The sequence below is a fragment of the Thermobia domestica genome, chromosome 18 (assembly GCF_964235325.1).
Source record: "Thermobia domestica chromosome 18, izTheDome1.hap1.1, whole genome shotgun sequence".
Taxonomy (NCBI): Eukaryota; Metazoa; Arthropoda; class Insecta; order Zygentoma; family Lepismatidae; genus Thermobia; species Thermobia domestica.
This window is the reverse complement of record NC_137471.1, coordinates 88,544,237-88,616,325: the sequence shown is the minus strand read 5'-3', so window position 1 is coordinate 88,616,325 and position 72,089 is coordinate 88,544,237. Positions and strand designations below refer to the sequence as shown.

Here is a 72,089-nt window from a genome sequence, read left to right as displayed (position 1 = left end):
AAAAACTAGAAATGGTATATTACTTTTGACAGTAAGTTTTACCCTGTGATTTTCTCAAGAACGACTCAGGCAATTGTGATCGTATTTCATAAATAAATGTTTTACGAAAACACTAACAATATAGCATAGCTCGTTTGCCCTGAAAAGATCCACAAGGGATAATTTATTCTTGGGGGTGACTTTTTTCATGATTTTCTCAGAAATTACTCAGACGCTTTTGCTTATAGTTCACATACAATTATATCCTTAATAATTCTAATATATGGATCAAGTTATTTCTAACGAAAATATGACCAATGGGTACTTTACTTTTGGGCCTGAAGTTTCTTCTAGCAAAGTTTTCCAAAACATTATTTTATTCGCAATTTCCCAAATAAATGTTTCAATAATAGTTACAGCCTAACATAAGTCAGTGTAAAAAATTCGAGCAAGAAAGTACAGTGCGTTTGCTCCGTATCCTTTCTTAAATATATTTTTTAATGTTACACCTAATCACAATTTTCCGAACAAAATCGAAACTTCTTTTTAAATGTGCCTTGTTGTGGTCAAATGGTTCAAGTGCATTGGTTCTGGATTTGATTTCCAGTGAGAGCTAGTGTATTTTCATCCAAGAGATGTGACACGTCGGTGCAAAGAAAAAAAGTGTTTAAATAAGCCTAACCAAGCTAATCAACAAAGAAATAATACAATGTTACGAAATTATCGTAGAAACGTTGTTAATATTAGGTAGGTGCGACTGAAATGTCCAAACGATTATTGTCAATTCCAAAGGCCTTTGTTTTCTTCCGGCGGGAGCTCATGTGGTTCGGATTCTACGTTAATCAGTAGGTCCACGTCTCATATAGCCTCGCTGCTGAAAGGGACGTTAAACTCAAAATCACATCACACATCTTTGTTTTCGCCTTTGTTTTAAATGTCTCTGTTCATGAGCTCATTAGTGGCTAAGCGGTTAGCGTACGCGCCTTTGGCGTGGAAGACCCGGCTTCGATTCCCGGCGAGAGCTTACGTGCTTCGGAGTCCACGTTAATCAGTAGGCCGACGTCTCATATAGCTTCGTTGCTGAGCGAGACGTTAAACTCAAACTCAATGTCTTTGTGTATGGTTTTGCATATACGTGGCATGGACATCAAATTTTGATTTCTACGCCATATGTATCTAATTACATACACAGCTATAGAACGAACACAACAAACTTGGAATATCTACATTGTTTGCGTATGGAAAATAATCACGCTCTACTGCACAGGAGAGCCGTGTGTATGGAATTCCATACACATGGCAATCAACGTAATAAGAAATGTATAATAATAATAATAATAATAATAATAATAATAATAATAATAATAATAATAATAATAATAATAATAATAATAATAATAATAATAATAAACAGAAAACGATACGATCACTTACATAATTTATAAATATAAGTTAACATTTAATAAGCATATAACTGCAATGGAATTAAGTTGTTTCTCTCTCTCACTGAACGCAACAGCCCTTATTGTGCTAAGGCGTAGAAGGGAACTTGTGGCACTCACGATTTGGGGCGGTGTGTGGTCACAACTTCGGATCCCTTTGTTGTTAGTCCTAGCTTTCTAGACGGATGCTGTTATTCGTCCAAGAGATGTGACGTAGAATACACAAGCAAATAGATTTTGTATTACTATTAAAGTAAATAATTATACTCATTCCCTCAATGTGATACTTGTGGTTGCTTAACCGTAAACAGACAGCTGATCCATGGAAGAATCGTTGATGATAATAATAATAATAATAATAATAAATAACAGAAGCTCGACAAATATTCTTGCAAATAATAGGAAAAAGTTTGCGTCACACAGTTCACTTTGCTGGACACACCAGTGTGCCACGTTATACCGATTGTGGCACACTGGAATATAGGGTATGTTTTTTTCTATTTTTTTAAATTTTTTTCCAACTATTCCAACTGCTTCAATTGAAATGGATCTATAATAATAAGAGAGTGAATTTAGTCTTCTTACTCTTCGATTTAGAAATAAGGTTCGCGAGAATTTCATAAAAGAATAATATACTCAGAATTGTATATAGTAGTTTGTTTTATTCGAAATTACATACTTCCTGCAAGTGTTTTTTGATTGAAATGAAATCTTTAAGTTTTACGTCCCACGATTATGCCGGATAGGCTAAAGGAGACCGTGATGATAAGAAATGAATGAAATGATCGAGTGAAGAAAGTGGGATAAAACGGGAGAACCTCGAGAAAACCCACGCACAGTGTTTGTCCAGCACAAGGTTCACTTGGCGCGAGCATAGATCGAACCAAGGACTCCATGCACCAGAGGTGAACGCTCTACCACTGAAACACCGTGGGCTCTGAAATTACTTAAAGGAGAAAGGGACTACTTTATGAAAACTTGATGATGAACACATTTGTTAAAAAATACCAGCTTTTCGTGAAATATTGCTTATAGACAGGGGCGGATTAAGGCTTTTGGGGACCTAGAACCGACTGTTTTAAGGAGGCCCTATGTTAAGAATAGTTCCAGTGCATAAATTTTCTTTTCTGCCTTCCACAGCCTCATAGGCTTATGGAACTACCGAGAACTATGCTGTAATATTTGAATGTGCTCCAAGTTTAGAATAATTAGTTTAGTTAAATTCATTATTAACAATTAAATAATTGCATTCATTATTAACAAGTAAATGCTGCTGATAGAAAGACTTAAATCTAGCGATACCACAAGCGTAACGAGCGGGAAAAAAATTAGCATCGGTCTGAAGCCTATAATATAATAAGTTGATTACTATATTTTAGTATTAAACAGAGGGATTTTAAAGGGCCCCCTGAGCTTGGGGCCCCGAAGCCTGGGCTGCATTGGCTCCGCCCTTAATCCGCTAATGCCTATAGATTATAAATTAAAGGGGAAGGGACGGGTCCGTTCTAAAAATTCCGGCCCGTGCAGACCTCTAGCCCCTGTGTATATGCTATCTTTGAAAATACAGTAGAGTTTCGCTTATCCGACATGAAACAGGCAGGCAGAACGCCGGATAATATGGATGTATTAAGGAAAGACCTATTAAAATTCAAACTATGATATAATTTTACATATTACGCATCTAATTATCATGTTTTGCAAGAAACAAATACAATGCATTGACTCAGTGACGTGTCCAGCGTGAGGTCCTGGAAGCTGTCCCTTACCAAACCTCAAGCACTTTTTAATAAACCTACTTTTTCCCTTTTGAGGTTCTTTTATGTCAGATTACTATGAGTCAGTGTCCAAACTGTGGACAATGCGTTGTTGTTATAATTCTAACAAGTAACACTTCCCAAGTGTAACACTCCGATTTTGATAAAATTTGGCAGGTAGATACTACACATAAAATAAACAAATAAGTTCTTCTTTATTTTTTGCTGAAAAACGGTTTTACGGGGCAAAAGCCCTCAACCAAAATTTTGAAATTTGACGCCCGAAAGGCAAAAACAAGTGGACCAAAGTGAACGAAATTGTGAACAGATATTGCGGACATAAAATTAGGAAATACGTGTTTTGTATTTTCCTGGAAAAAACGGTTAGGTGGGGCACAGACCCCTCCAAAACTTTGATCATGAAATATCAAAAGTGATAATAACAGTATGCCAGAAGTGCCTAAATTTTACATTAAGAATTGGAACAAAACTTTGTGTTAGTACAATAAGCAAAAAATAAACAAATACGGCTTTTTTATTTCCTGCGAAAAAACGGTTTTAGGGGGCAAATGGTCCCACCCAGAATTTTGAAATTGGACGCAAGAAAGGCAAGAAGAAATGGACCGAACTGAATAAAATTGTTCACAAATGTTGTAGAGGTAAGATGAGGGAATACGTGCTTCGTATTTTCCTAAAAAGAAAAAAAAACTTGAGTGGACCGAGGCGTTGAGTGTCGGAAGGACAGGACCGAAGCGAATGAAATTGTCTGTAGATATTGGATATGAAAAATAAAGCCTCTCGTGTTTCACAAGCGTCTCCATCAGATTACTTCAAATTTGGCAGATCAATAACAAGCACAAACAGTTAGCGTATTTTGTAGTATATCACGAGGCAACTTTAACCCTTATAATGCTTTTCCGCATAAACAAAAACACGTGCCGATTAATTTCCTGTTTGTTGTTGATGTGCCAAAATTGATAGGGACATCTTAAAAACACGAAAGTCCTTATTTTACATACAGTCTATACAATTTCTACACACATTTTCATTTGCTTCGGTCCATTCCTTCCTGCACTTTTAAGGTAATATTTACTTTTTTTTTTGGAGGGGCTCTAGGCCCCAACACTGTTTTGTCGTACAAATTAAAACGCATTTCATTTATTATTTTGCAAATTGTCCCTATACGAAGTTTCGTTGCAATTCTCCATACTCTTTAGGAACTTCTGACGTATACTTATTTGCACTTTTAATATTTCGTAATCAACAGCTTAGAAGGTCCGTTCCCCACTCAACCGCCTTTTTTCCAGGAAAATACGAAACACAATTACCTCAATTTACGTCTAGAATATCTATGCACGATTTCAAAATTTTGGGTGGGGAATTCTGCCCCCTAAAACCATTTTTTCGCAGAAAATAAACCCGTATTCGTTTGTTTTTTGCGTATTGTCCCTACACAATGTGTCGTTCAAATTCTTCATGTCCTATAAGCACTTCTGACATACTATTATTAGCACTTTTGATATTTCACGATCAAAGTTTTGGATGGGTCTGTGTCCCACCCAAACGTTTTTTTTTTTTTTTTTTTTTTTTGCAGGAAAATACGGAACCCATATTCCCTCATTTTTCCTCTGCAATATCTTTGCACAATTTCATTCATTTCGGTTCACTTCTTCTTGCCTTTCGGGCGTCAAATTTCAAAATTTTGGATGGGGGCTTTTGTCCCCTAAAACCATTTTTCCGCAGAAAATAAAAAAACAGGTATTCGTTTAGTTTTTGCGTATTGTCCATACACAAAGTGTCGCTGGAATTCTTCGTCCTTTACACACATCAGACATATTGTTACTATCACTTTTGATATTTCATGATCAAAGGTTTGGAGGGGTCTGTGCCCCACCTAACCGTTTTTCCAGGAAAATACAAAACACGTATTCCTTCATTTTACGTCTGCCATATCTGTGCACGATTTCGTTCACTTTGGTCCACTTTTTTTTTTTTTTTTTGTCTTTCGGGCGGTAACTTTCAAAATTTTGGGTGAGGGCTTTTGCCCCCTAAAACCGTTTTTCCGCAGAAAATAAAAAAAAACATGTATTCGTTTATTTTATGTGTAGTATCTGCCTGTCAAATTTTATCCAAATCAGAGTGTTACACTTGGGAAGTGTTACTTGTAAGAATATACCGTAATGCCATTGATACCAGGTGGAATTAAAGAACACTTAAATGGGATTACAATTTCGTTTCCGTTCTGTTTATAACATTACTGTATTAGAACGATACACTCATTGCCATTTGCTATTTTTGTTATGTGATACACGTAGCAGACAGTTTTCCTTACATGTCTCTAGAAAATATTTTTTTGATTTCGTTTGTGTTAGAATGCAGTTTGACCGGTTCATAAATGAAATGTAAGAAATGTTTAAGAGAAATACAGAACTGTTGCATTATTATTATTATTATTAGGGATTTCTGACGACAGCTATGGTCTCCGCAGCTACTTGTAAAGGGTTTCAAAAAATTTAATAAGGTTAAATAAAAAAATGATTTCAAAACAACAGATAGCAGCCTGTTACTTATCCTTTACACTCATAGCTGTGTCTAGGTTGTTCTCTGGGCGTATGCCTTCCTGGGCCCCATTATTATTTTTATTGATATTTTTGAAACATTAGAATTACGTGCTTACGAGCTTTCGTGTCGGGTCCCCTCCGAAAAGTAAAGCTGGATATGTGCCTCCACTGAATGATAGACGTATGAGTCAAGGTATAGACGGGCGTGCTAGGCGATCGAGCCCGGAGCATCAAAAACAGACTAAGACCACAACTTGCAGTTTTTCTTGCCGATTGAAGCTGCTTTTTACCTGCTATGATATGTCGGATAATAATGTGAAATAAACGAAGGTCAAGACCATGGCGTATTGATGTTTCATGCACCTAGACCTGTAAAATATTTGTGCCGAAAACATCTTTCATCCACTAGCTAAATTTGTGGGTATGATCGCACATCTTGCCTTATAAAGTATAGTCTTATAAAGAATATATATAGCATGCTAAAAACCTAAAGACCAAATTCAATGATTTTCTATAGTTTTCTTTTTTAATAACGGGAAACTTGTTTATTTCATCACGATAAATCACGTTTGATACTATGTCTGTTTCTGTCTATATATATTTTTCATACTTTATTGGAGACAAATTTGTTTTTTTTGTTTTTTTTTCAAGAAAAGAGGATGATAAAAGAAGCTATATAACAGCATAAACTGAAAGCAATGGCTATTACTAATAGTACACTAATTCTAAATAAATACATCACCAGAGGAAACAAAAAGTTATTTCTTTATTGTATTGTTTCAGTTTTTATTAACATACAAATTATACACTTCTATAATGTTTCGTAAAAATAAAAAAAAATTGAACAGGATCGGATGAGATTTGATCTGGGGTCAAAACAGTATAAGAATTACTAATCCGTCACTCTACCCACTTGACCACACAGACTTTCTTTTGTTGCCTATCTTTTTCTTAAGAAATAAATGCTCATGGCTATAGAGCATGTCACTTCCAAACTTAAGACAACAGTTTTTCTCTTTGTTTATATATTTCCGTACAACATCTTGGTTACAGAAGCTAATTTATATTTGGCAGACAATTTACACCCTAGATTTAAGCCAATAAATGCAATATTTTACTCCACTTTCCTGTTCCTTGATTCAACTGTCCCCCTGTTCTGTTACCAATTCTGTAATTCCCTCTACAATCGTGCTGTGCTGCTCCAAAAATTCCCTCGAAAACATTATTGCCAGTATACACAAAACCGAACATAATTTTGTTTTTTGCTTATATTTTTATTCTTTTATTATATTTTTTGGAAATATCTCCTTAGATGGATTGCTTTCTATTATCTCCACATACTGATAACTGAATTTTACCCATAAACATAAGGAAAATGAAATAATTGAGAAAAATCGTGAGTTACAGTATACGCGCATTTTTTTTTTCGCATGGGAGTACCTCGCTCTTTCTAGAAATCGAAATATAAGCGAGTGTCAATGGTGCAAACGTGTATGGGACTTCATGGATTCCTTGTGCAACATTCTTTCTTTCTTTTTTGTTATTTTCAAGTTCAGTTCAATGTCTCATGATTATGCGGCAAGGGTAAGAGTGACTGTGTTGGTACGGATAATAATGGTGGCATAACGAAACGGAAGAATCCCGAGAAAATTCATAAACACGATGTTTGTGCACCACAAAGCGCACTTGGCGGAAGCTGGGATCGAATTAGGGATCAGTGCCAAACGTGACCTACCGTGGTACACTCCGAATCGAAAAAATTGCGACAGCTAACGCCGTGCAGTTAGGACACTCAAGATACACCTTCTTATCCCATAATCGTGTCAGGTAAAGAGACCCCCTCTCTCTCCTCCTTTCTTCTTTCCCACACTAAAAAATGAAATGAAATCTGTAAGTTTTAAGTCCCACGGTTATGCCGGTTAGGCTAAAGGAGACGGTGATAATGAGAGATGAGTGAAATGGTGGAATGAAGAAAGTGGGAGGAAACGGGAGTACCCCGAGAAAACCCACGAGCACGGTGTTTGTCCACCACAAAGTTCAATTGGCGGGGGCTGGGATCGAACCCGGGACCCCAAGCACCAGAGGTGAACGCTCTACCACTGAGCCACCGCGCCCCCCTTTTCCCACACTAAAATTAGCTAACAAGATGAGCGTAAACTACACATGTATTAGTTTCGATAAAATGAAAGAAAACCCGAGACGAAACAAGATTCATAGGTTGATGTAGGGAGAAACTGAAACACACATAATGAAAAATTGAAACCAATGAATGTCTATTACACAGAGATTCAGAAATGAGGCAGAGAGAGAAAAGAAGAAGAAGAATAAAATAAAAGGGAGAACAGATAAAACTGTGGAATTCAAACGTAGTAAGAAAAAACCCTAACATTATAAAGTTCCGTTTCCAGAAATCCAATAGCAATATAGACATAACGAGTGTTTTTACATATTTTTTCAGAACTGTTCGAATATATAGAGGATGCTTTAAACATTCATTATGTCACTTTCATAATGGATAGCATACTCATTTTCCAGTAGAACTGTAGATCTCTGAGACACATTTAGGATAACGTCAAAAGTTTAACACACATGCTTTGTTTCCGCGTGGTTCGATTGCAAATTCGGTAGTGTTTATTAGACGTACTGATCTAAAAACACATTTTAATATACCCAGTAGACATCATTGATCATATTCTCCAATTCAGACTACGAATGCAAACTAAAAAAAAAAAAAGGAAAAAAGAAAGAAAATTGAAGAATGCTATTTTACTGCTAAATTTCTATCAGAAATACCCTATATTATAAGTAGAAACTGTGTCGTAATGAAAAGTTACAAATATTCGAAAAGTTTCCTGTTTTCTAATAACCAAAGAGGTTACCTTTTTCTAGTCTTTTCCGAATATTTATCTGTTCCGAACATCCAGCATTGATTTCATTTCTTCCAGATATAACGTAATTTGCACAGATATAATGAACACGTTCAGAGCTCAAACGGATCATCGTGTCAGTCGAATGATGTTGGTAAGGTTTTAGACCACCACTAGGTCGAGGATTGAAATCCGTAGTGACCCGGCAATTCGACTGAGACTCGGTAACCCAGAGGATAAAAAAGAGATTTTATTTATTCCTTTGCGTTTAAGCAGTATTTCTGTTAGAGGTGACCAGGACTGGAGATGTTATCTCGAGAGCACGAAAAGCACGACGCCGAAGTTCCCAGTTAATTAGATTCTCCAGACCAGGTATATCGAGCTCTTGCTCCGTTTTAACTTTGGAACATGAAGTGCGTGTGTGCGTGAGAGAGAGAGAGGAGGGAAGTGAAAGATGGAAAGACAAGATAGGAAAACGTCAAGAATGAGAGGGACGGAGGGGGCGAATATAAATATGAAACATACTTATCATTGCAGTGTATGATGTAGAAGGCACTCACTGTTTACTGAAATTATGCGTGATGCTATGTAAGTTCTCCATCAGAAGATAAATCTCTGCAGCCATTATTTTATGTGAAAAAATCATTCTACTTGATGGGGAATCGAACCAAGATATTCCATTCGGAAGTCTAGCACGCTACCACTACACCACCGATCGCTTTAGGCAAACTTTGTTTAACAAATGGTGTAGTGTTTGTTTCTGAGAACGATAACACGAAAAGTGTATGCTGCTGATCAATGATGTGTTTGGAATGTCCTGATAATTCCCTTGCCCTTTCCCAACTAACATTCGTAAATCGTTTCTATCATGATACAGTTGTTTGCGTCCACATTCTTACGTATTGCTTGTCCAGTATGATAAGTCGATTCTTCACACTCACTTTGTAAAAAGTTAACTTTGGGGTGAACAGGACTTGAACCTATGTTCAGATAGCTGTATTATTCATAAGGCCATTACGTTACCCCTACACTATCGGGCCACCTGAAATTATAAGCCAATCTTGGAACTTTGGAACGAAACGGCATCTTCCTATAACGTTATTTACACCAAAGTGAATAACGAAATTCATTTATTCGACGGTCTAGAGAGAAATTAATGCCCACTAATAAAGGAAAAACATACAATCCAGGAAAAGATAGAGACATAACACATATTTTGCAGTAATTTCGCCGTGCAAGTTCAAAAGTACGTTAATAATAATAATAATAATAATAATAATAATAATAATAATAATAATAATAATAATAATAATAATAATAATAATAAAGTAATAAAATTGAAAGTAACTATGTTTGGGGCTCCTAATCTCTTGAATCACCCAACCGATCTCTATCAAATTTTCAACGTTGATTAGGTTCGGGCCTGGGAAGGCTTTTTACATTTCATTTTAACGGTAGAACTTATGGGAGGAGGACGAGAGGAGGGTTGATATATAAAAATGAATAAAACGTAATAACTCTTGAAACACCAGACCGATCTCTATGAAACTTTCAACATAGATAAGGTTTGGATCTGGGACGACTTTTATCATTTCAGTTTCACGGTGCAACGTAGGGGCCGGAGAGAGGGAGATATATGTAAAAAAATGAAAATGAAAGTGACTGTCTTTGTGACTTCATCACTCTTGAACCACCCGACCGATCTCGATCAAATTTTCAATCTAGATGAAGTTCGAACCTGAGATGGTTTCTGTCATATCACTTTGACGGTGTAAAGATGGAGAGGGGAAGCAACATTAAAAAATACCGGAAAATGACCGGTATTAGTGGCGAAACTATGAATTCAGCGCCGCAACTTGGAAGAGGGGAAGACATATAAAAAATGATCGAAATAACCAATATCAGTGTCGAATTCATAGTTTTCCGGCTTGCTGAGATAAACAATGACACTGCAGATGCGGTGCCCCACAGGTTCGGGGAGGGGATATATAAAACTAATCGAAAATGACCGGTATCAAAGAGCGTTTTAGTAATACTAAACAGTGACTGAGTAACCGAACACATAATTTTCTCTCAATTTAACACAACGAAGCGGGTAATTGATAACAATAATAATAATAATAATAATAATAATAATAATAATAATAATAATAATAATAGGCAACCACTATGAATGTGAGCAATTATTACTATTATTATTATTATTATTATTATTATTATTATTATTATTATTATTATTATTCACGTACTTTTGAACTTGGACGTCGAATCGAGATTACTGCAAAATATGTTTTATTTCTGTAATTTTTCCTGGATTGTATATTTTTCCTTTATTAGTGGGCATTAATTTCTCTCTAGGACGTCGAATAAATGAATTTCGTTGTGCACTTTCGTTCGTTCCAAAGATCAGGGCTAAACTAAGTAATATTTGGGTTGAAACTTCAGGTAGCCCGATATACTGTATTTGCTTGTTGAGGTGAGTGGACGTGTCTTCGCTCTGTGTAACAAGCTCTGACGTGTTTACTTTCAACGCTGCTTTTCTTAGCAATCAGGTTTGCTATGATTTTTCTTCTTTCTTTCTCTGTTATTTTTATGAGTGAATTACTTGAATGAACCATGTCGTTAAAAAGGGTAAATACCCTTAAATATGATTTTGGTAGTGTTTCGCAGCGACCAAGTACCTTGAGTTTGCATCAGTGGCTCAGTGATAATTTCAAGTTTTCTGTTGCTGATATATGATATATTAAGTATCGAAATAGATGCTTATCGCAAATTGTTATATGTGAAACTCCGTACCGAAGAGCCTTGTGAAACAGTTTTGCGTACTTCTGGCGGAACTGTGTACTATACTGATACAGATGGGAAACATCCAGTACCAATTTTGTTTGCTGATGTGCAAATTGTAACAGTTAAGTTACTTTGTACGCCAATGAAACTTGACGATGTTGAAATTAGAAGAGTTCTTGGAGACTATGGTGTTATTTCTAAAATTTCAGATGAACTCTATTCTGCTAATCATGTTTACACCATACGAACCGGGCGTAAATTAATACGAATGGAAGTGAAACGACCTATTTCATTGTTTGTTGTAATCCAATGACAAAAGTTTTGTGTTACATACCCCAATCAGACCCGAACATGTCTCAGGTGCAATGGGGCACACATGTATTCTAATTAGAGATGCAAGGGCTCGGGAAAAACGTCTTTTTTAAAAAAAAATCAACGTTTTTTCCTGCTTCGCTTTTTTGCTTGGAAAATTTTGGGCTTTTTTTGAAAATTTTGCTTTAAACTGATAAAGCAGACTTTGTTTCGCTTCTCTAGAACAAAAAACTCATTTAATTAGTGGTTGATGCAGATAATAATATGAAACCTCGAAAATAAACCATGAATTTTAAAACAGATTTTTAAAATTCTTAACATATTTACATTATGAATTCCAAAGGATTAACCAATATATGTAATAATATTTTAACCTCTTATATACAATAAGTACTTTTAAAAATCATACACAAATAACTACCAAAAATGTATGTAGTGTTTTTACTTCAAAATATAACACATTCTCTTTTTGAAGCAAAATAAAGAAAAATATGAGAGAAATCTGCACATCAAGAGCTTCATTTCGGGTGGTTCTGCATATTCTTGAAACTTTCATATATATTGTATGAATATTTCGAACAAATTTTTCACGGATTGATCACATACGTAATAATCTGTTACCACATATCAGGTGCTTCGGATCTGCAAAATCGGTAAAGCTCCAAATTCTGTAATGCACTGATTGTTCCTTAAGCTTGCTCAGAATCGGGAAAGTATCGAATTTTATGTTCATGGATCATATACGTAATAGACAGTTCATCTGAGCGTATGTTTTCCTAGGCTGTAGAATATATAACCATCATCACGGTTTACCCAGTCCTTAAAGTTTCTGAATTTTTAACAACAAAATTCAACATATCGTTACGAAACTTTTTTTTTTTTTGCAAAAGGGAAAAACTATGGAATGCATTTAAAAAGAGTGGAAGAATCAATCACTGTTCCAATTCACAAGAAAGACGAGAAAATTGATTGTAATAATTATCGAGGCATTTCTCTTAACATTCTACTTTTACACATAGACATTTATTGATTTAAAACTGTTTTAGTTTGTGTCATTTCACTTCCAATTGAAAGGTTTTACAATGACTAACGGCATACCAATGACGAGACGGAAGTTTTCAGGAAATAAATGCATTCAGAAGTCTAGACTGCATTACACCTATGAGCCTGTTTTTACTTCTGCAATTGTTGACAGGTGTAATTTCGTCCAAACGCTACATGATAATTTTTGGTTGACATCATTGTGTTACTATTTTAGTATTGTTCTCTACAGACTTGTTTGAAGTTTTGTCTTAACGGTTATACATTTTTTTCTTATTTCATCGTTACACATAAGAATAAAATGTTATGGTGAGTGGATAGATTCGCATCTACGAACAATGAGTTTTTATTCTTCCAACACTTTACCAATGGACCAAGCTTTGTCTTCACGTTAACGCACGGTTACAGGATTTATGACGATTTAAATAAAATGGCTGGCTGTTAGAGTTTCCTGCTCACATATTTCGATAAAAAAAATTCATTGCTTCGTAGATACGTAGAGCAATGTTTAGATACATTTTAGGAGAGTGAATTTTGGTGTATATAATAATTTCATGCCAGATAAAAGCTGGATGTTTTGATAACATGTTTCATATGTAGTTCTCAATAATAGGCTTGTTGTTCGGGATGACGTTCCAAGGTTCAGCATTGACTAGCAGTTTTTGTTATTAATATCCCTTCTAACAATATTGGCAATGGACAAATGTTAGCCCATGTTGAAGCTTTTTGCTCCTAATTTAGTTATTTTACTTTATTATTTAACGAATATATTGAAAATTGTCAGCAGACACGTATGCAGTAATTTATTTCGGGAGGGGTCCGACTTCAATATTAGGATAAATTATAATAAAATTTTAAAAGATAATCCCCAAAATTAGGCTAAATTTACAGAAACGTTGGGATTTCAGAGGGGGTCCGGACCCCCTGGACCCACCCCTAAATGCGTCCTTGTTGGTCAGTAACGTTTCCTCGTTTTGAAACACTCAAAAACTTCGGATAGACTATATAAAGGAAAACGAGTCATTTGCGATGAAATATCACTTCAAGGAGACGCGTCAGTTTTATTGCACATGGTGGTATCACAAGTTCACAAGGGCAAGAATTCCTTTCCTTTGGTTCTCTGCCATTGTGCTGTTTCCAAAGATTAGGTTTTTAAAATATTACTCCTACGAACAAGCATGACTGGCAGATAGGAATAGTACTGAACAGAACTCCACAGAAATGCATGCTGAACTTACGTTTATAGCTACCCTTTGGTGATTTGCCCTCAAGGTCAATCGAGTGGTAATTCAGTTCCGTCTCTGTTCTTAAGCCATGCTCGTATTACTTCGAAGTTCTGATAATGTATAGCATGCCTCTTAATATAACAGACTTCTTTCGCGTAAGAAATCAAACTCAGTTGGTCAGAGCAACTAGTCTGTACGAATTAGGTTCTTAGTTCGAGCCCAGTACGAGTAAGGGGTTTTATTACTATTGTTTTTATCTTTTTCATATGAGGAAAAATCAAATTGTGACATCGCGATATCAAATGTATTTGGTTAGGTAGCTTTGTCTTAGCTAAACTTTAAACATCAGTAACCGTCGAAATTATTTCACTAACCGATCACTTACTGAACATTTCAAACACGCCAAACCAGTGGCATAACATGAAGGTTAACCTCTCTTCCGCAGTCCTTAGCTATGCGTTCGTACTTTCAGGGGCGGACCAAGGGCCGGGCAACTGCTCGGGGCGCCAGAGAAAGAGGGACGCCAAAACGAGCCTCAAAAAGTAAATTTTATGTTTTCTACTGACGTTTTTGGTTTATATTCTAGTAAAGTAGTGGCAATTACATGATCTTTTTCCATTTCACTATGGAAGAAGAGAGTTTTATAGTACTAAGGGGGCTGTATCGAAAAATGGAGAGATGGCATGTAGAATAAAGAGTACCGGGAAGTAAGTATTGTTTGTTTGTTTGCTTGAGTTTAGCGTTCCACGGTTATGCCTTAATAGCCAAGGGAGATGTGGATACTAATTATAGTGGAATCCGAACCACTTTTATCGTTCAACAGTAATCCACCGGGAATTGGACCCGGTACCATAGAAGGCAGGCGTGCTAGCCACTAGACCAGGGGAACGGAGTTCGTATTGTTTATAGCGGGCCATATTCTTTGTGAAGTTTTCCTAGGTAATGGATTTCTTTTTGAAAAATGGGTTTAAAATATTAAGAACACTATGATAAAATGTAAAATATAGACTAGTACTAGGGGAAGGGCGCCAAAAAGTCACTTTGCCCGTGTGAAAATTTGGCCTGGTCCGCCCCTGCGTACTTTCTGTATATTTTTTGGTCTTGCAGCTTGTGCGGTCCCCACGCCACAGGGTTGCGGGGGCGCTATTTACGCCTATGCTTCGAACGTAATTCAATAACTGCTTAAGAAATTCTACCATCAGCGTGGAAACGGGAGTATATATTTTCTAATAGTCCCATAGAACTTTCACTCAGAACGCCAGATGCAATTTTTCACAGTAGGCTCTGGCTAAGTAGAAGGAAGATCTGTTTCCTAAGTAAGTTCCTTTAAGAAAGTTTGTTATTTCTTTAACGATGATGTAAATAAACATACTCATCGTTATTAGCCCGACACAAAAACCATCCTGGAAAAATCCCTCTAGAACAATGATCGGCAAAAGTCGAAATTATTTCACTTGTTAACGAAAGCAATGCTGTGTATATACTGCCTTGTTTCTGACAAAATATAAAGTGCTTTGTAATCTTTAGACACTTTTCCTATTCTTTTTTGTCACCCTTAGTTGTGTAGGACAGCCTCGAACAAATAAAGAAGAGGTACTATTACCGTTAAGGGGCGCTATAAATATATTAGGTATTTCTTTTGTTACCTAACCATAACGGCCTAGGGTCGTCTTCAGTAGAATAAAAAATGCTTCGTGATATTCCATTCACGAAGGAGGAAAGGAGGCTCTAAATATATTTCTTATTCATGTTGTCTGCCCTGCTTCTCAGAAATTATATACTTTCTGTTGGAGGGTGCTCAAAAGAGAGGGGGAAATAAAACGTCGTGCCCCCTCATACATTTTAAATTTTGTGACGTGGTTGCTCAAATTATTACTAAAGAAAGCACTTTAAACTAAGATATCTAAAGTTACTACATTATGTAAGGGTGGCATATTGAGGAATAATAATAATAATAATAATAATAATAATAATAATAAAAAATATGAATGTCTTTGGAGAGCCGAATTTATGTGACACGAATCATTATATGTAGAGCTTTAAGATGAGTGGTCATAGAGGAGGAAAAAACAGGACTTTTCTCTCTCTGACTCTCTAACGTTAAGATTATGTGCTGAAGGTAAGAAGCATCGTCATTCTACAATAGGTTGCTTTTACGTAGAATATCAATTACTTGAGTTCTCCTCCTTCGGGCACCTTTCCTTATGTAGTAAATTCAAAACAATTTCAATTCAATGCAAATATTTATAGGGAAAATTAAACATTTAATAGGGAAATCTGTTATCAAAATATCCAAACACGTAGATAGAAGACTATGTAGTGAGAAATATTGTGAAACTATAAAATTCTCCAAATTAGAATTAACATTTACTGGAAAACATTCGTTATGCATCAGTGAGTATGTAGTGAGCAGTGAGCACAGGGGAAATAATTACGAAAGTGTTTGCAAACAAAAATTATACACTAATGCAAATGCGACATTTTCTCTTTTTTTGGTATCGTTATGAGTTTTACACATATGTTACAATTTGATTATTTCCCACATAAAAAAATAAATAAAATAATCATAGTGATGAAAATGACAACAGTACTTCCTCTGGGTTCGAACCCCCTACCTTCGGCATACAGACTCGTTGCTTTAACTAACTGAGCTATTTGCTTTCTTACGTAAACTGATCCTGTTCTACAGTAAAGAAGATTTTTCATTACGATTGGGTTAACAATTCGTCTTTTTCTATAGGTAATTTCCATTATTTGCTCTATCTATTTGTTAATACTTAGCATAGATTCATATATTTGGAGTTCGCTGATAATGCATATAATAAGACATATTAGAAATAGTAGATCTAATCCACATTTCTCTCAAGGACATAGATGTCGCTGCTTCGTTTTGAACTGCAGAATTCCCTAGCGTTCTCGAAAATTTTCCACTTTAGCGGAGTTCTTGAATCATCCGGGAGTTCATATGCTACAATTTGGTAATTTTTCTTCAATAAATAATTTTGAAAAGCAGCTACATCTTCCAAATCAAATCCCCGTTTTCGTTCAGTATACATTTTTACGTCCTTAAATAATTTCTCTGCTTTATTACACCATGTTTTCCGTGTAGGCAGGGTCATATCATATGGTGCACGATAACTTTCTTCATGTTTTGTAATCCAATGTACTATAGATTTTGACAGGCAAAAGAAATCGCTAACATTTGTGAGAACCAGGGTCGGAAACAATAGTTTTTCTTAAAAAAAAAAAAAAAAAAAAAAGAACAAAACATGTGTTTAGAACATGAAGAAGGTGTTCAAAATGTTTTAAAACACGCACAGAAAACATGTTTTAAACATTTTGAACACTTTAAAACATGATTTTAAGCATATTTCAAAATCGTGTAATAACATATTTATTAAGACTTCTTTGCTCTTGCAACCGGTCTTTTCATTTATTTTATTGTCGTTAAGACCACACTATGTTGGGTACAGAACATTTGAGTGTAAATTAGTAATTCTCAACTTATTTCATATCACGATCCCCTTTTATTACATCCTCTTGCCAGTAACTCTCGTAAGTACTTTCTTGGTAGTAATAAGCTTTTTAGGCAGATTTTAACATCTACCTACTATAGATTTCACACAATTTATCAATATACATGGCAAAACAAAAGTGCTTACCATCCTTGTGTACTGAGAACGTGCTGAGAGAGAATGATGAAACTTGTAAGTTACCTGACACATCAGATAGTGTTACCTAGCATCATGGCGGGCGTTTTCGGAATTTCAAATGCAAAGAAAGTCATGTTACATGGTTTAAGGTGAGTTTTATCAGAAATAGGCCTGTGTGGTTATTTTAGCCCTAAAACAAGTAATTTCGGAGTTACTGCTTTAAAAGTTTTCTAGTTATGGCTTTTGGGGGCTAAGATTGCGTTTCGTGGAGACGAGTGAGATTTTTGTTACAAAATTTGATTACTATTTGAGAACACTGATGATACTAAAATTATTTTAAAATAATAAATTTCTGAAAAGTAATGTTTGAAGCACACTTCACGTGCTAACTTTAGAATATTTTCTGCAAGCCTATGCAACTGGTTGTTTTAAAAGTCAATAACTTATTGAAGAAAGGTAATATTTGGGGTGTTCAGACCACAATGGATTCAAATTCACTTTTGCTCAACAAATGATTTCTATTCAAAACGTAATATCTTAGCAGCCAAGAGTCCAAAACAAATATAACTAAAACCATGCGAAAGGGCGTGGAATAGTTTCATACGACAGCCACTAGACAGGGGCGTCAGTAGGACAGGAAGGCAACCGCCCCCATCCCCACTCTGCATTTCATATTTTGGTGCAGTAAGGCAGTTTTAGAAATCTTTTGATAAGCAAAGTCCAACAGAACAAGTTTGAGGTCCTTACACCGAATGAATACGAAGAACATACAGATAATTAAAACTGGAAAGTTGCTTAGGCCTAATTTCCAGAATTTTAAGCAGGCTCGAAACTCAAAACTAGGGCCACCTTTGGAATCCTTGCGCCAAAAAACTACACAAGAGAGCAATATAGACTTATAATGAAAATAGATTGTAACTGATCAAACTCCGAATTTATTCGGTGCAAGGACTTCAAATTTTTTATGTTGGACTTTGCTCAGCAAAAGGTTTCTGAATCTGAATTACTGCCCCCAAAATCTGAAATTCAGGGTAAGGAGCGGATGACCTCTAAGAGAATGCCCTTTCTAAGCGGCAATTATATAAAGTTCTAGATTGCATCTTCTCATGTAATTTTTCTTTCTTTCCTCTTGGATTCGTGGTTGTGAAAATATGATGTTTTCCGTCGGTGTGTTCTTTTGGGCACACACTGCATTTATTTAACGTAATTATGCATCATTGACTATGTATTCTGAGATTCACTTGTTAATCATTCCCACGCTGCAGCGTACAGAATATAATGTTAATATCTTAAATTTATGAGCAAGGAGGGGGAAATTAGCCCTCCTCCCCCGTTCCGTCAACGCCCTTTGTCTAGCAGTTGTCCTATGAAACTCTAGTCCACAAACTTTCACGTGGTTTTCGTTTAATTTATTTCGTATCTTTGGCTACGAAGATACTACGTTTGCTGAGCCAAGTGAACTTTTGTGAAATGGACTTGGATCCCTCATGCTCTGACGCCCCATATCTAAAAATATTTTATAAAAACTAAGTTGGAGCCAAGTTTATCCTGCAACCCAAGTTCGATCAAAACGCATAAAATTAGTTTTAGTTTGATTGACTACAATCGTGCATCAGTAGCAAGGCTATATGAGACGGGGCCTTTTGTTTAAAATGTGATCCGAACCACTAATTTTGAAATTTTAAGTCGATCGCAGTCAAAATCTATACAGGGAATTCCGACGTCTCCTACCTCGATCCTCAAAATTTAGTTAAGATCGAAAATTGCACCCTGTAGCGTGGTGCATACATAGAGATAGATGAAATTGTCCCAGACACTGACGTTCGGCACTGATGTTACAATAAGTATCATGCTTTAATGGTTAGTTACGCGAGCGACTGCCATATCTTACGCTTTCTTGCCTGGTCCCTTCATACAAGCTATGCCAAGATGTAAAGCTGTTAAGAAAATTTAGAACTGAAGTGGGGAAGAGGGACGAAATAAAATTTTCATCAAAAAAGACATTGTTGATACAAAATTAATTCTTGCCTGAAGTTTCCAGTTGCATCTCAACCACATCACTGACGTTAGAATTATCGGAAGCGATTTTCGAATCAACACTTTTACCATTGGTTTGAGTTTCCAGTTTTCAAGCATTGCATTTTTCACAATGAATCTTCATTCTTTGAACTAAACCAACTATTTCTTTCTTACATGTTTTGCGACGAGCTCGTATGGACGTTTTTTTATTTGATGCAGTTTGAGTTAATTTAATAAATTTGCCCCAAATGATGTCCTTTCTTCTTCCCGTAAAACTCATATTAAACGATTCCAGGTTGTACGGAGACAGAACCAACAGGTACTGTATCAACGAATGCTTGCGATATTTTAATTTCTGAGCAGCAATTTAGCAAATAACCTTTTGTTTGTTTTCTGAATACAACAAAAATTTGTTTTCATTATAATTATTTTATTTATTTTTTAATATCAGTTCTACAAGTTGTCCAACCTTTCTCGCAAGTTAATTGAGAACCATTTAAACAATACAATATACGTTAAAAATATGGGGAAAAAGAGACAAAATAAATTGTAGATCACCACATTGACCTGCTGTAGCCACGAAAAATCAAAACATTCACATGGGAAGAAAATAGTCTTCTGAATGGGAAGCACTTTTGACAATTTTGTTTCTCTGGCAATTTTTTTTTTACAAAAATAAAATAAAATAAAAATAAACTATGTTTAAAACAAGTCTTAAAAAATACACGTGTTTAAAACAAAATGTTTAAAACGTATACAAAATTTGTTTCAAATAAAATCAATTGTTTAAAACAAGTTTTAATCATTTGTTTTAAACAAAACAACCCTGGTGGGCACCACATGATCGTTCAAAAAACTACTCATGTCTGCATATTTTCTTACCGCCGCGCGCTTAGGTACACCCTGTCCGTGTAATCTGTCAACTACGTGAAACCGAAATTCTATTTGATTGCTTAAAAGAAATGATTCGTTGCTACTTAGCAGTGGCGGCTGGTACTATATGTTGCATGGTTGTGCAACCGGATATTTTTTTTAATACTAAAAACATTTTTAAGTGTTAAAGTAGTGTATCAGTAAAAAATAAACCTTTGCTCTTCAGCGCAAAACAGTATTGATGCATTTCTGAAAAAAAGTCAATTAAAAAACAGAAAGAAAGAGAGAGATTTACCTTTCCAGTTGCAGCAAACGTTGCCACTGGAAGCAGTAACATTGAGCATATGGCAGCGAGCTCCTATCTCTTAACATGGGGAAGTGGATTTATTCTTGCAACGCTCCTATCTTCCCGTATTGGTCCCTTGCGGTTGCATTTTCTCCGCAACTGGTCAGCTTCTGTAATAATTACGAATTCCTCCGCTTAGCAGCGCTTGACTCAATTGATAGGGTGAGGAAGATACAGACGCGTGGAAGAAAGAAGTTATTAACAAAACATAAACTCGCAAAGAACAAATATGTCTGGTGGTAGCAGGGACGGATCTAGGCTGAAAGTTTGGGGGGCGGTCGTTCGAAGTCAATAGATTTTATTTAACATGTATAATACAAAGGTGAAAATTCTTGGGATAAGATCTATTTTTAAAAAAATCCTATTCGGGGGGGGGGGGGGGGTCAATCGAGTCTCCAAGAAGAAAATGTCTTACTACTGGTCTAATTCCTAGCTCTGTGTCTTTCGTGCACATGATTCCGTGTTCGATTTCCGGCGGAGAGCATAAATTAATATCAAATCATTCACTTCCAATACTCATCTGTCTTCTTTAACCTAATTTGCTGGAATGTTAAACTATTTTTTTTTTCATTTTCAAAGGAAAATATCTTAGATTTTATGCTTCTTTACAGACAAAAAAATACGTGGTTCCTGAAAATGGACTTTTTGTTCCGTATATTTATACAAAGAAATGCTAACAAAATTCATATTGTCGGAGGAGAGAGGTGTTTCTGGACCCTAAAGAAAATAAAGCGGAAAATATTTGCGGTAGCGATGCTTTCTATTCAGAGAAACTTGGCGAGCAGCATTTCCGATTACAATAAAGTCATAGAAAAATTTGAAGCCCGAAAGATCGAAGAAAGACCTTCCATTCTAAAATAATGCATAGTTTATATAATTAAATAATTTTGTTTAACTGCGTGCATGCAATTTTCTTGCTTTTTTTTTCTTTCTTTTCGGATTAACGCCATCATTCATGGCTTACAGCACATACTATATATTCGATTTATCTCGTGTTCAATAACATGAGTGTAGAGGTTTTGTATATAAATAGTGTATAAACGTACATTGATAGTGGTTGTTTGAAAAAAAAGGAAATAGCTTATATATTAAATTAATATTAGAGAAATAATTTAATCAATAATATACAAATAGAGCTTAAAAGACTTTCCTCTTCATATTTCCTGAATATTTCTTGGATAAGACTCAAGAATGCTGGGGGAGGGGAACACTTGTGCGTACGTACATACCTTTGATATTGCAACATTGCAACCGGTGCTTGTACAGACTACGAGCCGCTACTACTACTTAGTATGTTCTCCACCGTTCTAAGAACCGCATCTATATTCAAATTTTGACGTTTTCGCCAAGAAACAAACACTTCCTTATTTAGAAGATCTCTATCGGAACTTACTCTTAAACCTACAAAACCGTGGGGTCTGTATACTTCAGAACGGTAGAGAGGTCGTAATCCATCACGGACGTAATATAATCCATGGGATTTGTTATTACATGTTGCGCCGTTGGTTTTATAACAATTTCCACCCCTTTCATATTGAAACGTGGGTACTCTTTTACACCCCCCCCCCTACAATTTCAAATATATTACACTCTGTTTTATTTTCTCCATGCCCTCGCAATGGGGGTGCTGAGAAATTGTGGGCCGCATGTCTTCTGAATAATGTGCATTATTCACACGATTCATACACGCATTTTCTTCCTCAATTTCCTACAATTTTTGCCACAACATCTCGGTAAAGTCGGTTTCGTTATTTCTTTCGGAATTTTGAATTTCTAATGATTCGTCCAAATTAATTTCATCTAATAGTGCCCAATCAATATGTAATGAGTCATCACCATTATGTTCTGATTGAGCATTTTCCCGATTTCCCATAAATGAAAAAAAAAAAAACTCATATACACTTTTATCACTAACTCGTTCTAACTGTCCCTTCTCAGAAGCCATATAATTTAAATATGACATACATGCCGCATCATACAATCGTTCTTCACGGAAGAAAACATGATTAAATAATTCCATAATGTCCGCTACTGAGCGCACATTATTCAATACGATATGTTGGTTATTCTTAAAATACAAGGTGAGCATAGTCTTGCCTTGATTATAAAAAATTTATTACAGAAGAACCGTTTGACATAATAATAATAATACTGGTCAGTTACATAGGTTAGTATTACACGTTTTTTTTTTAAAGACCACTTGCATTAGACCACTTCAACGTGTGCCCCTTTGGTAGCTCGGAGAATGTCTAAGCGGTATTCCAGTTCCCACCAGGTGTTTTGCAACATGTCTTCTGTCACAGTACCCACAACTGCTTGTATCCTAGCCTTCAGTTCCTCGACGTCAGCAACAGGTGTGGCATAGACTGTCCTTGATATAGCCCCATAAAAAAAATCCAGTAGAGTAATGTCTGGAGAGCGGGGTGGCCAGGGTATTGGACCACCTCTTCCAATCCACCGATCCGGAAATGTGTCATTCAGGAAATCAAGCACTAGCAAACCCCAGTGAAGGAGTGCTCCATCTTGCTGGAAAATTATCCATGGCTGATATTCTTCTAACTGTAGTGTAATGAACAATTGTAAAACGTCTAAGTAGGTGTTCTCGTTAAAATTTTTTCGGTGAAGAAAAATGGCCTAAAATCCGTTATGCACGAGGGCGCACCAAACATTCACTTTTTCGCTGTAACTGTAGAGTAGCATGTGGCATCTCTGATCCCCATATACTGACATTATGCCTATTTACCATTCCACTGACCTGAAAGGTGGATTCATCGCTAAAGCATATGCGATTTAAGTAATCGTTAGATGCATCAATCTGTTGGGAATCTCACTTGCGAATTCTGCACGTCTAGGCAAATCATTCGGTTGCAAGGCCTGCACGATTTGCACTTTGTAAGCATGAAGCCTAAGCCTTTTATAAAGAATTTTCACCACACTTGATTGCGGTAACTGCAGTTCGCGTGATGCTTGACGAGTTGATTTAGACGAACTTCGTTGAAACGCTTGCCGAACACGATCAACAGTTGCCTCACTCACACTAGGCCTGCCACTTCTCGGAAGATCTTCAACCCTGCCTGTTGCTTTAAATCTTTCATACCATCGCTTTATTGATTTCACATCCGGAGGGCTACGGCCATACGAAGTTACAAACTTACGCTGAACACTGATGGGCGATTTGCTTTCGTGATACCACAGCACGCATTGCGCTTTCTCCTGCTTCGATGCCATTTCGCCAACTAATCCGCGCGCGCCAAGTAACGTACTGCGTCACTCTTGGGTAACACTAGTGCCATCTATTGCTCTTTAAAAAACTTGTAATACTAACCTATGTAACAAACCAGAATTTACATTATTCTGTCCAACGATTATTCCGTAATAAATTTTTAAAATCAGGACAGGACTTTATGCTCACGGTGTATAAGTACAAAAGTAGATCACCTACAATTTCTGGAGGCCCAATATACCCTGCTGATTGCAAATCAACTACCTGCTATCAAGTATGTAAGACACGATCAACACTATCTAAGCCTCTCAGCAGTGTTGCCAGATCTACTGATTTTGCAGATCTCCTGCTTTTTCTACGTTCTACTGATCTACTGCGAAAGAAAATGAAAAGTGAACAATCTCTTGCTTTTTCCTTACTTCGAGAAGTTGAAGAAATATTATTATTATTAATATTGAATTTTCAATGTTTCCTCACATAAGAAGACGAAATTTCTCTGTTATAATACACAAAGCTCTGTAGAGCATATAGTTATAGAGCTTTACTGTATATAATGTAAATCCAAAGAATACAACTGTATGTAATTCTCTATATGCATTATGTTAGCGTTTTTATTATTTTACAAGTAAGTATTGTTTAAATTAGGACTTGGGCTGGAAGAGTGGCTTAGATCGTTTCTCCGCGATTGTCAGCAAGAAATCGTCTTACGCCACGGTCACGTGTGACTGCACAACATAGCTACGTTATCGCTACGTGCATGAAAAGTCATTTTCCCACTCCACTTTTCTCGTTCACTACGTTTTACTTCATACATGCGTGTATCAAATAATATTAATATAAATCGGGACTTTTCCCTTTCATTTGCTCAACGTAGTTCATCGGAAATGAATTCTGGATTGCTTGCTTTGACTACTGCCCCTTTAATAATGGCAAATTCTATTGTTCCCCCTTCCGGATTTACATTCAAACGCCACAACTGTATGTGTCTACTGCTTTCTCCTGTTTTTTATCTTCAAATCTCCTGCTTTTCCAACTGACTGGTCTGGCAACACTGCCTCTCAGTCTTCCCTGAAAAATTGCTTCGTCAACAACGTTAACGTCTTTAAGGTAAAACTCCATTTCTGTAAAGTACAAGACGAAAAGTGCAATCAATATATGTATACAATGAATAAAAACCTGAAAACGAACAAAATTTTGAAAATAATAATAATAATAATAATAATAATAATAATAATAATAATAACACCGAATGTTAGTTTATCTCTGCTTAGTTGATACACGTCTTTCACTGTTTTCTGCTTTTCTCCTTGTTTCTAACGGATTCTATTTGCTTCACCATCTAAAAAGAATAACAGAACAAATTAGGAATTAGTTACTTACCATATTACGACTTTTCAAATTACAAAAATAACATATATAATATTCAAAGTAGCATTAACGTTCCCAACTACATATGAAATGCATTGGCTTTGACTGTGACAAACACCGATTCGATTCGCGGTGCAGATTCTGCTGACTCCCTGTCCAATATAAGTTTGTTCTTACACAATAAAGTTAATACCATTTTATAGTCACATATAAGTGAAAAGTCCGCAATGCCAGCAAAAAGTTTAGCGTACGGTTTTCCATGTAGGAGAGCCCTGGTTCAGTTTCCAGTGAGTCTGTTGACTCCCTGTCCAATATAAGTTTGTTGTTACACAATTTTTTAAGGAACTTCTCGATGGAAACTTATTGAAAGGCAGGTTCCTTACAGTTGACAAAAAGCAGAGTCGCATGCCCATTTATAGACAGTTTTTGAACACTTTCAAACGCAATTCGAGCTATTTTGTGTGGCGTTCTGTAACGATTACTGAAACCTTGTTTCAAATTGAAAGCACGGACTAATTATATTGAACTTTTGTTGCCGAAAGTACTCCGTTATAAAAGAAGTTTCCTTGTTTATAGAAGTCAGGGCCACAATTTTATTAGATTTCCATGACATAATATCGATTTCCTGTGTGGAGAGAGTGAACGACACAATTGTAGAATGAGATTATCGTTTACTTTCAGCATTGAGGGTAAATAATAGGCGTACTTAGAGCGGGATTGGAACTATTGTAATGTGGTCGAATGGAAAGGCGCTCTCGACCAAAGGGCGCACTGGTAATCAATTGGAAGAAGAACTTTAAGACAGAAGTTTTACATTTTCATCCTAAAAATGGACGTAGGGAAAAGTCCGAAATAACTAAGATTTCCTAATAACTAAGATGTACTTTGTTTTTACAATATTTACAATACCTGTGCTTAACTCTCTTCAGATAATTCTCAATAATTTCAATTAAAGGAATACACTGTATATTATAATTTAGAAGTTGATAAAAATGTACTGTACCTAAGCAATACTTTTTATTCCACAAAGGAACTTATTATTGTAATGTTAGTATATCACAATAGCTCTATTATTCTGCGGTGTGTTAATATCCCTTCTAATATATTAAAAAAAAAGAATGTTTCCAAAACTGACTTGTTACTAAAACAAATTTTGCAGACCCAATGTATTTGCTGTAAAACAAACCACCTTAAGTGCTTCGAGAAAGTAACTTATTGACGGAAGTTCTAACGGAAGATCTTTTCCGCAAAATTCCTCTCAGGAGATATTATTTAAGTTAATTACGAAGTCCATTCATGTGTACTGCGTTATTATGGGTCGATTTTGAAAGTTCCGCCTTAATATGTCTAATAATTGACACGCTACGGTCATAAACTTGCTACTATGGTAAGCTTTTTTTAAACCCACAAGTGCAAGTTTTCTAGGAGGGCGGTTATAGTTACATACTCCTGACTCATGCAAAAGAAAAATAAGTTTATATCAAATGAAGAACATTTGTAAAGTTAGTTTTGCTGACCATTCAGATATTTTATTATTTAATGTCAAACCACATGACGCCTCAGTAGATATTTAATATGGTTTTGTGTATTTTCTTTTCTTGAAACATGATAAACTCAAAAACCACTTGTTTCTGACATAAGACCTCCAGTATAAGTCCAATATGCTATTCAAATTTAGCGTCTCTTTTAAGAGGCGAAGCTATACAAGTTGTGGACCTACATTTAAAAATATATTTCGAAGCATCATGTTGCGTTCAATGCTTCCCCAGCAACGAAGAACCCACAACACCGTGGAGTACAGCACACGTATGAGACACTTGTAAGAAGACAGTCTTATCGAGATAGAACCTTCAGACAGTATTTGATATTATCTGCTATAATTTTCAAATGTCTCTAGAGGAAAAAATGAAATCTGTAAGTTTAACGTCCCACGGTTATGCCGGTTAGGCTAAAGAAGACGGTGATAATGAGAAATGAGGAAAATGGTGGAATGAAGAAAGTGGGAGGAAACCGGAGAACCCCGAAAAAACCCGCGAGCACGGTGTTTCTCCACCACAAAGTCGACACGGCGCGAGCTGGGATCGAACCAGGGACCCAAGCACCGGAGGTGAACGCTCTACCAGTGAGCCACCACGCCCCCCTCTCTAGAGGAAGTTTTCAACGAGATTATATATGAATAAGCTACAATTTCAAAGCTATAGAATATGGCACATAATATTTTTACTGCCAACAAACGACAAGCATAATACGAGAAAACGAGACTGATCGTTCCTTCAGTTGTATGTCCAATGTTATTTTGTTTTTTTTTTACACACACTTATCTTGCCATGCAACAGCACCTGCATTATTAAAGTACTCCAAAAATTGTTCGCGTATTTCCTTAGCACTACTACTTAAATGGTTTCCACTTATACTCTCAAATCCGTTAAGTTACATTCTGCCGGCTCACTTTCTGGCTCACCACTTGTTTGAAGATAAAGATTGCTTTTTCTCCACTAAAAAGTTGTGTAACACAGAAGTGACCAATATAATTAATTCCATCTTTTCCACAGCCAAATTAATACACAGCCAAATTAATAGAAGATAGTAAAACACGAAATATGTTAGCTAGTATTCCGAAAGTGTTCTCCACTACTCTCCTAGCCCTGGACAGTCGATAATTGTACACCCTCCGTTGTTTAAGAAGCCCATTGTTAGGAAAGGGTTTCGTAAGTCTTTTTTTTAGTGGAAACGCTTCGTCTCCGATCACAATAAAAGGAATTGGCGTCTCTCGCCCAGGTAATTTCCTATCGGCAGGAAAATCAGAATTTTCATTTTGAAGAAATTCGCAGAGTTTACTTGCTCTGAACACACCATTGTCACTTACCCTGCCATTTCTGCCAAGATCAAAGCATAAAATTCTGTAATGTGCATCTACCAAGGCAAGTAGAACGATACTGTCGAAACTTTTATAATTTCGACAAAATGTTCCTGTGGATCTAACAGTGTTTGCCGTCTAGAGCACCAATACAATTCGGGAAATTCCATTTCTCCTGAAATTCCTTGGCAATATCTTCCCACTCCTGCACAATATTCGGAATCTGTAATGCAAATAATGAAGACTAAATGAAGAATGTTAGCTCTACAAATAAACAATAATTTACATTACTTTTTTTTTTCCTTATTCCTAGTAGAATTTTGACCACCAATCCTATTGCATTCGACGCTTAGACAGTATGAAGAGTTTCGGGTTTACAAAAATGTTTACAATTTATTCATCTTTTTCCTCACGAAAACTAAAATAATGAATAAGATATTAAAATTTTAGTGTTCAGTATATGTTCTACACATTAATTCATAACTGGGAGTGTCAATCAAAACACAATCTACGAATTCTTAACACGTGTAACGTACCGATTTTATCGGTAACGATACATTATAGTTGCACGTGGTTTGAATTTTTCGTTTTAGGTTGTGTTAAGTTATGTGCAATCTGTTATTATAAATGTTTAATTTGTTATTATACGTGTTGCGTATGAAGTTATTAATAGTCCCTTTTATTTAATGTTTAATACTATTATGATCGTAATCTCTATCTGCGCCATAAACATAGGATATGTTATTGTCCCTAGGAGTTTAGTAGGCTTGTACTACTAGTGTTTATTTACAATGTATATAGAGGTTATCATTATTGCCCCGTATATTGTATACCTGCAGACCATGTTAGTGGAGAGCAAAACTTATTAAATAATTAGTACGTACAGGTAATCGTATGATTAAACTGAACAGATAATATAATTTAATATAATTATCCATTGCAATACTACTTTAGAAACGTGCGTGACCTTCTAGTTTCATAACAAGGCATGGCGCGACGAATGCATATTAATGTGAACTACCCTGTTACGTGAAATGTACACTTGCACGTATTTTAGTTTTTCTTTTAAAATTGAATTGGTTCATTTTTTAATGTTAGTGTCGTTGACACAAGGAAACTACTTACTTTTAAATGGATTCAATACCGGCTTACAGTTTATAGCAGCTGATTCGTAAAGAAAATTGTGGTATTACATATCAAGTTAACCACTAACATTATCGTAAGTTTCTTCTTCTCTTTCTCTTTTCATTTGTTTGCACTATTACAAGTATTACGCTACTCTTTTATTTGAGAAGAGTATGCAAACGTGTCACATGGCGAAATTAATTGAGAATAGTAAGTAAATTTTTGTACCATTTAATATTTAAATTTTAGGATTTATATATATATAATAAGGATAATACAAATCTTTAAATCTGAGCGGATGATGATGCTTACATTTATTATTATTAAGACGCGATATATCATGTGTGATGTGCGAGTAAGCATGTCGAGTGCACATATAGAAAAAGGGAAGCATCATGTCGATGTAATTGACCGTGACAAAGCAGAGTGATTTTAAATTAGAAATTATGTAGCTAAATTGCTTCTTTCGATCAACCTGTGAAAAATTATTTAATTAGGAGTAACCTACAATACAGTTTGGTGAGAAATGATCATCTGCTCAAAATAGATCAAACATATTCTGGATACTTGTCACGGTAGGGTGTTTGTTCCGGCATAGTGGAAATGGCATCACGAGACAAGAAAAAACTGTGATTAGGGTCGTGATCCGACCGAAGATCAAATCCGAATGGGAGTGAAATTTGGTTGAGTCCCGGAGCTGATCAACAGTGTTTAAGCTACTAAAACTCAGGTAACCCAAAATTTACTTAAATTTTTAGGCAAGCAATTTCGAAATTTCTGGAACCAATATGGCGACTTCAACGGTACCATCATAATAATCTTTATTGAGATAACTTGAGTGACTGTGTTTATTAGTTTATTTATGTGTTGAAGGTGATGGATACAGAAATGTTGGGTTAAACGGTGTACGGCGTCACACATCTTAATTGTCTTTCCACTAATGTAGTTTAATTAAGGGAAGATTTATCAGAATCTTCTAGAACAATGATGGTAACTTCCCATAATTTCGGTTTCCATGTTTTCTTTTTATAATAAATACTGTTATTAACTTGAAATAGCTGAAATTCTATTTATGAACATGAGAAGTCCAGAAACTAAACAAAGTCTGGGACCTTAAGAGTAATTTTTTTTTTTTTTAAAGCATTTATAGATGCACTTGAGGCATCAGCTTGTTGCCCTTATTCGCGAGAGACTAACCTGTTACATCAAATTGATATTTTTATTTTATTTATTTTTTTATTTTTTATTTATTTATTTATTTATTTATTTATTTATTTTTTTGGCACTTCACTTATTTTGAATTTTCGTTTCTGTAATTCTCCTCACAACAACCGATATGTGTTATGAAGTAACTCTAAAGTGCTGTCTGGTAGGATTTTTTTTTTTTTTTTTTTTTTTTTTTTTTTTTGTAGTGCTTGCATGCCCATTTATATATATATTTCATTTGTCATTACTTCATCGTATTTTGGTTTCGTGGCTGAATTGAGTAACTCAATACTATGGCCATATATAGAGCGATGCCTCATATCTGCCACTGCTTCCTTCTAATCCTGAAATGGAGAAGGCGTGTTATTGTGGAATGTAGAAAAGGGGATATTATCGTTCATTGAACCAATATATTTAACAAAATAGCTTGAATAGTAATTAGAGAATACAATGTTGTTTAGGAGAAGAGGACGAGAATTGTAATTTGACTTGTGTGCCATTTTCTTTTGTGATCATGTCTTAGATAACCATAATGAAAGACGATCAGCCTATAATATCGTAGATGTGCTGCATATGCTATTGCAATGAGGTATTTTAAACAGAAAAAAAAAAAATACAATACAAACAAGTAAAGTTAAAAATGTTCAATGATTTATTTCAATACGAGGAAGTACATAAGAAATTTTATGAAATTAAATATTAAAATTGTATTTTGCATGAATAGTAATGTAAATCTTCGACCATTTACAAGGATTTTTCTATATAAATATCTTTTCTTCATTCGAACCATATTGATGTTATCCATCTTAATCAGAATGTTAAAATTTTGTATCCTGTTATCTGAAAAAAATAATCTAAAGATCGAATATTCTATTTTAGTTTCATGAATCATTTAAGTTACTATATAGTATAAATTTAATAGATATTGAACAGAATAGTACCTTTTTCCAGGTGTAAACTCTTCACGAATGGTTACTACTTTAGGAAGAACTTGGGAAAAGAGTTAGAATGCGTTGATTTAGAATTTAGATTTCTGGGCTTTCGGCATCTAAGGCCATATAGCCCTTCACGATTTGAGGGATGACGTCCCTCGGCGAGCACACAATCCAGGGAAAGGGAAGGAAGGAAGCGGCCTAGGACCTATAAGTTAGGTACCACCCGGCATTTGCCTGGTGTGAATGAGGAAAACCCAGGAAAACCTCATTCAGGGTGGCTGGCCTGAAAACCGAAGGCGAGAGCGTTAGCGACTACGCTACGCGGGTCCACCTTAGAATGCGTTGAATATAAATTTGAAAGTAAAAATTGGAAATTGAGAATGAATATTGAATTCTAGAATAATTTACTGGGAAAAAACAACTGGAGTCATTCTATATAAATACAACGAATTTAATTAATAATAATTATTATTTATTAAATTGGCTTAAGTTTCTTTCGCCTTTTTGTAAGGGGGGAGTATTATTTATCACACGTGTCTTATACAATACAAAATGTTTCACTTATGGACATTATAGGTAAGTGTTACTTAATCATAAGAACAAAAGAAGAAGAAAAAACTGAAATTTCGAAATATGTATATATCGGAAGGGGACTTCTTTCTTTGGACTCCTGAATACTACCTGAGATTGCTATATAGCTTAAAATTATGTATTTGTGAGTAATTTTTTTAAAAAAAATTATCGTTGCTTCTTTTGCTTGACATTACAACAACAGTTTTTGGTAGTCATAATTACTTGCGTACGTTCTCGTAGAGACCTGCACGGGCCGAATTTTTCGGCCCGAGTCCAACCCAGCCCGAATGTACCTAAGCCCGGCCCAGCCCGGGCCCGAAAAGTTTTGGAGATTTTCGGCCCGAGCCCGATAAATTTTAAATGTTTTTGTCCCGACCCCGGCCCGATAATTTTTTTAAAAAAATTAGCTCCAACCCCATTCTTTCTCAAAATTTAGTATTAAACTTGACCTAACCCTCAGAAACATTTTCTAAACTCTGGTTCACAACCTGACGCTTGCCTCCCGAATGGTACCATGGCCTCCTAGAACTTTGCCTGTCATCGAGAGAACAAAAACTCCATTTCCTGCAACAAAAACCTAACTTAATTGATTTTTAGCATAAAGTGAAGATGACAATATTGTTTAGCGACAGGCGAAACTTTCCCACCCCTTCTTGTCATATTTTGGGTTCAGAGAAGGACGAGGTCAAAGCTCAATTTACCGCGCAATTCCTGCAATCCTGTATAGTGAAAGTAGAGCCGCTAAGCAACACAAACTGCAAGTAGCTATTGCATTCTTTATGACATTTTTCACGGGCACACTTTTCAACGTTTGGCTTTATTCCAATTATCGTTTAACAAAAGTGTATAATTATTAAAGAATTGCAATTAATCGGCCCCAGCCCGGCCCGACCTGAAGAGAAATCAGTGTCGGCCCGCCCAAGCCCGGCCCGTGCAGGTCTCTACGTTCTCGCAAGTACGTAATTTTAAGAAACGGTGCAAATTTTAACGTTTATCATATCTCCGGAATGGGTGCAGATATCAAATTATTGTAAATTACATCATAATCTTTACGTCTATTGAAAACCATCCATGTAATTGGATGTGATAATTAAGCATTGTTTCAAAAAAAAAAAAAAAAAATCCTTTTCCATCCATTCTAACTGTGTTTCTGTAAGTAGTGTGAATGTGCCTCGCCCCTCCCGTCTCAGTTGCGTTAATACAGATGTAGAGGCTTTCAAAATTAGAAGTTCGTGGTATTCTAACACTGAACAACAAGTGCTGTATTATTAGTTTTGATCTATAGAGTTAAGATTTGTAATTAGCTGATGTAACACTATTTGAAAGAAAAGAAAATCTTTTGCGGATGACAACACTGTTAATCTGGAAATATTGCGGAGTATGCCAAACCATGTGCCTCTACTACGAGGATGGCAGAAATGTATTTTTATGATCAAAAGTGCCTCCACATCCCGTTACAGAGTATATCACTACGAGTTAAGTCTGCAAAAGACAGGCTGTATAGACATTTACGATATGCTTTTTATTTTGACTAGAGAATTAAGAAGCAATTTAGTTTAGTTACGGTTAAGATTCCAGCATCAGTGCAATGTCACCTGGGGAAAAATTCGGATTCTCAGTTTCTCGATTTCTTGTTTATGTTAAGGTAAGTACTACAATATGTATCAGTGACTGGCTGTATATTTTATTTTTGAAAACAGATCCTGCAGTCTACTTCCCGGAACATTCACCTCCAGGGATAAGGAAAAGAGAAAAAGAAAGAGGCATAACGCCTATAACAACTATTTGATTTACTAAACAACTATATTCCTATATTCGATTTACAAGGCAGGTAAAACAGAACCTAAAAATTTGAATAGTTGAAGAGGTCTCAACGAACCAGAATTCAATGACTTGTAACTTCCTTATTGCTACTGAGTGCTAAACTCCCGACTGTGAATGACCTATCATCTTCACAATTTAACTTAGAACAGGTCTTGATGAAATGGATCCTGCATTATGCCGGAAATATATCAGGTCATCCCATAAGTAATGTATTTTTGCGCATGAGGAAAACATTAATAAGTTATCTTGAACTCCATCGTTAGTCAGGAAAACAGTGTCAATCGGATTCTACAATACTTTGCCACCTGTCAACCAGCTGTTGAACCCCGCTGAAAGAAGTCACTGACTTTGGAGGCGAAGGACCGGGTCACGGTTCGACGCACAACATCATTATCTTACAGTGTTTTCCAGAAAGGTGGTTTAGCAGCTTGCGAAAAAGATAGCAGGCAGGCTATATGTGAAAACGCCGGGTGGAGGACTTTTTCTCAGCTACATTTCTCGATCTTAACATAGGTCAATCTTGCTGTGAATAGGCATATGTTACCTTCCTGAATGAGCACACTCTTGCAATGAACTAGAACAGGACATCGTTGTCCAGCTGCATAAGTCTTCTTTCTCGTGGTTTATCAGTCAGACTGATGTCCCCTGATCGAAACATTTGGTACCATCTATCACTTTCGCACATCCACAGCACCCTGACCATATACCAGATTGGTGTTTCGTCCCGCTGCGCCGGGTGGAATGTCCTGTTGAAACGCATACAGCATTACATGCCATGTGTAGTCCTCCGACACTGCCAAGATCAAACCCAAGCCACAATTCCCACACAAGGAGTAGGCCGGTTTCCTTCTACACACTGCTGCACAATGAAGAGCTCTATATCACACAGTTTTGTCAGACAGCGTCACTGCAGCGGTAACCGAAAAAATATTACTTAAGTGATGATCTGATAGATCAAAATTTAAGACAAATTGATCACTATAAAACACATAAAGAGAGTACTGTGTATATGTTGAAAAGTGTTCTATACGTTCAATAAAATATAAATAGTTCGTATATAGCACATTCTACAACTGTCCTACATACCTTGAGATATTCTGAGCTAAGAGCTTCGTAGATAGCTTTCAGTACTTCAATTACAATTTTCCCAGTAGCACTCTCTGAAATGCGTGTCGAGTACATTTAATTTCTAAAACTCTCTCCCGTAGCCAAGAAACATAATGCCACAGACAACCTAAAATGAGTAAGAAACAATACATTCCACGCAAATCATTACAACATGTTAAAAGTCATAATAATAGTAATGTATCAAAAATATTCGGAAGAAATTAATAGCACAGTATATACTGACACACAATCATAGTCATACGTCTTGCAAAGAAAATCAGATAAATAAACACACTGCTGAACAAGACTGCACTTATTTAATATAAAAAATACATTTACACGTGACGTTTCCATCTTCTAGCCAAGATCCTCATCAGAGTGTACGTCTGATGAGGATCTTGGCTAGAAGATGGAAACGTCACGTGTAACTGTGTTTTTTATATTAAATAAGTGCAGTCTTGTTCAGCAGTGTGTTTATTTTTCTGAGCACAGTATATAATATACTGGTCCGCATAAGCGTATGAAATCAATGTTGGTCATAATGAAACATGTAATAGTCTTCTGGTTTAATTAACTTCATCATTGTTGCACTCGAAAACAGAAATGAATAATGCACCTAATTATAAGTATAAAATACTAGTGAATTGAATGAACCATTTTCACGCGTCAGCCACTCATTTCCCATCCTTTCCGAATTTACCATGTACTTCCTTATATGGAAACCAATATTAATGATTTTAATGTTCAGTATATAGTGTGCAACGCTCTTTTCTATATAAAATAAATCAATTTTGGACGGAGAGAAAGGCTTAGGGCACTGTGATGACTATATTTACAGCTAGTAAATGGCATCAGAAAATTTCTATTGATATGATGAAGAAACCTAGGATCCGGTTCTGCCACAAAAATGTATTTTATAATAACGAAAATATACTAGTTACGTACTATGGCTCAATTTACACACAAGTGAGATGCCAAACCACGTTGTGTCGAATTACACGAAAGTTGTGCAAAGAATAGAAACAGAGAAACTACTGCATGTGTGCTATACAGTACGGATTTTTTATTAGAAGACGCCAACTAGAAAATGAGTAATAACTTGACGGGTCATACTAGCGTATAGTCGAATTTAGTCTATCGAAGAATTGGGGGCACAAAGGCTACACTCGTGAGGTAGATTTTTTTTTTAAGGGATGGCCGAAACTGGTTTCTGGTGAGATCGGGTTTTCGGATCTAGGTCTGGAACCGGTTTCGAAAACCGGATCTCCAAGAACCGGTTCCTCATGGAACCGGAACTTTGTGGGCATCCCTATTCTTTTGCCTGCATAATTCCTTTCACTAGTCTTGCAGCCCAGACCGAACAGAGGTAAATGTAGTGTAGATTCTGTTCCGAGTTGATGTAACGAAAATTTACATGTCGTCCACACCAACTGATTTGTTTCACTTTGATTACGCTTCTGTTATACTCGTCCGAATTCCGAAGACGCTCAGCGTTCGGGCATCCCTGTCTATTGTATCTCAATAAAGTGGTAACAACATTATAACATGACACTTTTATGCATGCTAGGTAGGTTATATTCATAGAGAAGTTATCAGTGTTGGGTTAGGTACTCATTTTTTGTACCTAGGTACAGGTACAGGTACTGATCAAAGTACCTAGGGTACTTTTTTAGGTACAATTTGCTACCCAAGAATTTTCGTGTGTAAACAAACAGTCGTCTGTCAAATGAAGTTAGAATATTATATTTAATTATAGTAATAGACCGGGGGGGGGCTTTATTGTACATTAGATAAAGATAGTTGAAATCTTAAGTTTTACGTCCCACGGTTATGCCGGTTAGGCTAAAGGAGACGGTGATGAGAAATGAATGAAATGAAGAAAGTGGGAGGAAACGGGAAAACCCCAAGAAAACCTACAAGCACGGTGTTTGTCCACCACGAAGTCCACACGGCGCGAGCTGGGATCGAACCAGGGACCCCAAGCACCGGAGGTGAACGCTCTAGCACTGAGCCACTGCGTCCCCACAAAGATAGTTTGAGTTTTGTAGATTAAGAGTGCATATCCATTTTGGCACTCAGTGAACATATTTATATATTCTGGTTAATTTCTCAAACGTCTTTCGATATATAACACTTTCTTTGGAAAATGTGTGTTGAGGTTTGTAACAAACCTTTTCCAAAGAAAAATATTGCAAATCAGAAAACACAAATATGCTCACTACCCGAGCAAAATTTATCCATTTTCTTTTGCTTCAGTTGTTTCTCGCATTTATACGTGAAATTTCTCGATTTTTCTTTGATTTTGTACTGTTAAATATTTTCACAACAATTATCAGTTAATACATGTAACTAAAATACTAGTATTTAATGAATATAATTTTTGCAGAGTCCAGAAATGACGAAGAATCTCGAAGAAAAGTCCACATGATCACAGACTACACAATTTTCTTGAAAGCTCAATGTATTTCCTTAACATTCAATGTATTTCCTGGAGAAATTCTATTCTAGGATTTCTCGTGCGCTTGAAATCTTAAGAACAATATTGACAGTGAACAGTAAACACAAATAATTTGTACTAGGACACTGTTTAAGAAGTGATCTATTTTATATTATTTGAAAATGACAACAATAAACGCAATGTACATTAATAAAAAGTGATCAGTTTTTTTCCCATGGTTCAGAAACACGAACACTTATCCCTTGTCCCCCACTGTAGCTTTTACTAATACACTGCGAGGCTAAATGAAGCAGTTCGAGTTTCACCAATAGCCAAATTTCAGATTTTTCATTTCTTCTCCTTAGCGTAACTTGATTTGAAAAGTAGTAAAGTTTCAAACATATCCGTCAGTTAGACGGTTTCTTCTCGCAATCAAAATTTGTCCTCCGTTGCTCAAAAGCCGCTCGACTGGGGTAAATTGTATTATGTTTTAAAAAGATCTCTTTCACAATTGGAAACGAATGCAATGCTGACAGATCTTTGTTTTTGTTCTCCAAATAGACAGTACTTGCATTTGGGCTGTATTACTTGCTGATGAAAGCGTGTCTAAGGAAGGCTTTTGATTCAGAAAATCAAAAAGCCATCAGAATCACAGTCGGAAGGCTCTGACATTGCTCCTAAATCACTGGTTTTAAGTCCTAACAACTTTGCAGCTTCGCTAAACAATAACTGCTTGCACATGTTGAGCTTCTCGGGATCAGTTTTGATCCATTTTAGTTTGAACTTCGGGATAGTACAAGTTGCGAGAACGTACATACACCTTGCTCGAGGAAGAACTTACGTCATTCACTGACGCGAAGCGGCTCCCCAAGCCTCCCAAGATAGAGCTTACAAGAGAACAGAATTCCAAATGTGTAAATGAGTGAAGTTTCGATTTCATTTGATACAATACAGGTAAAACAAATCCCAAATAATAGTTAGCGCCCTGCAGTTTGTTCAGCGCTGATGTCAGAGGATTCATAACTGTGATACATTCACTCAAAAAATCAATGTCAGATGTTTTGAATCAGCCTATGTTGAATCGCTCGCATAGGTTTCCTAGATGACTTTTGATCGAAACAATCTTTGTGATCGAGTCGAATGAAGAATTCCATCTTGTTGAACATGTGGCTGGAAGTCAAAAGCCACATATGTCCTCGAAAATGTCCGCTGATTTTGTAGATCTGCTGATAGTGTTCCATAGAGGACAACAAGAAATTGAGTGGTTTAAAGCCATGCGATCGTGATCAAAAGAAAGCAGTGATGCCAGTTCTTACCAAATATGACCAACCGAACCAAGTGAAATTACACCAAGTCTCGAATTGTTTGTGCTTTGGATTTGATACTAGCTCAAACTAAAACCAAGAATTACATGAGCTAACAAATAATGATATAGCTGAACTTTGATCATTGGTGAAGCAGGTAACAAATTATGATTCACTGAAAATCAATGTGTGCGAGCGAGATGGATCAAAAAATTTCTTTCAAAGAAACAAGAAAATCTGCAATATTTGTTTTGTGTGCGACCTACCTAAAAATAGGTACTAAGCATAGGAAAATCGTACCTAGATACAGGTACTAGATACTAAATACTAAATGTACCTAGGTACGGGCCTTAGGTACGCGTTTTGTACCTAGGTACTTCCCAACACTGGAAGTTCTAAAGATTGTAACCCGAAACTTCTCACTAATTAAGGGCAAAGCAAACTACACTGGATAAATAAAGGTGTTCTGAGTAGCAACGTTTTCATTTTACTACTATTACTACTACAGAGGCGAAGGTATAGAAATATTATTAATGTTTATGACATACATCTATTGCTTCAGGAAGAAATAGTAATATGCAAATAGTTAATTACATTACTTGAAAAACCTTGGCACAATAATATTTATGGACCCTTTTCTTGGAAAGCCTGAAAAATCTCTTGTCCGGAGCTGCTGAATCATCTTTCAAACTTGCATTAGACTCTTGTATTTCATTAAATAGACTATTTAATTATTTTTTGTTTTATTTTCCGTTACAGAAGGGAAATAGTCCCTTACAGATTCTGAAACTTTTCACCTTGTGCATCATATGTAGGTGGAGTTAGGAAGGGACGTAGAGGATGAAAATGTACAAAAATAGTCCTATTACATAACCTAAGCTCACCTAGAAAATACATAAACAAACTAAATTCTTCCCGAATACCGGTACATACGGAGGCACTGTTTATTTAATTTTTATCTACAAACATCAGACATATTTTAGACAAAAAACTATGCGTTCATGCGGTGATGAGTAATTGAACCTCTTGAAACTCTTATCTTTCTTTATATAAAATGTAAATAGTTTATATTGACAATGTACCTTCAAAGATTCAGAACAAATAAGTTCAACATTTACGCTCGAGATACAGATGAACAGTTTAAGAGTATAATTTACTCATCACTGTACGAACACACAAGTTATATTTTTGTTGCAGAATTTATAATGTGCTCTATCCATTCAATTAGTTATCAGGTAATTATATTTAGCAGTATCGGAAACAGAAATTCCTTAACACGCATCAGGGTGGATTGATTTAAATCAGTCTGATTTAAATCACTTGATTTTTTAAAATAAAAATCGTTGATTTAAATCAAATTCCGAAATAAATTAGTTTAAAGTGAAAATAAGTAAAATCCAGCCTCTGTTATGTTACTTCAATTATGGGAGATAATCATAATACAATAAGATGCAAATGTATGTATGATACAGCACAGTATGAAAAGGAGTGTTTCATGCTGGAGAGGATTAGGGAAAATCCCGTTTTGAAGGGTAACGGAAGAATTCTGCTTTCTTATCTTCGTAACATAAGATTTTTAAATCGTTAACTATTCCAACGAGAAAATCACCATTGACATTTAAGACGAAAATTCTTTTGTGTGCACGTCTGTTTGTTTGTTCTCAGATAATAGGGGCGTATTTATAAAGGGGTCCGATTCCCTCTCCGAAACTTAAATCTTTTTTAGATTTTATAACTTTAGGCGAAATTTGCGTATTTTATATGTATTTCGTGCCACAAGCTTGTTCCATATTTCTTAGGTATGCCTCTGTTAAGTATTAAATATGAGTAACTTTTGTGAAAAAAAAGTATCATGAGTAGATGTCCCCTCCTATAGATGGCCGAGTCAGCAAAAAATTATCTTGTTTTCCTAGAAATCGATATCATTTCCTGGAATTGGTAGGCAAGTTTCGACAAGCCTTTAGTTGCTATGTTCATAGCCTTTTACGGGTAGTACAGAAGCGCGTGGGAAAATTTTGGTTTATTTGAACCCCCGTTACCCCCTACTCCTCCTGGAAAGTCAAAGAGCATAAGCGATTTAGCCCCATTGATCCTATTCCCACGAGATGACTGTAGAATATGAACTGAAAGCATGATATTCAAATGATCGAAGCTTCTCAGGAGATTGTATGAAATTGGTCTTAGTTGCTAAGGTAAAGATTATATGTCATGATTTTTTTAAAAGCGTGAGATGAGACACACTATATGAGTCTCATAACGAAACACATACTCATGCAAAATCATGTTGATTAGCCCCTTGGCCCTATTCCCACAAAGTGTCTGTAGAAGACGTGATAGTCAAATGATCAAAGCCTCTCACGAAATTGGCTTAGTTGCTAAGGTAAATATTGTATTTCACAATTTTTTTAAAGACGTGAGACATGAAACCAGATATAAGTCTCATAACGAAACACATACCTATACACTCCTTTCCCCCACACCTCCTGCGAATGGATTCCATTGATTGAGCAAATTCTAATAATGGAAACTTCTCATAGCATATCATATTGTTTAAAACGTAGGGTGTGAAGTGTGTTATATGAATATTCACAGGATGATATCTGCTATGCTAAGTAAATCGATATCACTTCCTGTTTAGTTGTTATGTTCATAGCCTTTGAGAACATCATGTTGCTAGAAACAAGATGAAACATACCTTTTAGGGTTACCATCAGCTATAGGTTCATGAAAAAACACGCCTTTTCTAGTCGCCTTGTATTGGTTAGCTAATTTGAATTCCCAAGCCCCGCCCCCCTCCCGCAAAGACTCTTGAACGTCTACCGGATCTTCATCAGAGTCCTTTCAGTTACCACGATTGAAACCTACCAATTGATTGTGTTTTCAGCTTAAACTGTAGTGAGTGTTTTGTGCTTTAAGTTCTTAGGATTAAATCCTATCAATTGATTGTGTTTTCAACCTAAAACTGAAGTGTATGTGTGTTTTGTGATACCGCTCGTTCTTATTAAAATAGGTAAGTAAAATATATATATATATATGTTCTTTCTTCATTTAGTTATAAAGGCAGTTGAAAGAACAAGTGTATTTATTCAAAGTTCCGTTCATGTTCTAACATTTAAAAAAAAACACACAGACACATATGTGAATGTCTGTTTTGTTAGTCTCTTTCTTCCTCTGTTTTGTTAGTACATTGAACTTCATCTTAAAATGGTTTAGTTTCAAGAACAACAGATAAGATGCCATTGTCAAATGTTTTGATGATACGTACTACAACGAGATAACAAGACTGCCCTAGTTAAAAACACATAAGCGAACTTCTATGATGCTTCTAAGAAAAATGATAAGATGGAATTCTTGAATGTTTTCTGGTTCGCATTGCAATTGTCGCAAGAAGTGTCTGTAGACTTGGTATTTTAATTTTGATAATATGATGTATACGTCTGTCTTTCTGTTTGTAAATGAAATCTTTTAAACATTGAAGAGATTTACGTCCAACAATAAAGCCAACAAGGTCTGTCTGTCTTTCTATGTCGGTTATGCTAATGGAGGCGATGGTGATGAGTTGAGTTGATTTTAGTTCAGCGTCCCTTTCAACAGCAAGGCTATATGAGACGTGGACCTACTGATTATCGTGGAATCTGAACCACTAAGTTTTACGTCTTACAGTTATGTCGGCTATGCTAATGCAGGCGGTGATGATGAGTTGATGAGTTGAGTTGATTTTAGTTTAGCGTCCCTTTCAGCTGCGAGGCTATATGAGACGTGGACCTACTGATTAACGTGGAATCCGAATCACATGAGCTCCAGCCGGGACGATGGTAATGAGAAATGAATGAATGAAATGTTGCATTAAATTCCCGTACACGGTGTTTGTCCATCGAGTTTTACGTCCTACGGTTACGTCTACTAGGCTAATGAAGGTGAGGTGATAATGAAAAAATGAATGAAATGATGTAATGAAGAAAGTGGAAGGAAACTGATGAACTCCGAAGGGAAATCCACGCATATGATGTTTGTCCATCACAAAGTTCATAGGGCACGAACTGGGATCGAATCAGGGACCCAAGCACTTGAGGTGAACGCTCTACCACTGAGCCACCGTGCCCTCTGGAACGTAAAATGAAATGATAAGGACGGTTTTCCGGGGACAGTCAATAGCATCTTTTCGTTAAGTTGTAAAGGAAGCAGGGAATTTGTGGTCGCTAAAATTAATGACAAGTATATAGAAAAAAAAAGACGTGATTTGAACACGGGACCTCATGCACCAGAGGTGAACACTCTACCACTGAGGCACTGAAGTTAATTTCATAATTTTCTAATGTTAATAAGAGTGAAATCTAACGTTAAATACACATACACAAGTCAACGAACTGAGAGAGAGTTTCTGTATCTGCAATGTCTACTTGCAAAGAGCAGAAAAATAAGATAACAGAACATGTTTTGTATTTCAATGTTGTTCTCCAGCTGTCGCGTCAACATTATCTTAGGTCATGGTTTCAGACAACACGAAGCGAAGATATGTATGTGTGTGTGTGTGTTTTAGGTAATATTAAAACAGTGTTTGAGATCTAAAACTTTACAAAACTAGTGTTGCTTATTCATCTCGGATGTCGTTACCTATGTCATATGATGTTGATTGATTTTTGAGTTTAACGTTCCGTTCAGCAGCGAGGCTATATGCACCACAAAGTTCACACGACGAAAGTTAGGATTGAACCAGAGACCCCAATCACCGGAGGTGAACGCTTTACCACTGATCCACAGAACCCCACGATTTCAACATGGGGCACAAATCTTCAAGTTAAAACAATTGTCTATTCTCAAATAAGAGAACATTTCTCCATTTCTTTAAGTTGATCTAGGAAGTTGAACTTTATACAGTTTTCTCCATATTATAGTCTAAGCTGTATGTGATATTACTTTAAAAGGACGAAAGTAGTTAAAATATTCCCTATTATTATCATCAATTTCTTCTAAAATGCTCAGAATCCCGTCATAGAATTCGTATACTAGCTATGTACACAGGCGTGCATTAAGAAATTTTTTGTTGGGAGAGGTCCAAGCTTTGGGCGAGGGGGCTCAAACACTACAAGCCTCTGTGTAGTATTGAACGCGTATTATTTTGCACTCGAAAAGACAATAAGTACTTGTAAAATACTTTCATCTATATTGTCATAGCGTCCCTTTCAGCAGCGAGGCTATATGAGACGTGGACACTAAATCACCAAGGTCCCCATATCACATCACAAGTGAACACTTTACCATTGATTCACCGAGTCCCCTTAGATCAAAGTACAGTACTCATGTAATAATATTATGTAACATAAAGTTCACTTGTCGAGGGGCTCCCTGGGGGGTAATATTCATACACGTAAAATATTTTAAAATAAACAATATTAGTACCGATTCCATAGTTTTCGAAGGTGCTGTATTCAATAAAGACACTTTGAAAATAGTAATATGTCATCTAAGGGGTAAAAAAAGTGGTGAGCTCATGGGGTCTCCCTGGGGGGTAATATTCATACATGTAAAATATTTTAAAATAAACAATATTAGTACCGATTCCATAGTTTTCGAAGGTGTTGTATTCAATAAAGACACTTTGAAAATAGTAACATGACATCTAAGGGGTAAAAAAGTGATGAGCTCACGGGGGATGATATTCATACACGTAAAAATAATTTAAAATAAACAGTATTAGTTTCGATTCCATAGTTTTCGAAGATGTTGTATTCAATAAAGACACTTTGAAATCAGTAACGTGACATCTAAGGGGTAAAAAGTGTTGAGCTCCCGAGGGTGATATTCATACACGTAAAATAAACAACATTAGTATCGATTCTATAGTTTTCGAAGGTGTTGTATTCAATAAAGACACTTTGAAATCAGTAACATGACATCTAAGGGGTAAAAAGTTGTGGGCTCACGGGTGTGGTATTCTTACACGTAAAAAATAATATAAAATAAACAATATTAGTATGGATTCCATAGTTTTCCTAGTGTTGATTCCATATCGTGACAGGATTCCAATCTGTGACTTCCCGTGCACTAAAGATGAACGCTGTATCACGTAAGAAAAAGAGATGAAATCTTTTAGTTTAAAATGTCTTCCATCCCTCATTCACACGTTAAGGGGAGCATATGAATAAGACACATGTAGGAACGGTTTTCCGGGGAAAGTCAATAGCATCTTTTCGTTAAGTTGTAAAGAAGATAGCATTGAATTTGTGGTCGCTAAAATTAATGACAGTATAAAAGAAAGAAGTGTAGAGAGGAGGAGGAGGAGGAAATATGGATTTCGCGTTCACTAAAATTAACGATAAAATTCTAAAACAGAATAAGTATAAAAGACCGTGTAATCTACATATCTTCATTAGTCAATACATTTGAAAGAGATTGTGAGCATACATTTGTTTCACTCTTCATTCCATGGAATAGGAAGAAAAGTTAAAAATATTTAAAAGGTATGATGAGAGATTATTTCATTGACATTATAAAGTTCTGTCTTATATAGTATATATTTATATATCTAATATATATTGATTTATAAGTAACAAAATTCATTTCTTTTTTATTTTAGGTTGCATACAAATAAAGATAAGTGTAATCCTTTTCCCTATTCCCGTTGATATTATTATTATTATTCCTTTTTAATTACTTATATATATCACATTTTACTTACTCGTATATTCTTTTAAACGCTTATATACCCTTTCAAAATATTTATATACATATATATATTCCATTTAAATAAGATTTATATATCCTATTATATACTATTACATATACCATTTACATATATTGCATTACGTATATATACATCTGAGGAAGAAAAATGGCAAAAGAGAGTACGCAAGATTTACTGAAGGAGATAACGGTCTTCATTAATGACATTGAAGAAGAAGAAGAAGAGGTAATGGACGTAAATAACGAAACGCAAGTTCTTTTAAGTGAAATAAATGCCATAATCGGGATAGAAGAAGAAGAAGAAGAAGAAGAAGAAGACGCAAAAGAAGAAATGGAAATAGATCATCATGAAAAAATGCAAGAAGAAGAAGACGGAGAAGAACAAATGAAAATAGAAGAAAGAATAGAAGAAGCAGCAACAGCAACAGCATCAGCAACAGAAGAAGAAGAAGAAGAAAGAGAAACTATTGAAATTCAAATTCCAGTAGAAAAAGAAGAATATGATGAAGAAGAACTATTACAAATATTGAACAGTGCTAGCAATAGAACGATAACAGAAGAAGCATCAGGCCGTATTAAAGAAATTATAAAGTGGTTACAAGAAGGAACAGAAGAAGACGACGAAGAAAGGAGAAATGAAGAAGAGCTGCTAAATCTCACGTTTTCCCAAATAATAGGAGAGGATTACAATAAGGAAGAGATGAAGATAGAAGAAGAAGAAGATAAGTTTTACACGAATGAACTAGAAAATTGGATTAACAATTTGTTTCCCGATCCCAGAAAAGAAGAAGAAGAAGTAATATATCCCTCAATTATGGAAATATTAGCAGAGGCTAGTGTAGAACACGAAGAAATGGAAGTCGATTTAGACGACATAGAAAAAAGAATGGACGAATTGCTAACCGTATTTCAAGCACAACGAAATTCAAATATACAAGTAGGATTCGGAAATAACAACCGTAATGATGGACACAATAGATTTCATATAATAGAAGAACGAAGAAGACAATACAGAAGATACAATATGGAGGGTAGAATGCTACGATTCCGTCTAGCCCCCGTACGTGCAGATGAAAACCCTTTTACGGCAATTGAAGCAAGTCTACGGGCACTAATAGATTATTTACTACGTAATGTGGACCAGCATGATTACGTAGGAATAACAATCACAAACGAGAGAGAAGGACATCGTCCATTTTGGTTGTCATTCAGAGAAGCAAGAAATCTTTCAGCAGAAGTTCTATGGATAAGTTATGAGAAAGTACTGCAAAGTAATGCGGCTTTTCTTATAAATGAAGATTGCATCGTGAATTTTCATCATGTACGTATGCCAAGAGGACAAGGTCCTTTGAAACAACATATTTTGAATACTGAAGAATATGTAAAGGCAAAACGTGGTATTATCACAATTAAGAATAAAGACACAAGATGTTTAGCACATGCAATCGTCGTTGCCATAGGACTGAAAAAATACAAGGGAAGAAATCAAACTGAATATAATAGATATGTAAAAAATCAAAGTAAATATATAATAGAAAAAGAAGCAGAAGAACTGTGTGAAGCTGCCGATGTAGATCTTAGTCATGGTGGTGGAATTCCTGAAATTCGTAAATTTCAGGAATATTTAAAGGATTATAAAATCACAGTGTATAGGGGCTTTTCAGGAAGTGATGTCATGTTTGAAGCACCACCAAGTGATAACGAGAGAACTGCTTTAAATTTACTGTTTATAGATAACCACTTCAACGTCATTGAAAGCTTGACATCATGTTTTAGCTGTAAATTTTATTGCGAAAGTTGTCATAAGAAATATGAAAAAAAGCATGAACATTTGAAACATTGTACAGCTGTATGTTTTCGTTGTCATCAGAAGCCACCATGTGATTTTAAAGAAACCCATATTACATGCAATGATTGTAATCGAGAATTTTATGGCCAGTCATGCTATGACTATCACAAGTCAGCGCCGTATCAAAATGGAAAGCCTTTATGTTCCATTGTGAAATGTTGTGCCCAGTGTTTGAAAATTTATGTAATGAAAGAAAAACGTTCTCACGTATGTGGAGAAACATATTGCAACATTTGCTATGCTATTGTACCACCCAATCATGAATGTTACATGAAAGTGAATGAAAGAAGAAAATCGAAAAAAGCCAATGAAAAAATCATCATGGAGAAGAAAGCTATGATTCTGTTTTATGATATTGAATGCACACAAGATACGAAAATAGAAGATGAGGACGCAAACATATATGAACACATACCTAATGTCTTGGTTAGTCAACATGTATGTTACCAGTGTTATGAAGATAACAACATCAAGAATGATTGTGTCATTTGTGGAAAGCGAGAAAATATTTTTGACGGAGAAAATGTAATAGAAGATTTTCTAAAACATCTTCAACAACGTCGACCAAACATTAAATCAGTAGTCTGTGTTGCCCATAACTCAAAGGGATATGACGCACATTTCATCATTAAGACCATGGTTGAGAAGATGAATTGGACTCCAGAAGTAATCATGAATGGAGCAAAAATTCTCTCTCTTAAAATAGGAAACGTAACCTTCATCGATTCACTAAGCTTTCTTCCTATGCCCTTAAGTAAATTAAGTGGTGCATTTGGGCTTCAATCGTGCAAAGGATATTTCCCACACTTCTTTAATCGACGTGAGAACCAAACCTATGAAGGGCCGCTTCCAGACATTAAATATTATGGAGCAGATACTATGAAAGTAGACGAAAGACGCAAGTTTCTCCAATGGTATACCGAACATCAAAACGACACCTTTAAAATGAAAGAAGAACTCATCAAGTATTGTGTACAGGATGTCGAGGTATTACGTCAAGCCTGTATTTCATTTATGAATACATTTGAATCTGAAACTAATGTCAATCCCTTACTTGAATGTATTACAATTGCCAGTGCATGTAATTTGGTATATCGTAGAAATTTCTTAAAGGAAAATACAATTGGTATCATACCAAAGAACGGATATCGATGGAGAGATGTACAATCAGTTGAAGCAGTACAATGGATAGCTTGGGAAGAAAAAACCAGAAACATCCAAATTACCAATGCTGCACGTAGTAAGGAAAAACGAATAGCATCAATGAAAGTAGATGGTGTATGGACAGATCCCAATACAGGAAAAATACACGTCTGGGAGTATGAAGGCGATTTCACACATGGTTGTATCTACTGCTACCCTAACGACAGAGATAAACCCATCTATAACAATACTACAGATACCATGGAATTTCGATATGAAGCAACAAAGAAGAAAATCCAAAAATTAAAAGATTTTGGCTGTGAAGTGCATGAAATATGGGGTTGTGAATTTAAAAAACAATTGGCAGGAAATGAAGAGATGAAGAAGTATGTTAGTAATCATCCGTATACAAAGAAAACACCATTAAAACCTCGTGACGCTTTTTATGGAGGACGTGTGAATGCCATACGTTTGTATCATAAAGCACAAGAATCTGAAGGAGAGACCATAAAATACAAAGATGTTATTTCATTGTACCCATTTATCTCTAAGACTAAGAAGTTTCCAATTCGTCATCCTACTATCTACCTGCCTGGAGATTCAAATATTCCCACCATTGAAGAAGTAGAAGGATTAGTTAAGCTCAGTATTTTGCCTCCAAAACAACTGTTTCATCCTGTACTCCCTTATAAATCAAATGATAGATTGATGTTTCCACTCTGCCGTACATGTTGTGATGAATTAAACCAAGCACCTTGTAATCACAACGATGAAGACCGAGTGCTACATGGAACATGGGTAGCAGATGAAGTAAGAAAGGCATTAGAAAAAGGATACAAAATAATAGATATTCATGAAATATGGGCATATGACGTTGTTCAATATGATGAAAAAACAAAAAGTGGTGGCTTATTTGCAGAATACATAAACACCTTCCTGAAAGCAAAAACAGAAGCAAGTGGATGGCCAGCATGGTGTGAAACAGATGAATTAAAGAAGAAGTACATTCAGCAATTTTATGAAAAGGAAGGAATACGTCTAGATGAGAACAAAATTAAACATAATCCAGCACTTAGAAGTTTAGCTAAATTAATGCTAAATTCATTTTGGGGAAAATTTGGTCAACGTGAGAACATGGGTCATGTCAGCATTATTAATGAACCCAAGGAATTATATGAAAAATTAACATCTCATGATATAGATGTTCATCAAATATTCCCAGTAAATGATGACATGTTATATGTATATTGGCAATACACCGATGACGTTCCTGTTTCACTACCAACAGTAAATGTTGTCATAGCCGCATACACAACAGCACAAGCAAGATTAGAATTGTACAAATATTTAGATCAGCTACAAGAAAGAGTATTATATTTTGATACTGATTCCGTCATTTATACGCAAAAACCTGGTGAAAGTACAATTCCAACTGGTGACTTTTTAGGCGATTTAACAAATGAAGTCCTCGAATATGGTAAAGAAGCCTATATTTCAGAATATGTATCGGCGGGCCCGAAGAATTACAGCTTACGTATTTTTGATCCCAGCACGAAGAAGGAGTTTCAAGTATGCAAGATACGAGGCTTTTCATTAAACTATGAATCTTCAAAACACCTAAATTTTGATGTAATGAAGAAAATGATAGTAGATAATGAAGAGGATGCAGAAGAAGAGGAAGAATCTCGTCCCACGGAAGTAAAAATTACCAATGAGAAAAAAATTTGCCGCAGGAAAGACCATACTATCGTCAGCATGCCCGAAACAAAAATTTATAAGATAAATTATATTAAACGACGTAGAATACCAAATTCATATGATACTCTTCCATATGGCTACACTACTTCCAACAAAAGAAGAAGAGAAATGTAATAAGGCCCTTTATAAATATACGTATGAAGAAAGAATGATCATATTCTTTAACATGGACACGACGTGGAAACATCCCTTTTCATGTATTGTTGCCGGACCAAGTGGATGTGGAAAAACTTCCTTTGTAATACGTTTCCTGTCCAATTTACCACGTATGGTTAATACATCGTTTCGTCATATTTATTGGTACTATGCAGAATGGCAAAATGCATACAGAGAAATTTCGACAAAAGTACAATTTATTGAAGGATTACCTCGAACAAAAGACTTTTTACCTGAAACTGGACCACATCTTATTATTATTGATGATCAAATGTGTGAAGTGAACCGCAATATAGTTGATTTCTTTACAAAGGGTTCTCATCATAGAAATCTTAGTGTACTATTTATTACACAAAACATATTTCATCAGGGAAAAGGAAGCAGAGATATGAGCTTAAATTGTTCTTATCTCGTATTATTTAAAAATCCAAGAGATAAATCACAAATTAAACATTTAAGTTATCAATTAACTCCTGAGAATCCAAAATTTCTTCAAGAAAGTTTCAACGACGCAACAAAGTTACCATATGGATATTTCTTTATTGATTTAAAACAGGATACGCCAGATGAACTTCGTTTTCAAACAAATATTTTTCCTGATGATATTTATCATTACGTTTATGTTCCATCGAAATAGAAGAAGAAGATGTGTTTATAATGTTTGTTTTAAACTGTGTTTCTTCATTCTGACAATATGTCTCCAAGAGTAAAACACGGAGATCTTCTTCGTACGCTGAGCAAAGCAAATCCTAAATTACGTAAAGCTATATTGGCCAATGCAGACTCTTCAGTGATTCGAAGTATTTGCGAATGTTGTTATAATGTGTTAAAAGGGAATGTACCTCTTACAAAGACACAGAAAGCAAGATTAAAGCGATACAAGAGGACGCTTCGATATCTTGTGAAGAAAGGAAACTCCATCCAAAAGAAGAAGAAGCATTTATTAGTACAGCAGCAGGGTGGATTCCTACCGGCATTATTAGCTCCTATTTTAACTGGTGCATTATCAAGTTTACTATTCCGTTAGTACAATGGAACACGCAAAGAAGATGATTTTAGTTCCACCTGAAGTTCTGAATCGTATACAAGCACCAACATCATCATCATCATCAGCCCTGGAGAAACGTGAATCTAATTTGGATCAAGAAATGCAAGAGATTTTACAGTTATCATCGCTTAGTGATGAAGAAAAGTGGAATCAGTATAATAATATTCTTCAAAAATATTTACATTTAATACGAAAACAAGAAGAAACTGTGACACTTTCAATTACGTCAACTAAATCAGAGAAGCCTGAAGTAGAAGAAGAAATATTATTATCTATACCCAAAATGTTTCGTAAAAGAGCTGAATTACTACTACATAGAATGAAACATGATGATAATATCACGTGGGATAATAAAGGAACTGTTTACATCAGAGGTGATAAACTAGAAGGATCTCACATTGTAGATTTAATTTCTGATGTGTCGCGACCCCGGAAACACACAAATCCACCGGGATGGGAGAAATTTTGTAATTATTTATCTTCTAATAACACACCTCAAGAACTTATTGGAAATCCAAAACGTTTGTCATATATTTTACGACGAACTAAAGTATCACCAACAGCATCATCGTCAAGGGAAAAAATACCTCTGAAATCGTTTGCAGAAGACGACGAAGAAGAAGAAGAAGAAGAAGAAGAAGAAAAGGAAAAAGTAATATCTCCTATAAGGAAAAGGAAACGTGCCTGTAAACGTCCAGTATGGTCAAGGTGGAAACCGTAAACAAACAGTTAAGCAAGATTTACTACAACCCTTCACATCCTGCCTCGTTTTCAACTGTTAAAAAATTGTGGATAGCTACAAAGAAGAAAATTCCATAAAATCATACGTACAAGAAGAAAAGGCAGCAGAAAAGAATATCTTGTTCATTGGAAAGGATATCCTTCTTCTTTCGATTCCTGGATACCTGCATCATCCGTAAAGAAGATCGAGAAGTACAATGGAACCTGATGGAGATTTTTACGTTACGCTTCCCAGTAATAGTTCTATGGAATATTTTCCTGACAACACCTTAACATCATACACTACGAAACTTCATCAAAGAATGGAATTCCATGAAAAGTGGGAAGTGGCTATTGTTGAAATTCATTATCCTCATTCAATATTAAATATTAATGACGAAAATAATAAAATTTTTTACAAACCTGCAAAAAGTGATGAATGCAAATTTATAACTATTCCTGTACGTTATTACACTGACATATCAGAATTGATAAAGATAATAAATACGTACAACAGATTCACAAATTTACATATTTCTTATACTCGTGAGAGTAATACCTGTTTTATACGACGTCTTCATAAAGACATAGATGTAGACGTTGCATTATCACCAAGTGTTAGTGCGATGCTGGGGTTTGATCCAAGCGTTGATTTAAAGGATATGCAACAAGGCCAAAGCATTCCAAATTTACGTTTAGGCCTTCCATCTACAATGTATGTGTATTGTGATATAATTCAATCTGTATTTGTTGGAGATACAGTAGCACCATTATTACGTATCATAAATATGAATCCTGTGAATCATACATTTGGAAGTAGTGTTATAGAAATTTTTAATCCTCCACATTATGTGCCTATAGAGAAGATGCATTTTGAACACATCAAAATAGATATAAGAGATAGTACAGGCTCTCCACTGGCATTCACTTTCGGAACTGTATGCGTTAAACTACATTTTCGACCAGTGCGTCAACATCGACAAATATGAATAATCCATATTTACAATATTATCAAAAACAAGCTCTTTCTGGAACTGGTAACGTCTATGTTGGTTCCCCTTATCAAGTTGGACATGGTATTGGAAGTTTCCTTGGAGGATTATTTCGTTCTGTCATGCCACTAGTAAAACAAGGAGCTAAAACAGTAGGAAAGGAATTATTAAAATCTGGAGCAAACGTTATTACTGATGTCATCATCGACAATCAACCTATTAACGAATCCTTTCATCAACGAATGGGTGAAGCGAGATCCGTCTTGCAAGACAAAGCAAAAAATAAACTGAAATCTATGCTAGGATCTGGATATCAACGAAGGAAAAGAAGAATTACACATCATTCCATCTTTAACCCTTCACCATTACACATCATCAAGCGCAAGAAGAAGAAGGAGAAGGGCAAGAGGAAACGTACACAGAAAACAAAGAAATATCAGTCTTATAAGAAGAGGAAGTTATCACACGATATCTTTGATTAAATCATCACCATTATGGCTTTCTTACATCATCAATCCTGCGAGTGTGTAAAAAGTGAACTAGATATTTTTTCTACAAAACCAACGCAAACCAGTATATTGGATAATCATGTTGTTACATACAAACCAATCAGTTCACTAGCTGATAATGCTCCTATAGAGTTTGTCATCCCAGGAACAAGTGATGAATACATAGATCTACCACATACTCTTCTTTACATCGAAGCTCAAATCGTTAAGCCTGATGGATCAGCATTTGGTGAAAGTGATAAAGCTGTGGCTCCTATTAATGACTTTTTAAATTCTATGTTCAGTGAAGTGGAAGTGTATTTAAATAACAAACTGATTTCATTTCCATCTCATAATCATCCATATCGATCATACATTGAAAAACTGTTAAATTATGATGATTCTGCTAAAAATACTCATCTTCAATGTGCATTCTGGTTTCAAGATACTGCTGGACATATGGATGCAACATCTAGTGGTAATAAAGGATTTCAACAACGTTATGAATTAACAAAAAAAAGTGCAAAATTCGACATGCTTGGACATCTTCATTGTGATATTTTTAATCAAGATAAATTTTTAATCCAAGGAGTAGAATTACGTCTCAAGTTAATTCCTGCAAAGCCAAACTTTTGTCTCATCGCTAGTGATGCGTCTGTTGAAGCTAAAGTGAATATTTTAGACGCTGCTTTACATATTAAAAAGATTAATGTTAGTCCTACAATAAAACTAGCACATAACAAGCTTCTTCAATCAACAACAGCCAAATATCCTCTCACAAGAGTGCAAATGAAGTCGTTCGTCATTCCAAAGGATCTTCAATCAAAAACAATAGATAATTTATTTATGGGAGTATTACCAACTCGAGTGATTGTGGCGTTTACACAAAATGATGCCTATACAGGAACAATAACTTCAAATCCATTTCATTTCAAACATTTTGACATCAATTTCTTCTCTCTATACATTGATGGAAAACCTGTACCTTCAAAACCATTACAACCAATTTTCGAAAACAACCTCTATGTTTCCTCATATCATACCTTATTCTGTGGATCAGGCATTCACTTTTCCAATCATGGCAACAATATTCCTCGCCTTGACTTTCCACAAGGATACACTATCTTTGTTTTCGACATTACTCAAGATGGAGAAGCCAGCGCTGTGCAGCATTGGAATCTTATACGTCATGGGTGTGTTCGTCTGGAAGTTCATTTTACGAAGCCTCTACCAGCACCTATCTCCTGCATTGTGTATGGAGAATTCCAATCTCTCTTAGAAGTGGATCATCAGAGGAACATCATCATGGATTTTTAAAGGTACGTTATTTAAATATCATATCATATATGTACATGTCTGCATTTTTATACATGATGTCCTCTACACTAGATTTATTAAATGCTTTGCAAACAAATTCTTTATTTCACAATCATTTCGTTGGCGTATATGCAGCCAATGAATTACCAGCACATGTTCCACTACCTGCAGCTATCATCATAAATACAGATCCCTCGAACAAACTTGGCACACACTGGATTTCCGTATATATTCATACTGATGGCCGTGCCCACTACTTCGATACATTTGGATTTCCTCCATATGTAATGCATCATATTCAATTTCTACGTAGAAATTCCACTTCTTATACATTTAATAATAAACAAATTCAAAGTGTGAAATCATCCCTATGTGGACATTATTCATATCTTTTCCTATGCTTCAAAGCTAAAGGAAAGTCCTTAAATGAATTTCATTACACTTTCTCATCAACTCCAGAAAAAAATGATCGTCGTTTGCTGTATTTACTTTTACAGGTAATCATGTCTTCATTCTTCTTCTTCGTTTGTTTTGATTGCTTTTCTTTTCATATTATTGCAGGTAGCCATTTCTTCTTCTTCTTTATTATAATGTGTTTGTATGTATTATTATTTGTTCATGATTATAGATAAAATAAATTTTAAGTTTGTTTTTCAATTTTTTTTCATTTCAGAGAGTAAAAGATCGTCATCGTGTGTATGGACATCATCTTCAATGTTCAGATTGACTTGTATCTACGTTTCATCATCAACATCAACAGCAGTAGTATCATCAGTGAACAGTATATGGCAGTTGTGAAGTTATCAACTCATGGACAATGGAAACAAAATCTAACGTTCTTTTTAAAATGTACTATACTTACCGTCGTTTTAATTGTGTAAATAGTTTCATCAGCAATAAACAATTTGTATTATTTTTTCTCTTTGAAAACAAATGTTTTATTTCTTATTTTCTCCGTTTCCTAATAAATAAATATGTTTTATGATCAGTTATGTAATTAAATACACATATCATAAAACATATTTTTAAGTCATTGAATTAAAGAATTTCATAGTGATTTAAAAAAAGATTCTAAAACTGATTTTTAATTCAATGATGTAATCATATAACTACATAATAATAATAATAATGAATTCAAATACTTAATCAGTTATTCTTTCGTAAATTAAATCAAGTATGTGAATTCAATATTATTATTATTATTATGATAGGACTTTTGTTTTTTTAAAATTTTAATATTAATTATTTTAATTCCTTTTTTTAAAATTAAAAAAAAGTCCTATCATACTTAAGACAAAGTTGTATAATAATAATAATTTCAAATACTAATTTCTATTTTAACATTCATTTCAAGAATTTGATTTCATTATGATTATTATTATTATTATTATTATACGTATCACTTATAATATACGATGAAAAAAAATATGTTAGGATTTTTTTCTTATAAAAACTTTAAAATCCTAACATATTGAGGTGTATGAAACGAACACAAAACACACACACACAAATAAAACATTTCACATTCCACTATATATATTTTTATTACATTTAATATTACGTTCTTTAGCATACATGAAAAAAAACAAATCAATTTCTCCTTCTTTATGAAGAGTCGTTCACTTCATTGATACCCTCCGAAGGTTGAGTTTCGGTTTCCCCCCACCATGGCTGTGTCGATACACTATCAAATAAATCAGCCATAATTGAATCTATGAGTTTTTGTTTGCAAAATACTTTTATTTCCAATTTTAATCGTTCACCATCAATGTTCACATCACTGTTCTTATCAAGAGAGACACTTGGAAAACTAATGTTCATACCATTAACAATACTCTGTTCATCTACACAGGTATGGATTCCGGCAAGTCCTCTGCATGTAAGACACTGTAATTGTACATGATTACGAATAGTATCTGTACACAAGTCAAAATATTCACGTAGCACAACACTACAAACTTTACTGTTTTTCACAGCATGTTCAATACACGGTAATATTTCCAAGAAATAAAGCCAATCACTTGAAGATAAGTACACAGTGTTTCGAGGAGCATGAAGTGTTCCTTTCTTCTCTAACATCACTAATTTTTCACCCATTAGTTTTCGTACCACCAGTTCGTTTTTTCGACCAAGAGATTTTATAAATGTAATTTCCACTTGAGAATTTAAATAGTCCGTAACAAATGGGGTTAAATGTACAAGTTTCTCCCACTCTGCCAAATTTAACTCCACTCCAAACACAAGTCCTTTGCCAACACGAATCACTGGTTCAAATGTATCACTATCCAGTCCAATGCAAATTAATTTGGTTTTCATTGAATTAAGTCCATATTCAACATTTAACAAGTACTCTTTCTTGGTATCCATAGTTGACGCACAAGCACTCAAAGACATGTTACTCCAGTCGCTGGTCAGTACAGAATAACGACACTATGCATACAGATGACTGCGCATGCATGAAGAGGAGGGGCGAAGAGGAAAATTCATGTTTCATCTTGTTTGTACATGTCACCATACACTTACGATGAGTAAACCAGTTCAGTAAATTCAAGATCGTGCATGTTACGTCCAGATACATTAATCTTCATTCCTTTATATATTAAACAGACATTTCCACTTTGTAAATACGTTAATAATGCACCATTATCTGCTTCCAATTTTTCAGTACAACGTCCAGGTAAAATCACTTTTTCACCTCCTTCAAATGTCACACAGGCCTTCCTACCATATACCGTTGTAATTATCTCACAGTTTACAATACGAAATGGTACTCCAATCTCCAAATCTCGCATTTTTGTAAAGGGTACCATTGATGGCTTATTAAGTTTATCTAATAAACTCATTGACGATGACATCTTTAAAATTTTTGACGTTTCTTCCTTTGCAACAGCTGCTAACAGAATGATCTACACAAGCACATACGTTCCGCTTACGCTCTTCGCAGGAGGGGTGAGGGGTTTGGGGATTCAAATTATTAACCAATAAACGACAAGAACACGAAAAAGGCATGTTTTATCTTGTTTTTTACATCTGGTAGGCGTCCAAGACTATGAGCATAGCAACAGCAAACCAACATTTTCCCACGGGCTTCTGTGGTAACCATAAAAGGGTATGTACATAGCAACTAAAGAGGAGTAGGGGGTAACGGGGGTTCAAATAAACCAAAATTTTCCCACGCGCTTCTGTACTACCCGTAAAAGGCTATGAACATAGCAACTAAAGGCTTGTCGAAACTTGCCTACCAATTCCAGGAAATGATATCGATTTCTAGGAAAACAAGATAATTTTTTGCTGACTCGGCCATCTATAGGAGGGGACATCTACTTCATGTTGATAAACGTCGCCGTACATTTTTCCTTAGTGCTTAAGAAACATTGTTTGAGATTAGAGATGCAAAATAGCCGGCCTTTTTGAATTGATTTTTGTTTACCGGCCGGTTTTTTTAGGGAAAAAACGGAAATTTTGGCTTTTTTCATTTTCATGTTTTTCTATCTAAATAGCTTTCTTATAGTATACTCTAAAGTTAAACAAGATTTCATGACCTAAATGCAGTATTTCACTCTAGAATTCACAATCATCATGGATGGAGCGCATGTTTTATGAATTAAACATTAAGTACGTAGTATTTGAGAGCAATTTTAGAGGCTATATAACTTTATTTTAACTTCTGAGTTATCGACATTTTTTTCTTCTTTAGATCATTTAATTTTTAGTTATTCGTGTTTCATTTCTTAGAGCTTAGTACTCTAGTTTCTAGCACATAGTTAAACTTATGTTTTTTAATATATCCGTGAGAGCATACTTCCACATTTCTGTTATACTGTAGCTGTGTAATGATGTAGCAATAATCCTCCGTATGCAACATTGAATACCATTTTATACAAATAATCAGTACGGATTTAGAAAAGTGTTTTGGGAGGGTTTTTTCTTCTCAATGGTTAGTTTTTTCTAAAAATACCTGATTTTCATTTGAGGGGGGCTTGAAGTTTATGAGTAAAGACATAACTAAAATTTCGTTTGTTTTAGAAATTCCGCAATTTCGGAGAACAGGCTTCAGTCCGAAAGACACCCCCACCCTAACCCCTTTCGCAAATCCGTCATTGCCGGTAATTAGTTATAACAACAATTTAAAACATAAGAAATGAAATCAGTCAGGAATCACAGTACACGCACTATCTCTACATTCACAGATGGAATTAAGAACTTTTGTCGGAATGGTCGAATGCGGGATTGAATCCCGGATTTCTCAATAGAAGCAGAAAAGCTAACAACTCACTCATATTTGTTGTGCTTGACTTAAATGTATTTCGTAGTTTTTTTTTTTTTTTTTTTTTTTTTTTTTCCAAGAAAGGCAAAGTTCCGTAATGACATGTTGAATTCTTGTTAAAAATTCAGAAACATTCAGGACTGGGTAAACCGTGATGGTGGTTATATATTCCAAAACCTTGGAAACCAAACGTTCAGATGAACGGTCTGTTACGCATATGATCCATGAACAGAAAATCCAGTACTTTTCTGACGCTGAACAAGCTTAAGGAACAGTCAGTGCATTACAGAATTTGGGACTTTATCGATTTTGCAGGTCCGAAGCACCTGATAGTTGGTAACAGATTATTACGTATGTAATAAATGAATAGAAAATACATTTTCAACATTTCTGTTCCATTTCAAAGAAGTTTCTGTAGGGGTAGCAAAGGCGGAAACAAGAGGTGCATTAACAAATTAGGTGATTTTTGAGCGCTCAATACAAAGATTGCATGTTTTTCAGTCTTTTTAAGTAATACGTTGAATTGTAATAAAACAATAATTATTTTTCATTGTTACACACTAGTATGAATGTTTATGAAAGTCTCGGAAGTCAGACATAATAAACTTATAGGCTATAACAGATTGACGAGGGAATGATATTTACTTATCTATTTAACAATCACCAGATTCAGCTCAGAGGCTATTTTATACTGGATATCTAACAACAACATGAAAAGGATTTGGGAAGGTATCGGCCAGGGCCTGTTTTAGTACGTAACATCCCGGCATTTGCCTGGTAGGACGGAGAGAAACACTGGAAAACCCCAGTCAGGATGGTCGACAGCGGGAATCGAACCCAAACCTACCGAATGCAAAGCCAACGTTGTACCGCTTGAGTCACTTGATATACGTAATGAACAAAGAGAAGAACATGTTATTTTTGAGAAGGCTACGGAGTCGAAACTTAAATTTGTTTTGTGCGTTTGTATAGTAAATATATTATCTTCCCGATGTGTTATTTGTTTGAACTCACACACATAGTATAATAAATTCTGTCTGTTATGTAACAGTTTTTCCTTGATTTTGTATTTTTAATTCACAATAAAAAATATTGCTTATAATGCATATGAAAGTTAAAACTTAACTGCAACTTATTATATACATGGATTAATTTTTGCGATTCATAATAAAAATTAAAATTGTTTGAAGTATATTTTTGAAATTCATGTTTATTTTCGAGGTTTTGTATTATTATCTGTATCCACTACTACTTAAATGAGTTTTTGTATTGCAGAGAAGCGAAACAAAACCTGGTTTATCAATTTAAAGCAGAATTTGGAAAAAGCTCAAAATTTCCCAAGCAAAAAAGCGAAACAGAAAAACCCGAGTTTCCCCCTCTCCGTAAACAAGACGTTTTTTTTTTTCGAACCCTTGCATCTCTATTTGGGATTGAAATAAGTTAACGACTGGCAATCAATTCAAAATTCAAGCCCAGCACTTAAATGGCATAATTAACATTTAATATTAATTCCTAATGTTTTATCTTCAGTTCGTGACTTGTATTACACGAGAAGAAAGATTTGATTTAAATCAAAAAAATCGATTTAAATAAAAAAAATCAACAAAAATGATTTTTTTCCACCCTGACACGCATGTACATAAGAAATTTTACTTATTATTGTCACATATCTTTCCACAAAAATTGTATGTTGAGGGTGTTAAGGAACTATACTGACAAACTGCAAGAGATAATCCCTCAGATCAAAGTAAGGAAAAAAAAGTTTATATAAACTTGTGAAGAAAAGTGCATAGTTTCAGAGCTAGGGCTGTCCAAAAGGTGCAATACTGCATTGTAACATGCGTTATTTCGGACACGAGAAAGAATTGAGTGGTGGTAAAAGAAGACAAACATACGCTATCCAAAAATGCATATGTCAATAATGTGCGCGCAGGGGATTCCCTACATGGCGTAATTCCCAAACGTGCTCTCAAAAGAATTCCAGACATCCTCCGAATTAAGGTAGCTCCAACATACCCATAAGATAAGCCTTGACAGCAGTGAATTTGTAAATTGTCAGTTGAAAGTCGGAAATGTTAGGTACAGGGTTTGAAAAAACCCGGGTATTTATGAAAAAACCCAACCCACCTGAGCCCATGTGGGTTTTTTCCGGGTATTTTCGGGTTTTATTGGTTTTTTTCGGTTTTAATTGCTTTTTTTTCGAAATATTTCAATCTCTTTGGGGTAAAAATGTTAAAATAAGATTTACATTTCATGAATGTCATTGTCACAACTTGCAACAACTTTCTATTCACTGGTGTTTTGAAAACAATGCCGCCATTTTGAAATTTTATATTGGATCGCCGAAAAAATCTATACAGCAAATTTAGAATGTCTTGTGCTTCTACCCTCAAAATATCAACTTAAGAAGTCCGAAAATTGCACCTTGTAGCACGGATACCTGCTATTTTGAAAAATGGACGCCATTTTGAAATTTTATGCCGCCAAAATATATACAGCTAATTTAGTTTCTCGTGCTTCTACTTTGAAAATTTCAACTTGAAAGACCTAAAATTGCGCTTTGTAGCGTGGATATCAGCAGCGGCGCAAATATGTCTTCAACATTGGGGGGACGGGTAAGACGGTATATATATATACAGATGGTGATCAGAAAAATGGAAACACCTGTAGTTGGCAACACGTCAGATGCATGGGTTGGCAGCGGTGTCGTGGCGCCCGCAGCGCCGGACCGCTTGTGGTGGTGTGTTAGGTCGGTCTCCATACTACGTCAGACGCAGTGGAACAGCAGTGTCCAGTGGCTGCAGCAGACGGAGGTAGTGTAAAATGGGAGACCTCTCAGATTTTCAAAGAGGGCAAATTGTTGGTGCGCGGTTATGTGGAGAGAGTGTGACGGCAGTGGCTACTGTGTTAGGTGTGTCGCGTGGGACAGTGGCGAAGGTGATGACGGCCTACACAACACACGGGAAAACCATATCGGGGAAGCGGAACAGTGGGCGGAAGAAAATCATGAGTGACAGGTTACGCCGGGTATTCAAGCGCATTGTCACGCAGAACCGTCGTGCCACTGCGGAGCAAGTGACGGAGGAACACAATCAGCACCTCCCCCACCCTGTTTCGACAATCACAGTCCGCCGCAAATTACATGACATGAACTTACGGGGTTGTGTTGCACGGGCCAAACCGCTCATCAGGGACCATAACGCTTTCGCACGCAACAAATGGTGCCGCGACCATGCAACTTGGACCGTTGAGGACTGGAAACGTGTGATATGGTCGGATGAGTTATCCTTCACGGGCCACGGGCCGTGTTTATGTGTGGAGAACGCCCAAAGAAGCTTATGATCTGCAGTGTCTCCGCCCAACTGTGAAACATGGCGGCGGCTCGGTGGTGCTGTGGACCGCCATATCATGGTTTTCATTGGGTCCTGTGGTCACACTTAGCGGACGAATCACTGCCAACGATTATGTCGCAATTTTAGGAGACCACTTGCATCCTATGGTCCGGATGTTGTTCCCGGACAATGACGCCATCTTCCAGGATAATAATGCACCCATTCACACAGCTGGCGTTGTTGCAGCGTGGTTTGAGGAACATCGGGATGAAGTTCAACACCTCCCCTGGCCCGCCCAATCCCCAGATCTCAACATAATTGAACATCTGTGATCCGTCTTGGAAACACGATTCCGGCGACGATTTCCACCTCCATCCTCTCTCACAGAACTGGCCGATGCCCTGCACGAGGAATGGTGTAAAATTCCACTTGCTACCATTCACGACTTCTATGCCTCTATCCCACGTCGCATCAAGGCTATTCTGAAGGCGAAAGGTGGCCCGACACCATATTAATCTGGTAAGTTGCAATTTCGTTCAGGTGTTTCCATTTTTCTGATCACCATCTATATATATATATATATATATATATATATATATATATATATATATATATATATATATATATATATATATATATATATGCGATGTACAAAATATTTATGAAGGCGAAAAACAATGCTGAGGAGGATTACCCATGTCGGTCCCGGCGTCCTCCACAGGGAACATAAAATATGACGACATTATTATTGCTTTATAACTTTAAAATCCGACCGGCAACATTGAAAACTGTTTACAAGGGATGATCCAAATATGATCATTCCCTGTAAACAGCTTTCAAGGTTGCCAGTCTGATTTTAAAGTTGTAAAGCAATAATAATATCGTCATATGTTATGTCCCCTGTGTAAGACTCCGGGACAACATGGGTAGGGGAACAGAGTTGTCTTCAACATTGGGAGGCAGTCAGATTTGAGGCTTATTCTGGGAGGTATCAATTTCATCTCACTTTTCTTTGTGACAGTTGGACACAAATCATCACATTTCTTCTTAAAAGACACATTTCCAATCGGATTATTGAGGAGGACAGTTCCAAGATTGTAGGGGATATGTCCCCATCATCCCCCCGGGATTTTCGCCAGTGGATATCAGCTTTTTTTATTTTTTTTTTAAAGCGCGTCATTTTGTAATTTTACGTTGGTATGCTGCCAAAATCTAAACAGAAAATTTAGAGTGTCTCTGGTTTGTATCCTGAAAATTTAAAAGACCAAAAGTTGAACACTGTGTGGTAAAGGCAGACAAATTAACAAATGTAGATCGAGTCATCCTAGGAGCCTCAGTGACGTTCGCCAAATATGAATACCAAATAGCTATATTAATTTAAAACAAAGACATAATTCATCAAAATATCTTAAATATTTTTCAACGTAAAATAAATGGTCTTATTGTTGAAGTTCACTTTCGATGCTTTGTGCATTCAATTACGGGAATTACCCGAGCACTTGTTGCAAGACCGTTCTTTTCCGAAAATTAATTTAAAACAATTAACAAAGATAGGCCTATAATTCATATTTTATAAAGTAAATGTTTCAAAATGTCTAAAGTGAAATGAAATATTCTCCAGCGTAAAATAAATAGATTTATTGTTGAAGTATTCACTTTCGATGCTTTATGGGTTCAATTGAGGGAATTTCCCGTACACTTCTTTCACGACGGGTTTTCCCTGAAAATGCAGCTGGCTTTACTGTACATCGAAACTTCCATTAATACTTTAGTTTGAATGCAGCACTTGAAATAGTAAGCGTTACGTAGTCTTCGGAGCTCCGATGATAAGCATTAAGCTTCTTGGTAGGAGGGAAGATAAACGGGCCCTCGGATTTTCGGTTCAAAATTGATCACAACGTCTTCCTTAGGTCCCAAATAGTGTTTCCAGAAAATTTCAGACCGCGGAAACTTCAAAAAGGTGCCCAAATTACTATAGAATTTACCATATATGGGCAGGGAAGATAAACGGGCCGTCGGATTTTCGGTTCACAATTGATCACAACGTCTTCCTTAGGTCCCAAATAGTGTTTCCTGAAAATTTCAGACCCCGGAAACTTCAAAAAGGTGCCCAAAATTACTATAGAATTTACCATATATGGGCAGGGAAGATAAACGGGCCCTCAGATTTTCGGTTCAAAATTGATCACAACGTCTTCCTTAGGTCCCAAATAGTGTTTCCAGAAAATTTCAGACCGCGGAAACTTCAAAAAGGTGCCCAAATTACTATAGAATTTACCATATATGGGCAGGGAAGATAAACGGGCCGTCGGATTTTCGGTTCACAATTGATCACAACGTCTTCCTTAGGTCCCAAATAGCGTTTCCTGAAAATTTCAGACCGCGGAAACTTCAAAAAGGTGCCCAAATTACTATAGAATTTACCATATATGGGCAGGGAAGATAAACGGGCCCTCGGATTTTGGTCAAAATTGATCACAACGTTTTCCTTAGGTCCCAAATAGTATTTCCTGATAATTTCAGAACCGGAAACTTCAAAAAGGTGCCCAAAATTACTATAGAATTTACCATATATGGGCAGGGAAGATAAACGGGCCCTCGGATTTTGGTCAAAATTGATCACAACGTCTTCTTTAGATCCCAAATAGTGTTTCCAGAAAATTTCAGACCGCGGAAACTTCAAAAAGGTGCCCAAATTACTACAGAATTTACCATATATGGGCAGGGAAGATAAATGGGCCCTCGGATTTTCGGTTCAAAATTGATCACAACGTCTTTTCTAGGTCCCACATAGTGTTTTCTGAAAATTTTAGACCGCGGAAACTTCAAAAAGTGCCCAAAATTACGACACAATTTACCATATATGGGCAGGAAAGATAAACGGGCCCTCGGATTTTCGGTTCAAAATTGATCACAACGTCTTCCTTAGGTCCCAAATAGTGTTTTCTGAAAAATTCAGACCGCGAAAACTTCAAAAAGGTGCCCAAAATTACGACAGAATTTACCATAAATGGGTTGGGTAGATAAACGGACCCTCGGATTTTTGGTTCGAAACTGATCACAATGTTCTTCTTAGGTCTCAAATGGGGTTTTAGCGTACTGAAATTTTTTACAAACACCATTTGGCACTTCAACAACATATTGAGATCAAATTTGAACTCAAAAGCTGCGAGCCCTTCTATCTAACCTGTCTATACGAGATTATAGAGGGTACATTCTATAGTAATTTTGGGTACTTCTTGAAATTATCGCTGTCTGAAATTTTCAGGAAAGACTATTTGGGACCTAAGGAAGACGTTGTGATCAATTTTGAACCGAAAATCCGAGGGCCCGTTTATCTTTCTTGCCCATATATGGTAAATTCTGTCGTAATTTTGGGCACCTTTTTGAAGTTTCCGAGGTCTGAAATTTTCAGGGAACACTATGAGAAGTAAGGAAGGCGTTATGATCAATTTAGAACCGAAATCCGAGGGTCCGTTTATCTACCCTACCCATATATGGTAAATTCTATACTAATTTTCGGCATTTTTTGAATTTTCCGCGGTCTGAAATGTTCAGGAGATACTATTTGGGACCTAAGAATGACGTCGTGATCAATTTTGAACCGAAAATCCGAGGGCCCGTTTATATTCTTTGCCCATATCTGGTAAATTCTGTCGTAACTTTGTTCACCTTTTTTAAGTTTCCGCGGTCTTAAACTTTTATGAAACACACCTTGGGACCTAAGGAAGACGTTGTGATCAATTTTGAACCAAAAATCCAAGGGCCCGTTTATCTTCCTCTCCAATATATGGTAAATTCTATCCTAATTTTGGGCACCTTTTTGAAGTTTCCGCGGTCTGAATTTTTCAGGAAACACTTTTTGGGACCTACGGAAGACGTTGTGATCAATTTTGAACCGAAAATCCGAGGGCCCGTTTATCTTCCCTGCCCATATATGGTAAATTCTATAGTAATTTTGGGCACCTTTTTGAAGTTTCCGGAGGTCTGAAATTTTCAGGAAACACTATTTGGGACCTAAGGAAGACGTTGTGATCAATTTTGAACCGAAAATCCGAGGGCCCGTTTATCTTCCCTGCCCATATATGGTAAATTCTATAGTAATTTTGGGCACCTTTTTGAAGTTTCCGCGGTCTGAAATTTTCAGGAAACACTATTTGGGACCTAAGGAAGACGTTGTGATCAATTTTGAACCGAAAATCCAAGGGCCCGTTTATCTTCCCTCATACCAGCTTCTTAATTTTGACAAGAATTTTTACGTTATTGCTAGTGTTGATTCTACAGAATGCTTATTTGAAGGCTAGCAACAAATGACTGAACTTAATTGTTGTTGGAAAACCAAATTTTACTGAATACTTTTGTTACCATCAAAGGTTAGAAATAATACTAATAGTTTTACTAATGTATTTAACATATTTACTGTTAGTACCGGCATCTATGACCTTAAACCCATCAACGTATGAGGGATAACGTCTCTCGGCGGCGCCGAGTCAGGTAACACACTATTCACGGAAAGTATTTTCTAAAATACACAATCGCTTATTTTACTTCAAATAGGCTATAAGCATAATCCGCACATTAATTTGTTCTACAATATTTTCAAGCTAAGGTGAGGTTTTTAATTAATTTATTCATTCATTCAGTGCATTTAGAGCTTTATAAAGGTCTTATGTTGAATATTGTTGTCTATCATAACATCTTAACATGAAAGCATATAATTCGCCCAAAGAAAGTTTAAAATCTGATAAAAATTACTTTCAATGTGATCACCTTAGTTGTACCAATAATACGCTAGCAAAAAAGTAAAAAACCCAGGTGGGTTTTAAAATGGGTTTTTTCAGGTGGGTCCAACCCGAAAAAAACCGGTGGGTTTTTTCGGGCTGGGCCCATTTGGGCAAACCCTGGTTAGGTACCATCAGCTTCATGGTTACTCGTGTATGAGATAATGAGTGGTGTGATGTATTTTTACACGCTTATATAATACAGTATATATGCAAAAAAAAAAACACTTGATACATATATACTACTGTGAAACAATACATCGCAGCACGCATTATTCCGAACACGAGCAACCATGAAGCTGACGGTCTCTAACTCAGGAGACTTCCCGCCGACGAATTACGTGTTCACTACTGTTAAGGTTTAGTTTCTGTCTACTTAGGACCATGTATGAGAATCAATTCCTTATAGAGAATCCTTAGCGTATAGCAGTGCACATAGCAGAAATAGGCACATTTTGGATGGCGTATGTCTGACTTCATTTACGTTGATATAGACTACTGTTATATAGTTTCAAAATACCACTTTTTTCTTAACCTTTCTGGATAGCCCCAGCTTTTAAACTATGCACATTCGTCCACACGTCCACATAAACTTGTTTTAATTTAATATGAGGAATCACCCCTTATAGTGTGTAGAAATACGTCATTAATACCCTGTATATGGGTCCATCTCTGTTCACATATTCATTTCTTTTTGACTGTAACATACTCCCAAGTGCCATTGACAGTAACATACTTAAACAGAACAGCAATAAACATTTGAAAAAAAATCCCATTTTAGGTATTTCTAGCTTTGTAAAATTTAGAGAAATATCAAATGTCATTCCAAAATGAAAAACCCAACATAAAAATATATTGGAATCATAACAATGACTACCCGAAAAATGTTTTTAAAAAACGTAATCGAAACTGCATGCTTTTCAGCACTAAATTAATAATCCATAAGGAAGACATGATGAACTGAATTTGTATGTCAATGCATCGTGTTCACTCATGCTCCTTAGCGGTAAAGGTATCTGTCGCGTAAGGCATTTAGTAACATCAGAATTGTAGTCATTCCACCACCCTCGCTGACGCGCCTGTGCTTTACAGACGCACCCCGTAAGCCTTACCATCTTTACCATACCCTTGCGCAGGTTGGATATAATTCATTCTTTTTAGTGGTCACCTAGCACAAGCTAGTTCGTGTTCTTTCCTGACACATACCATATTACAGCCTCTCAAAGTGAATCTGCAACATCGTATGCCACTTACTCATGTGAAACATTTTGTAAAACACTATTAGTACTCTATTTCGTGAAGAACCAAAACCATAATTCATAAACTAAAACAGGATAGCATCGAAAAAACAAGATCGAAAACTTGCTTATGCTACAAGCAACGAATAAACGTTGTAAATAATTACCCAAACCTAACGCATCTTCCTCTTACACACCTTTTATGTTCAAGGAGAATAGTCAATGTACCATACTTCTTAACCCATTCAGCAATATATTACAATGAGCGTAGATAAGTCGAGTTATTTAAGTTAGCTTACCATGTAAAGAGAGTAAGCCATCTGTTGTCTTACACTTGGGTTAAGTGTTGTATCACAGACCCAATTTTTGGAAATTTACTCGGGAAGTGGAAATTAATTTTGGTTTGCGAGGAACAGTGAGTGAGAGGCAGATAACGGGAACAGCTGAAGTTAAGGAAATGGATGTTGTAGGCTGTTTTTGATATAAGCGGCACTGTATGTGGAAGCGAAAGTGACTATTTGGTGAAGAGGTATACTTGTTATGATTTACTGCGGGAAAGGCAGTGTGGAAATGGTGCGTATGTCAAGAAAGTGACATATCGTGTTTGAGTTTTATTGATTTATATAAATATAACGAACGTCAGTTGTTGAAATTGTGTGAAAGTTACGGTGTAGTGTTTACAAGAGGAGCGTTACTAGTATGAAACGAGCCAAAATCCACCTATTTTCACTCACGCACATACCCACGGTCGCTAACGCGCCTGGTTCCCTCGAACGCACCTGTGGGCCCACCAGCTTTTCCCTGCCCTGAGTTAGCATTCGTAGTTTTTAGTGGCCACCTAGCTCAGGTTGCTTTGTGATTTTGTGCAGTAGTTTTTACGTCACACAAGAATACCGTATTTATAGGCAAATAGTATTTTTGCATTTCAAATTGTAAAAATTTACACGTCTCTAATTTTGGCTAACGTAAAGTAACCTAACCAAATGTAGTAGGCCTACAATTTGGTACTTTTCCTTCGATCTTCCTGTGGTCCGACAATAGATCACAAATGCTCTATATTTTATAATAGTTATCAACTTGTATCCTTTTACCTACCTCTTTTCTGTTGGGATGGACTGTCGCATATCTGTACCTGATCGTGCTATTTTAGATCCTACTATTTCTTCTTCTTCTTCTTCTTTTGCGGTTGCAACTTTTCATTTTAAATTACCCTTCTTTCTAATAATCTAAGTGTATAACATATTCTATTTAATTTATTAATAACTGACTCTATATGAAATTCCCATGTCCGGTTATGATCTATAGTAAGACCTAAAAACGAACAGCGTGTTGTATAGTTCATTTTATTTTGGTTCAGATATAGGTTAGGGTATATTGGTTTACTGGACTTGTTATACGTGCGCTGGATGTGTAACAGATGTGGTGCAAGATCTAGGTAGCTGGTGTATTTAAAAGGGAGAGATGCGAGATGTGGAGAACGTTTGCGGCCTGTATGAAGGTGTTGGAGCAGAGTGAGTTTAGGGAGGAGAGAGGATCGTGTAAATTGGAAACGTTGAAGACAGAATTTGTCAGAGAGGTGTTTCAACTGAATTGCTAATGGGGCGTTTACACTTAGTCGATTTAGTCGCACGACTAAATCGACTCGCTGCATTTGCCACTAAATCGAAGCAACTAGGCCGAATCAGATTGATGGATGTGTTCAATTATTTCAACCACAGAAAATAGAACGTCTTTTAATTCAGTTGCCAGACGATTAGTCGCCTTTGATCAACAAGCGATTAAGTTGAAGTCCCGTCTACACGGTCGATTAAGTTGAAAGTGACGTCAATTCAACTGAATCGAACGCAAATCGACCAAGTGTAAACGCCCCATAAAGGTGAAACTCGGGTCTCAGAATAAAGCGCAGTAGCAGCAGTGGTGGATGGAAGGCTAAGAGTATGGCAGAGAGTAGTATATTGAACGGATGGGAATTTTCTAAAGACTCTAGAAGGAGAAGGAGATAGAAAAAACCACCATACGTTAAAATAGGTAAATAAACCTGTTTATATAACAGGAGGAGAACACGGAAATCTATAGACCAAGTAGAAGTGGAAATAGAACGAACTAAGCATAAAAGGGATGATGTTTTTTGATGTAGAAGGTAATAATGGGTGGTCCAACGTAAAGAAGAGTCTAAGAAGATTTCGAGGTATTTAACGGAAGGACGGCGAGGAAGAGTAATACCGGTAAAAGTAAGGGAGGGTAGGGCGGGAGTGCGTTTGCGAGTAAAGACAAGGAAGAAGGTTTTGTTCCAGTTTATTCTTAGGCAATGTTGGGAACACCAGGTGGAGAATGTGGTGAGAGCTGAAATGAGTTTGGGTATAGCAAGTTGAGGGGAGGGAGAAGTCATATAGAAGGCTAAATCATCACAATAGGAAAGAACCCGTACAGTATTACTGATTTGGAGAAGAATAGGGGCCAGAAAGAGATTGAACAAAAGAGGAGATAATACAGAACCTTGAGGAAGTCCTTGGGAAGTGGTGCGACCTTCAGAGAGTTGGGAACCGAGGCGAATATACTGTGACGTGAATAGAGACTAGGATGAATTTTTTTTACTGTTTATTAAAACAATTGATTTAAAATATACCTAGAAAGTTGATTGACGAAAATAATCCTCTTATTCGAACAAATAAAGTGAAGTGAAAGGGAAAGCAACAACAATTTCTGACCATAGAAAAGTTGCGCTGAGACGAGATAGTCAAGGACTTCCTGATTGACGTCACAGAGAAATAACAATTTTGTGGTTAAGAAAGACCAGAAATAGAGAACAGGAAGATAGAAGAGAATAACAAATTGTGTATAAAAACACTAGTAAAAATTTACTAGGGGTCAGTTGATCATTCTCGGATGAATCTATACTCGTCGCGTTATCCGTACTCAGTACTCGCGTAGACTTTGTCCGTCTCTCCATTCCATTTGTTGGATGTTATACTTGGAAAGATGTAAGTTGGAATTATTCTTTATTTGTTTCTTAGGATGCATAAGATTACTACCAGAGGTAGCATATATCCTAATCATATTCCTCAAGCACCTTAGGCCTATGTGCCAGGACTTGTAATTTGACATTGTACTATTATCTGAATTTGCATATGAAATTGATTCAGGTTTTAAATACGCTTATGTCCAAAACTATTTGATTTAATGGTTTGAATTCATGTTATTGATCAAGATAATGGACAGGAGTAACTTATAGCATTTCATTGCAAATAATTGTACATGTTTCATGAGCTTGTTGGTCCAAGATATTGTGCCGACATTCACGTCGTGCTTTTTTGTAATGATAATTTAGTTGTGATGGCCAACTAGGCTCATCTTTATGATTCATTCAAATTACTGTAAATAAAATGAGAGACTAGATTCCTAGTGTCATTATTGATCTATTTTCCAGTAGTAATAATGAAAATCCTCGTTCTTTCCCGTGACATGGTAGTGACATGGCAATATTAAGGTATAATTTA

General features: G+C 35.9%; 3 protein-coding genes across 7 annotated transcripts; 2 read left to right on the top strand and 1 right to left on the bottom strand.

Annotated features, from left to right (window-relative positions):
• Positions 1-20,978: 20,978 nt before the first annotated feature.
• LOC145675444 (uncharacterized) lies at positions 20,979-70,012 on the bottom strand. 5 transcript variants are annotated; one of them, XM_081745865.1, is made up of 4 exons: positions 69,688-69,992; positions 35,058-35,205; positions 28,318-28,531; positions 20,979-25,204 (listed from the first exon to the last, which is right to left on the bottom strand). In XM_081745865.1, exon 4 carries the CDS (start codon positions 24,086-24,088, stop codon positions 23,651-23,653), a length of 438 nt encoding a protein of 145 aa, XP_081601991.1. In that variant the 5' UTR covers positions 24,089-25,204; positions 28,318-28,531; positions 35,058-35,205; positions 69,688-69,992; the 3' UTR covers positions 20,979-23,650. The 5 variants fall into 5 exon arrangements, with proteins under 5 accessions (XP_081601991.1, XP_081601992.1, XP_081601993.1 ...); XM_081745866.1 differs by lacking the exon at positions 69,688-69,992 and adding an exon at positions 68,892-69,659; XM_081745867.1 differs by lacking the exon at positions 28,318-28,531 and having other exon boundaries at positions 69,688-70,012.
• Positions 41,693-53,218, top strand: LOC145675160 (uncharacterized). The gene is made up of 3 exons (XM_081745531.1): positions 41,693-41,829; positions 45,397-46,163; positions 53,200-53,218. The coding sequence occupies exons 2-3, from the start codon at positions 45,652-45,654 to the stop codon at positions 53,216-53,218; spliced, it is 531 nt and encodes a 176-aa protein (XP_081601657.1). The 5' UTR covers positions 41,693-41,829; positions 45,397-45,651.
• Positions 54,043-55,860, top strand: LOC145675498 (uncharacterized protein F54H12.2-like). The gene is made up of 2 exons (XM_081745948.1): positions 54,043-54,976; positions 55,648-55,860. The coding sequence occupies exon 1, from the start codon at positions 54,117-54,119 to the stop codon at positions 54,972-54,974; it is 858 nt and encodes a 285-aa protein (XP_081602074.1). The 5' UTR covers positions 54,043-54,116; the 3' UTR covers positions 54,975-54,976; positions 55,648-55,860.
• Positions 70,013-72,089: the final 2,077 nt, after the last annotated feature.

Bases quoted from the DNA above. Each gene is read 5' to 3' on its own strand.
- LOC145675444 (XM_081745867.1), bottom strand. From the start codon at position 24,088: ATGGCATCGAAGCAGGAGAAAGCGCAATGCGTGCTGTGGTATCACGAA.
- LOC145675160 (XM_081745531.1), top strand. From the start codon at position 45,652: ATGGCAAAAGAGAGTACGCAAGATTTACTGAAGGAGATAACGGTCTTC.
- LOC145675498 (XM_081745948.1), top strand. From the start codon at position 54,117: ATGGATGCAACATCTAGTGGTAATAAAGGATTTCAACAACGTTATGAA.